Here is a 71,667-nt window from a genome sequence, read left to right as displayed (position 1 = left end):
TGAGGTGAGGGGGTTGAGCTGGGAGTGGCCTGTGGCCTGTCCTGTACCCCTACGTTAGCTGACTGCTCTCAAGTGCAGGGAAAGCTCCTGTCCTTTCCAAAGTACTTGGAAGAAGATTCAACAGTCAATCCAATTGGCTTCGGTACAGGAAAGATTTTGGGGTGTTTTACTGTTTTGGATGTTTCAATTTGCTGGGAGTGCCCAGAATGGCTGGGGCAACCCAGTCCGATGGACAGCATAGAAATCTCAACATTGAATTTGTCTGATTTCCTTTCAGAGCCATTCAAGTTGGTACTTTTCAGCACCTATGGGTGTAGTGGCATCTGGACCATGGACCTCTCAGCTGGTGACTTGTGGGAGTCAGTCTGCAGCTCAACACACCTCAGCCAGTGGGATGTATCACCAGAGATTACAGAACCCCAGCCGAGTCTTCAGAGATGTCCTGCTCTCAGCAGAGCAGCTTCTTCCAGAGCAGTGGCGGAGCAGGGTGGGGGCGGTCCGCACTGGGTGTCATCCTGCGGGCGGGGGGGGGGACATTCACTGGTGGCTTGGGAAGCTGGGGGTCGTGGGTGGGCGCTCCCGGCTGGAGGAGGCAGGCAGGGGAGAGGACGGGAAGGAGGCAGGTGAGCAAAGAACGGAGGGGGGCAGGAAGGGGAGAGGAAGGAAGCGGGATCGGTGGGTGCGCCTTTCATTCTGCCTGGAAGAGCAGCGCCTACAGCTGGACTACCAAGTGGATTGAAAGGGTCACTTTGGGGGCAGCGCTGCAAATGCAGAAGGGACCTTGGCCGGTTTCTAAACAGGGAAAGTGAGTTTCCCTCTGACAAACGCTTTCTGCCTCCCCTCTGGAAAGCTCCACATGTTTCCGCCCCACCCTGGCCTCAGCCAACCCCCCACTTAGAAGCCACTCTTGGGTTATTGACTTCTGTGTGCTTGTGTATCTGTGTCTCCCGTGTGGGGTTCCTCTCTGCGTAAAGTCTTCAAGCTGTGCCTGTGTGCGCCTGACAAATCGGCCCCATTGCCTTTCCCTCGTCAAAATTTATCTTTCCCCCCACCTCCAGTCTCCGTTGTTGTGGGTCCTGGCTGAGAGGAAAAACAGAAGACGGGGGGCCATCGGTCAGGGATAGTCTACTTGAGATTCCTGCATTGCCCCAGGGGGTTGGCTTGATGACCCTCAGGGGTCCCTTCCAGCTCCACTCTTCTCTGGCGCAGGCTTGTGCAGAGTTTTAGGTACAAGTTGGGTGCAAGGGGTGCAGCCCATCTTATGCACCGCCGGCTCGGGAAGAAGTCCCACTGATCATGATGAGACTCGCAGGCGAGTAGATTGCTGCTGTGCAGGCCTGCTGTTGAAATCAATGTTTTCCTTTTCAGAGCATGGTGAAATCCCCATGACTAAAACCTCCCCTTCCGTAGTTTCTGTCAGGAGTTCAGCCTACACTCGAGTAGCACCCTGGCAGAGACACGTGCCCGACTGGCATGTTCCCTTCCTCCTGGTCGATCGTTTGGGAGCTTCATAAGCTTTCTTCAGCCCGAACATCACAGCGACCGATGCCAAGCGACACCGGCAGACTTAGGGATCCGCAGAGTTTGTGCATCATGCGTGACAGACCTCAGCAACTCAGCATTTTGGCTAATCGACTTGATTTACATATCAACACACACACGGAGCACTGCAACATGGCTCCCTCTCTCTCTAGCATCAGACAGCAAAGAGAAAAAGAACAAAGGACAATAGTCCCACTTCACGGAACACAGGAACACAAACATCCTGTCGCCGTCACTTCCCACTCTGTGGAGTCAAAACATAGACAACAATCCCATGACTGCAATCATGGAGCTGGAATTCTAACAGTTTGAAGCGCTACCACAGGTTCCGCAGAATATCTGTACTGCGTGGTTTAGTGTGGCAGCACCTGCCCTTTGGAACTCCCCGCCTCTTGCAACAAAGCACTTGCCTTTGCTAGACGCTTTTCAGGCACCTGCTAAAAGCATTCTTGTTTAGGCAAGCATACCTAGAAGCTTAGGAAGTTGAAGAAATTTTCATCTCTTTTAATATTTTAGCTTTTGTATGTTTTAAAGTAGGATTGTTGATTTTTCTTGATTTTACTGCTGTGGTGGTTTTTTTGTTTTGGTAAACCACTTTGCAGGCTTTTTAAAATAAATTTTATTAAATAAAGAAGCAATACATAGAACTAAGAATAGAAATATATAGGAAAATATATATTGTGGGAGAGATAGCCATGGTAAAGGCTTGTAATATTGCAGGGTGCTTCCTGACCTCGGCTGACCAGCACTCTGAGCTTTACAATGGAATGCATGACCTCATATGGAGTTATGTTCCCCCCCCCCTCTGGGCAGTGTAACCCTATATCGTTTGTGGGTGGGTTAAAGCCTTGACCGGATGTAGGTAACGTGAGACATTGGAATGCAGCCATGCGGCTGGAGAGGAACAAAGAGTAATAAACGGACTGGAGGAAGGGGAAGAAGCATGAATTGAGCTGCCCTCCGTCCATGGAAATATTGCTGGCCTCAGTGTCTTTATTTTATGCTAAAAAGCACCATTTGTAACGGCGGGCTCCGACAAGTGGTGCCCCGTGTGAGGCCAACTTAAAAGAAGAGGCAACTTAAAGAAAAGAGGCAAAAATTAAAGCAAACAGTCTGAGGCAGACTAAGAGGATTTTTAAAGAAACCGTGAGAGGTTTTTCTATCCAAGCAGTGGATATCATCGGATCACCACGCCCGGCAAGGGTTGCACAGAGCTGACGCATCTTAGGATCCCTGGTGAGTCCGATCCCTTCTCTTCTATTATATTGATTTTTGAAAAATGGGCAGCTCTTTGACTACTCCCCAACAGAACTTTTTAAAAGACTTAAAATTTCTCCTCTCCTCCAACAAATTGGAAGTTCCGGAGGGTGATTTGATACAGCTTATTCTGGCCATTGATGAACATTCTCCCTGGGACTTGGGTGTAATTGCAAATGGAACATGTGAATTAAAACATTGGGACAAGATTGGTGAACATTTTCATGAGCTCCCCAGCATCAGTACTCGGATTTTAAATGCATGGTGCAAGGTTCGATATGCTATGGCTTCTTTATCACCAAAAAATATCTCCCTGGCTGTATTGCCAACACAACCTCCAGCTTCTTTAATCCAGCCTGCTGTGTTAGAGTCTGCTGTGTTAGAGTTTGTTCCAATACTTGCCCTGCCAGCACCTCCAGACCCCAAGCCTCCGGACTACAGTTCCTCACCAGAGGACCCAATCCTGCAAAAATACCGTGGTCTGGCTGGCTATAATCCTAAACTTTCAGAGGCAGACCCAGCTACCTCTTTTCAACGTGCAGTTCTTGCCTGTTCCTTAATTCAGGATACTGTGGCATTCCCTGTTATTGTGCCCCCTGCTGGTGCTCCAGCAGGAACTCAAGCCTCATTTACACAGGCTCTTTTGGAAGCCACATTAGCCCAGCCTTTGGTTCCAGATGACATCAAGCTTTTGGCACGTACAGTTTTACCCCCATCAGCTGGTGTTTTGTTTGACCACGAATGGGAAACTGCCTGCCGTGCTCCAGCTTTGTTACAACAAATCAGGGGAAATAATCCAAATATTACCCTTGCAGACGTCATGGATGCCATGATGGGGTGTGAGCCTTTCGCTCAGGCTTCAGCACAAGCCACACTGCTGCAGATCTTATTGAGGGATACTGCTCTTGCTGCTAAACAAGCAATGAGAAAAATCCCAGAACCCACCAGTATTCAGTCAAGGTGGAGTTCAATCAGGCAAGAGGCAAGAGAATCATATTCTTCCTTTATGGACAGGCTGATTACAGCAGTGAGTAGCCAAATTGAAAATCCTGAAGCCAAACAAATAATTATCAAACAATTGGCCTTTGGAAATGCCAATGAGGATTGTAAGGTTGCGTTACAACCGATAATACACAATCCTGCCACAGACACAGCAGCCATGCTTCGCATTTGTCAGTCTGTAGGTACAGCAGCTCATCTGCTGGTGGCAGCGCAAAATAAAAACCAGCCTGTAGCCACCGATACAACGTTTCCAGCGTGGCAAACCAGGATCACCGATACCTCAGTGTGGGTAGAACGGTGGCCTTCACCAAAAGGAAAATCCGCAGCAATGGCACCATCTTGTTTCTGAACAGCTTATTTCTGAACAATTGACTTTCGGCCACATTGAACCATCTTCATCCCACTGGCTCCAGCAGACAAGGAACAGTTTGCCTTTATATTGCCAGTATATCACAATTCGCAGCCCACCCAGCGATGTCAGTGGATGCTCAAGGCATGCGGAACTCCCCTACACTTTGTCAACATTTTGTGAGTGAAGCATTGAAACCTTTCCGCATGCGCCACCTAGAGGTGCTGCACACAAGCTGCATCTGGCAGTATTTGCTACACCATTGTTGCCAACAGGAATTTTATATGCTCAGACGGAACAAGAAGAAGACTATCTGCATTATAGAATGGTTACATCTACCGCACACCCCACCAAAAAACATTTATTCCGTAATTGAATCCACATCAGACATTGTTATCAAAGGACGTTCACGAGCAAAGCTTTAAGCGGTTATGATGTTACCTCAATTTATTTACTTTTCTCACAGACTGAACAGCAGCATTTATTGATAACAAATGCTGCCGTGCAAATTGCTTTAGATGATTTTATAGGTGTCATCATTTTTAACCCTCCAAAGGATGACCGTTTGACATTTCTGACACAGGTCACCTATGTTTGGCTACCCCCTTATCTCTCACACCTCTCCCCTCTGCATTGACCCCTTTTCACGGATGGAACAAGAAGTAGGGGAGTAGTGACGTGGGAAGAGGGAGGAAAATGGAAATGGTTATTTACCCCTTCACAGTCTTTTGCCCAGCGAGCAGAGCTAGCGGCTGTGATTCTTGCCTTTCAATCCTTTTCTACTCAACCTTTCAATCTTATTGTGGATACTCAGTATGTATATCGCCTTTTTGCTATTTTACCAATATCTTATATAACTCCTTCCTTGGATTCTGACTTGTTTTCCTTGTTTCTTTCCCTGCAAGCTTACTTCAGCACAGAGAGTTCCTTTATTATGTTGCACATCTTCGCTCCCACACATCGCACCCAGGGTATTTAGCAGAGGCAATGCAAGAGCAGATGCAGCACTGAAGAACATTTCTACCTTTTCTCTCTTTTCTGATCCTATACTAGGTCATAACACCTTTCACCTTCCTGCGAAAGCATTGGCAAAGCATTTTTCTATTCCCTTGGCCCAAGCAAGGGATATAGTTTCCCAATGTGCTTCTCAGCTGGCCATTCCTTTTGATGCTGTCAATCCTAGGGGCACGTCTGCATTGGCGTGTTGGCAGATGGATGTCACACACACACCTGTGTTGGCTCCACTCTCCAAGGTTCACCTCATGGTGGACACCCACTCTGGATTCATATGGGCTACGCCCATGAGGAGGGAAACAGCTCGGCATGTCATTCAGCACACTATCCGCTGTTTCTCAGTCATGGGTAAACCTGCGCGTATCAAAACTGATAATGCTCCAGCTTATATTTCTAAAACATTTTCGGAATTTTGTATGTTGTGGAATGTGAAATTAACTCATGGCATACCCTTTAACTCCGCAGGTGGAAAGAGCACACCTGACGTTCAAAACACTATTGCTTAAACAGCTTGGCGGCCGAAGCATACCAACAGCGGATATCCCTTCAGCTGTTCACCAAGTTCTTTTTGTACTTAACCATCCCTTTATATCCATATCTTAGGACCCATAACCCCGCTGACTTGCATTTTAGGAAGGAGGAGGCACTCCCCCGCCTCTTGGTGGTGTGCCGACGCTTGCCTGATCCTGCGTGGCATGGACCTGTCCCGCTGATCATGTGGGGACGTGGCAGTGGACGTCGAGGACAAGCCTTTGTGGGTTCCAGCTCTATGCGTGCGGCCATGGCGAGTCTTTAACCGCGGATGCGCCTTCCTAACCATTTGCCTTGCCATCCTTTGCTGCACCATTATACAAGGAAGAGAAGCAGACGACCCAGTCCAGTTGCAGCCACCATATTTCACCTCATCGGCTGGCAAGCAGTTGTCAGCTTCCTACTCTGGCTGGCAGCATCTACGGCTCAGCCACTCTCGAACTATAAGAACAGCATTGTTGAATAAGACTTTTAGGGTAGAAAATTATCATAAGATATGGAGGAATAATATTTTTGTACAAGATATGATTATGTTTACCAGTTTATTGCATGCTTCTAAATGTTGGTTATGTATGCACATGCCGCCCTTTGCCAGTCATTCAGGCATAATGCTTCATGATGTGCCTGTCAATGGATCTTTTCAATTTACAAATATTATATCCCCTAAGCAATCTTTTTGGCCCCCAGTACACTTGACCCTCCATGAGCCTGCACCCATTTACTTTCAAATTAAGGAGGGGAAAGAATCATGGGGCATATATCCAAACTGTCAATATACATTGAATTTCACTTTTAATAGCTCTTGTTCTCTTACAGGAACATACAGTGACCAATTTCAGTGCTATAGAAGTGACACCAGTGCATGGCTAATAAACTAGAAAGGAAGCTACCATGCAGCTTGGAATCAGAATTCTTATATTCTTGGCTTCCGGATGGAAGTTGGCTTCGACATTTATTGATTTTAGTGATCATTATAGTAGTTATTTGCGTTATTTTGTGTTGCTGTATACAATGTATTCTTTCTATAATCTCTATATGTACTGCATGGTTCTCCAGTCCGCGGCCCGCTTCCGGTCTCACATGAGCCGCTTATCGCTCTCGATATAACCGTATTGGTACTAATTAATTAAATAAAGAAAGAGGGCATGTGGGAGAGATAGCCATGGTAAAGGCTTGTAATATTGCAGGGTGCTCCCTGACCTCGGCTGACCAGCACTCTGAGCTTTACAATGGAATGCATGACCTCATATGGAGTTATGTTCCCCCCCCCCTCTGGGCAGTGTAACCCTATATCATTTGTGGGTGGGTTAAAGCCTTGACCGGATGTAGGTAACGTGAGACATTGGAATGCAGCCATGCGGCTGGAGAGGAACAAAGAGAAATAAACGGACTGGAGGAAGGGGAAGAAGCATGAATTGAGCTGCCCTCCGTCCATGGAAATATTGCTGGCCTCAGTGTCTTTATTTTATGCTAAAAAGCACCATTTGTAACGGCGGGCTCCGACAATATATCCCCCCCCCCCATTTTCTTTATTTTCCCTTCTCCTCCTCCTGCTGCTGCTCCTCCTCCTCCTCGTGTTCCTCACCTGAAGGAAAAGCCAAAGAACCACCATTAACATTGGTGCCTGGTATGTGCAACCATATGCTGTATTTTTATTCTTTTTGGCAAGAAAATGGGCACACAAGGAGGCAGCAAACCTTTGTGCCCTTCAGAGGCACATGCGCAGTCTGCTACTGGTCTCTGGTCTCCTGCGCATGGGGTGGGCGTGGGGGGGAGGCCACCCCTTCCACGCAGCGAAGGCGACCCTGGCATGGCTACCAGCTGCCCACAAAGGCGCAGTGAACTGGGCTCCAGACTGTGGTGGGACTCCCCTAAGCCCCAGCCAACATGGCCAGCGCTCATCATGGATGATGGGACTTGAAACCCATTGGGAGGGAGGGCCATGTGAAGGCAGGATTCGCAAAAATACCTCTGGCTTGCGGCTCCTGGAGTGTTGCTGGCAACGCCTGGAGTTTCTCTTCAAGCTCCTGGAGCTTCACACGGAATACTTGAGCTTCCTTAAATACTGTTTCAGCTGCATGCCACACCTTAGCCAAAATCGCTGCTATCACTGAGAAAAAGAAGGGAGCATCTGTGCATGTCATTCCGGTCAAGTTGCACCAAAGTGGGACTTGTTCATCTGAGCTCCACAGGCTGGTTCTTCTAATTGATTGACTGGGGTTGTTTGTTGGTTTTTCATTAATTTGGGGCAAGGCCTTTTTATGTGCCCTTTCAATCCCCAAGAGCCAGCACTGTAAATCAGTTTTAAGGGAGTCTTACAACCACAGCTGCCGCCACCCCCCACCCCCCAACATCATCAGCAGTTACACATACAGGCTTTTAAAACTTATTTAATATCTTTTTTAAAAAGTTAACCTTGTAATTCCTAAATCATTTTAAACACTTTGAAATACTTTCTAAAATTCTGCTTTTTAACATTTATGTAAATGATGTAATAAAGGAACCCAAATGGCCAGATATTTCCCTGTTTCAGTTTTATCCCATAATGTATCCATTTTGCTACATGCCAACGATACGGTGTTGTTAGCACAAACGCAAGTGGGTATGAGGCGATTTCTAAAGAACTTTGGGAGACTGTGTCGTAACAAAGATTTGAATACAAATTATTCCAAGACAAAAGCCGTAGTATTGGGGGTACAGCCCAGGAAGCAGAAATGGCTCCTAAATGGACAAGCCATTGAACAAGCCAGGCATTTCAACTTCAGTGGTACCTCTGGTTGCGAACGGGATCCGTTCCGGAGCCCCGTTCGCATCATGAGCAGAACGCAACCCGCGTCTGCACGTGTGTGGGTCGCGATTTGCCGCTTCTGCGCATGCGCGTGACGTCATTCTGAGCGTCTGCACATGCGCGAGCAGCGAAACCTGGAAGTAACCCGTTCCGTTACTTCCGGGTCGCCGCAGGACGCAACCTGAAAAGGCGTAACCTGAACCGAGCGGAACAAGAGGTATGACTGTATTTGAGGATTTGCTTCTCTGATAGGAGTACTGGGTCTCATCAGATGACAGCCTCGGCCTTGAAGGCATCAAGATCTGCACAAGCAATCCTTAGCTTTACCAGAACTGAAGGCGGCAATGGGATTGCCCCTGCTCCGAGAAGATATACAGTGGAACCTCGGAAGTCAAACGGAATCCATTCCAGAAGTCCGTTTGACTTCCTAAACATTCGGAAACCAAGGCGTGGCTTCCGATTGGCTGCGGGAGCTTCCTGCACTCAATCCGAAGCCGCGGAAGCCCCGTCGGACATTTGGGCTCCAAAGAACATTCACAAACCGGAACACTCACTTCCGGGTTTGTGCCGTTTGGGAGCCAAAACATTTGCGCCGCAAGGCGTTTGGGATCCAAGGTACGACTGTATTGGTAAGGCGCCCCCACAGGTAACATGGGGGGGGGGAGGAGAATGATAGGAAGGGATCGGGAGAGACAGGGAAGCCCGGAGGGAACGCCCCACCTAGCCCATCTCTGACCCCAAGCCAATATCACCAGCGGCTGGAGCAAAAGAGCAGAGGAAGCGCGCACCGGGGACCGGCTGGGGGAAAGAAGAACGCGGCGTGGACCCCCCCCTGCCAGTGCAGGGGGGCACAGCAAAAACCATGCTTTATGTTATTTAGTTTATTTTCAGTCCATTTCTTATCCGTATTTTAAAGCCCTATGAACCCAGGTAGGTGGCCTGAACCATTGGAGCCCATTTCCTGGAACCGCCACCTCAGCCCTGATCTAGGGACCCGACACCAAGCCCAGGGGGTCCCACAGGAGAATTCAAACTGCCCCTTTTTCTTGTTCCCTTCTCTCTCTCTCTCTCTCTCTCTCTCTCTCTCTCTCTCTATCTATCTCTCTCCTCCTTCTTCTTTAGTTATATAAACAACCCTCCCATTTTTATTAATACATTATTATTCATTATTCATCCATTTTTATTCACTTCTTACTCATTTACTCATTTTCATTATTATTACTCATTTTTCTCTTTTTTTAAAAAAGGTTTTTTAAATTTCTCATTAAAGAATTCTATATATATATCTACTTTTCCATCCCCACTCCCCCCCCCTTTCTCAAATTACCTCTTGCTTGCGGCTCCTGGAGTATTGCAGGGAATGGCTGGAGGTTTTCTTCAAGCTCCTGGACCTTCATACGCAATGCTTGATCATCCTTAAGTACTGTATCCGCCCCCGTCTTAGGGCTATCGGGTGCCTTCTTCAGTATTTCAGCATCCTGGAGAGGACAGACACTTCCTGCTAGACATTTACTCCAGACATTTACAGAAGGCACAGAGGCACTGGTTGAAGAAGTTGGGAATGAGCAGACAGTGCTATTGCTGAGAAGGAGCTCCACCCCAGGGTGCCAAAGAGCTCTTTCCCTAGCCTGCAGGTGCCAGAAGGCCAAGCGCTGGTGTTGCAGTGGTGGTACTTCAGAGGAGTAGGAGAAGAGGCTGCTCTGGATTCTGGGTATATAAATGGCCTTGCCTGAAGCTGTGGATTGTGCTGTGCATTAGCAGAGAGGCTCTACTTAGTTGCAAATGAAGCACATTTCAGTTATTATAATAACCGGTGTTTCCATGCATGCTTGTTCAGGAACTCTGTGAACTAGACAGCCGCTGTTTTAAACTGGCCCTTTTTCTGGCAGGTTAAACGATTAAAGTTGACTTGATTAACTTCATCCGCCAACTACCCTTCTAAGCAACCAGAGCAATTACAAATAAAAGGCTCTCCAACCGTGCACTATCCCTATCTGCAAGCAAGCTCTCCCACAAAGTGGGGGGGGGCAGGGGATCCCCTCTGCTGTGCTTTGCCTCAACGCCCCAAAGACAAGCCGTCCAGCTGGAGAAAAGGGGGAGGGGTGTACGCCACAGGAACGGCCAAGAACGCTGTTTTTTGCTCAGCAATGAGGCGTTAAAGCAGACAGACCTTCCTCTGGGTCTCTTCTCTCTCGGGTCGGGCTCTCCCTCTCCTCAGCGGCGGCGGCTGCAGCAAGGTCGGGGCACCCCCCCAGCCAGCGGATTGGCTGGCTGGAATGTCCCCGGATTTAATTAATGTCCCCGGATGTAGTCGGGACCTCCGATGCTGCTTGCTGCCATGGCGTCAGCCATGTTGCAGTGCTGGAAGTCCCCAGGCGTAAATCCGGGGACATTCCGGGGACAAATTTCTGCCGGGGACAGATTGCTGAATCCGGGGACTCTCCCTGGCAACCGGGGACGCCTGGTAAGCCTCCTTCTGGCCTTACCTGAGCAGCAAGTGCAGCTTGTCCTGGATCACCGTGGATCCCTTCAGCTGCCATCAAGCTCCCAGGTGTGGATCTGTTGTCCTGACCTGATTTTTAAATAGAATTCCATTAGCCTTTACATTTTTAACTTTTGACTCTTATCTGCAAACCCACAGCCCCACCTCCCCACCTTAACACTGGGAGGGCCATGTCCCCGGAATTTGTGAAGACAGGATTCTCAAAAATACCTCTGGCTTGTGGCTCCTGGAGTGTTGCTGGCAACGCCTGGAGTTTCTCTTCAAGCTCCTGGAGATTCACACGGAATGCTTGAGTTTCCTTAAATACTGTTTCAGCTGCATGCCACACCTCAGCCAAAAGAGCTGCTATCACTCAAAAAAAGTTTAAAAAGTTTTTTTTAAAATTTCTCATTAAAGAATTCTATATATATATAACTACTTTTCCATCCCCACTCCCCCCCTTTTCTATTTACTTATTACAATGGTTTTTTTCTTTTCCTTCTCTTTTCTGAACAAACAAACAAACAAACCATTTTCAGTAGGATTTTTTGTGTTTTCTTTTTCTTTCTTTCTTCTTTTTCTCTCTATCTCTTTTCTCTCTTCCTTATCTTTTCTTTTCCATCTTGTCTTTTGTCTGACACTGTAACTTGAACCACCACAGCGACTTTTGATTTTTAAATAGAATTCCATTAGCCTTTACATTTTTAACTTTTGACTCTTATCTGCAAACTCCCAACCCCACCTCCCCACCTTAACACTGGGAGGGCCATGTCCCTGGAATTTGTGAAGACAGGATTCTCAAAAATACCTCTTCCTTGCGGCTCCTGGAGTATTGCTGGCAACAGCTGGAGTTTTTCTTCAAGCTCCTGTACCTTCATATGCAATGCTTGATCATCCTTAAGTACTGTTTCCGCCCCCGTCTTAGGGCTATTGGGTGCCTTCTTCAGTATTTCAACATCCTGGAGAGGACAGACACTTCCTGCTAGACATTTACTCCAGACGTTTACAGAAGACACAGAGGCACTGGTTGAAGAAGTTGGGAATGAGCAGACAGTGCTATTGCTGAGAAGGAGCTCCACCCCAGGGTGCCAAAGAGCTCTTTCCCTAGCCTGCAGGTGCCAGAAGGCCAAGCGCTGGTGTTGCAGTGGTGGTACTTCAGAGGAGTAGGAGAAGAGGCTGCTCTGGATTCTGGGTATATAAATGGCCTTGCCTGAAGCTGTGGATTGTGCTCTGCATTAGCAGAGAGGCTCTACTTAGTTGCAAATGAAGCACATTTCAGTTATTATAATAACCGGTGTTTCCATGCATGCTTGTTCAGGAACTCTGTGAACTAGACAGCCGCTGTTTTAAACTGGCCCTTTTTCTGGCAGGTTAAACGATTAAAGTTGACTTGATTAACTTCATCCGCCAACTACCCTTCTAAGCAACCAGAGCAATTACAAATAAAAGGCTCTCCAACCGTGCACTATCCCTATCTGCAAGCAAGCTCTCCCACAAAGTGGGGGGGGGGGGACAGGGGATCCCCGCTGCTGTGCTTTGCCTCAACGCCCCAAAGACAAGCCGTCCAGCTGGAGAAAAGGGGGAGGGGTGTACGCCACAGGAACGGCCAAGAACGCTGTTTTTTGCTCAGCAATGAGGCGTTAAAGCAGACAGACCTTCCTCTGGGTCTGCTCTCTCGGGTCGGGCTCTCCCTCTCCTCAGTGGCGGCGGCTGTAGCAAGGTCGGGGCACCCCCCCAGCCAGCGGATTGGCTGGCTGGAATGTCCCCAGATTTAATTAATGTCCCCGGATGTAGTCGGGACCTCCGATGCTGCTTGCTGCCATGGCGTCAGCCATGTTGCAGCGCTGGAAGTCCCCAGGCGTAAATCCGGGGACATTCCGGGGACAAATTGCTGAATCCGGGGACTCTCCCTGGCAACCGGGGACGCCTGGTAAGCCTCCTTCTGGCCTTACCTGAGCAGCAAGTGCAGCTTGTCCTGGATCACCATGGATCCCTTCAGCTGCCATCAAGCTCCCAGGTGTGGATCTGTTGTCCTGACCTGATTTTTAAATAGAATTCCATTAGCCTTTACATTTTTAACTTTTGACTCTTATCTGCAAACCCACAGCCCCACCTCCCCACCTTAACACTGGGAGGGCCATGTCCCCGGAATTTGTGAAGACAGGATTCTCAAAAATACCTCTGGCTTGTGGCTCCTGGAGTGTTGCTGGCAACGCCTGGAGTTTCTCTTCAAGCTCCTGGACCTTCATAGGCAATGCTTGAGTTTCCTTAAATACTGTTTCAGCTGCATGCCACACCTCAGCCAAAAGAGCTGCTATTACTCAAAAAAAGTTTAAAAAGTTTTTTTTTAAATTTCTCATTAAAGAATTCTCTCTCTATATAACTACTTTTCCATCCCCACTCCCCCATTTTCTATTTACTTATTACAATGGATTTTTTCTTTTCCTTCTCTTTTCTGAACAAACAATCAAACCATTTTCAGTAGGATTTTTTGTGTTTTCGTTTTCTTTCTTTCTTCTTTTTCTCTCTATCTCTTTTCTCTCTTCCATATTTTTTCTTTTCCATCATGTCTTTTGTCTGACACTGTAACTTGAACCACCACAGCGACTTTTGATTTTTAAATAGAATTCCAGTAGCCTTTACATTTTTAACTTTTGACTCTTATCTGCAAACTCCCAACCCCACCTCCCCACCTTAACACTGGGAGGGCCATGTCCCTGGAATTTGTGAAGACAGGATTCTCAAAAATACCTCTTCCTTGCGGATCCTGGAGTATTGCTGGCAACAGCTGGAGTTTTTCTTCAAGCTCCTGGACCTTCATACGCAATGTTTGATCATCCTTAAGTACTGTTTCCGCCCCCGTCTTAGGGCTATTGGGTGCCTTCTTCAGTATTTCAACATCCTGGAGAGGACAGACACTTCCTGCTAGACATTTACTCCAGACATTTACAGAAGACACAGAGGCACTGGTTGAAGAAGTTGGGAATGAGCAGACAGTGCTATTGCTGAGAAGGAGCTCCACCCCAGGGTGCCAAAGAGCTCTTTCCCTAGCCTGCAGGTGCCAGAAGGCCAAGCGCTGGTGTTGCAGTGGTGGTACTTCAGAGGAGTAGGAGAAGAGGCTGCTCTGGATTCTGGGTATATCAATGGCCTTGCCTGAAGCTGTGGATTGTGCTCTGCATTAGCAGAGAGGCTCTACTTAGTTGCAAATGAAGCACATTTCAGTTATTATAGAAACCGGAGTTTCCATGCATGCTTGTTTAGGAACTCTGTGAACTAGACAGCCGCTGTTTTAAACTGGCCCTTTTTCTGGCAGGTTAAACGATTAAAGTTGACTTGATTAACTTCATCCGCCAACTACCCTTCTAAGCAACCAGAGCAATTACAAATAAAAGGCTCTCCAACCGTGCACTATCCCTATCTGCAAGCAAGCTCTCCCACAAAGTGGGGGGGGGGACAGGGGATCCCCGCTGCTGTGCTTTGCCTCAACGCCCCAAAGACAAGCCGTCCAGCTGGAGAAAAGGGGGAGGGGTGTACGCCACAGGAACGGCCAAGAACGCTGTTTTTTGCTCAGCAATGAGGCGTTAAAGCAGACAGACCTTCCTCTGGGTCTGCTCTCTCGGGTCGGGCTCTCCCTCTCCTCAGCGGCGGTGGCTGCAGCAAGGTAGGGGCACCCCCCCAGCCAGCGGATTGGCTGGCTGGAATGTCCCCAGATTTAATTAATGTCCCCGGATGTAGTCGGGACCTCCGATGCTGCTTGCTGCAATGGCGTCAGCCATGTTGCAGCGCTGGAAGTCCCCAGGCGTAAATCCGGGGACATTCCGGGGACAAATTTCTGCCGGGGACAGATTGCTGAATCCGGGGACTGTCCCTGGCAACCGGGGACGCCTGGTAAGCCTCCTTCTGGCCTTACCTGAGCAGCAAGCGCAGCTTGCCCTGGATCACCATGGATCCCTTCAGTTGCCGTCAAGCTCCCAGGTGTGGATCTCTTGTCCTGACCTGAATACAAAAGAAGTGATTCTACATCTCCATTCCAACACGAAACGAAAGCCCAGAGCCTGGCTTCATGCTCCCCTTCATCTGGAATATGGTCACTTCCAGCCCCCTCCCAGCCCAAGGATCTCCTTGTAGAGGACTGCTTGTATGACAGAGAGGTTTTCTGTGGAGTGCTGCCTCCCTCTGCTGGTGCAAGCTGTTTCTCCAGCAGAAAAATGCTTCCTGGTAGATTGGAAGTGGCCACCCCTCCTTCCCCAACCCATTCCATATGCATCCCGACCCCAACTATCAGGATTTGCCATCTGGCCTGACTCTACAGTGCTGCTGATACACAAGATAGGCAATAGCCTGCCGCTCACTAACCTAACTGCAGCCTTGCAGGAAAAGAATATAAGAGCAGCCAGAGATTTTGTAGTCCAGCCTATTCACATAAGCAGACCAGTCCCCTGCAGCGCACACCCTCCTACTCAAAACCAAGTCAGCTCACCGCCATAAACTGGGCCTCTTTCTCCTGCTTCACTTCTGAGATATTTCAGGGCAGGCTGGATTAAAGTCGGCTCACATTCCTGGCAAGGCTGTTTTCGTCCACGGAGTTTGTTCTATGAGACACATGAGCCAAATAGCCGAGGAGACAGTTTTTTAGCTGCCTGTCATTCCTACACTTTATACTGAAAGGATTTCAGGGGCTGATGCTCTTTTTCTGCATGGAGGGTGGGGGTTTCCAAAGGGGCACTATTCAGACCTGCATTCATGGTTTATGAGTCGTAGCCGTGTGACAACTGCACATCATGCTGATGTGTTCAAGGGCTGATGTTGCACTTCCAGGTAGAAGAGCTCGTTGGCATTATTCTAGGCTCTGTGTCAATTGACTTTGTGACATGATGGGGGGGGGGAGGTCTTATTTTTAGTGTATTTACCTGCAACCTATTATGTGGGAATCTCAAGGTACTTTACAACTAGGTCCGAAAATAGGCAAACATTGAAATGCAGCAGAATAAACAGGCCTACAGTAAACAAATATCCTTCAAAGCCCATATTGGTTGGCAGCAGCATCCCCCCAAGTCCATGATGGATAAACACTTTCCCCACATGGAGCAGAATTGCACCCATGTTGGCAAAGGCCTCCTTTCTAGAAGGGGGGGGGCAGAGGCTGCCCCCACCCACTGCTCTCTTCTCCCAGGCATCTGAAGAGACAAACGGCTCCCCTTCTCTACCTGTGTGCCACAAGCCTGAATTGCAAGACAGTTCCCACTTTGGGGCAACAGGGAACAAACATGCAGAGGACGAGTTCTGAGGCTCCCCCAACAAAGCCATTTCCCTGGGCCCACCTGCCAGCCTGCTGCTGGCTGGCTGCCCACCCACCCACAGGAAAACGGCACGATTCTCCCCACCAACAGGACATAACAAGAAGATGGGGACTATAACATAGGACTTCCTAACTTGTGAGTTCTGATGAGCCGCTGCTGCTTCCCCAGTTTAAAGGATGGTGGCTCAGGTGAGCCATTAAGCTAGAAGGAGGAAAAGGACCGACCCCGGGATGGGCTGTCTGCCTTCTTTTGCCTTCCACCTCACGACATCCCCAGCCTGGTGCACTCCCGGTGTTCTGGGGCTCCATCTCTCACCAGGCCCAGGCGGTATGGCCAGGGGTCAGGGATGGGGGCAGTTGTCCAAACCAGCTGGAGAGACTCAAGGAGGGCATTACAGCCTCAAAGCCCTTTCCCTACCTCTCAATCTGGACTTACCTGGCCTTGCCCCTGGCTGCCTTTAGCCAGATCAGCTGTGCTCGGAGCTGGGACAGACCCCTCTGGAGACTTAGAGGTAGAGGAAACAGCCTGGGTCCCCTGGAGAGCACTCTCAAAGGAGATGCCCGCAAAGCAGATCACACTTTTCCTACTCCCAGACTGCAGGCTAGAGAACATCACTGCACGCTGGTGACCCATTCCCTGGGTGGTGCACTGGGAAGAAGAAACCTCATCCAGAGATGGGAGGGAAGCACTTTGGCCAGTGCCAGGGGGCCTTTCTTCGGAAAGCTGCTCGGGGACCTGCAATGGAGCACTGCCCAAGGAGGAGGAAATGTGGGAGGCCTGCTGGGAAGGCTGCTGGGACCCCGACGCTTCCTGGCTAAGGGAAGCAGCTCTGGGAACAGAGGGCATCGAAGTGAGCTGGCAATGAGAAGGCTCAGCCAGGTGGCAGCTGGAGGTCTCTGTGGTCGCACCCAGGGATTCGTTGGGCGAACTTTTCTTCTCCATTCTGTGGACACGAAGGCAAGTCTTCTGACCACTGTACCAGCTGGTTTCAAAGGCTATTTTTTATGAAAGCTTGAAAAACAAAGAAAACACAATATACAGAAATCAGTGTCAGATATCAAGCATTTTGAAAACATAAAAACGAGAAGAAACAGAAGACGAAAAGCTTTCTTCTTTGTTGCAAAGTAATTCCCAAGAATAAGCCCAGAGTAGGGAGGCCTTTTTACTCCTGGGGAAATCACCGGCAATTTCATGCCAAATGCAGCAGAGGGAAGGGGCACAGGAGCTGCTATGAAACAGACGATCCTCAAATCACAGCTGTTTGATACAGGGATGGAATCAATCCTTTTGCTTCAGTAAAAACCTCAAGGGTCGTAGGTTGTGCTTAAATGAAGTGGATGGTGTTACAAAGGGTCTCAAAATGAAACACCGTTTTTCGATTTGAAAACTGTTGAATGATCTTTACCTATCCTGGGAACAGTACACCGCAGTGGTGGGCAGTTCCACAGACCCTCCTCCTCTGCTCAAAATGCATACACAGCCATCTTTGCGCGGGGAAGATCCAGACAAAAGGAGTCTGTTTTCAAAGTACCTGCCGAGGGGTTTAGGCGGCTCCATCCTCTTGCCTCCCCCGCCCCCCGATCACTGTTTCACTCCGGAAGGTGTCTCAGACCTGGGTGGAGCAGCCACAAATGACAGGCAAAGAGACAAGGTCCTGCCCAGATTCAGGCTTCCTCATGATTGTGTGGAATCTGTACACGTTTCTGTTGGCGCTTCCACTAGTGATTTATCTGTACAGGATCGGACTTCATTTCAGCCAACCACATCCTCCCTCTTCCCCCCACAGCATACTAGAGTTCATATGGATTTCAAAGCATGCTTTGAGAACTTGTATGCTTAGCTTTAAACTCCACAAAATTAGCCTATGGCTAGGATGCTATTTATCAAAGTCTGTGCCCATTAAGATATGGTCAGATACAAGTATGCTTTCCCCCTTGTTATACAATTATTATTTTTAAAATTGCATTCAACTATTTACTATTTAAACAGCTTATACACCACTTGACTAGAATCATCTCTGAAGTGACACACGAGAAATACATTGCAGGAAAAGTTAACATGGATGACATCAGACTTCTGTTAAAAAGACCTGCTGGAATAAAAAAAGGATTCGGTAGGTGCTGGGTGCTCTGCCTGATGCTCTCAACTGACAAGATGTAGGTGTGGTTGAATCAAATGGGAACAGTGACCACAGTGCTATCAAATTCAACATACACAGCATGGAAGTGGACAATTGCTAAGGAAATCCAGAACAGTCACATTTGACTTCAAAAGAGGAGACTTCCTCAAAATGAGGGATTGGGTAAAAAGGCAGTTGAAGGGGGAAAGTCAAGGATGGTGAGCCCTTCTGTGCTCCAGAGGGCCTGGGTGGCCTCATTCCCCTCTTGTTGTGAGCACTGCAGAGGGAGGCAAACATGTCCTTCCTGGGGGCTGGTCCCTCCCCGCCCTGTTCCTGGAGGGCAGCAGGAGGAGGGGGCTGCTGCAGCTGCCTCCTTTGGGGGCATGGCTCACCTTGCCTGCTCCTGCCCTCCTCCAACACAGACAACCTTACCTGCCTCAGCCATCCATGGGGGCTTGAGAGTGTGTGACCAGACTTTGCCATGGGAGGAGGCAGGCCTTGCAGAGGAGGAATGCTGGGGGCAGGCATTCAAACTCAGCCCTGAAGCTCACTGGGTGACCCTGGGCCAGGCACTCACGCTCAGCCTAACCTACCTCAAAGGGTTGTTGTGAGGATAAAATGGGGGGGGGGAGAACTCTGCACACCAACTGGACCTCCTTGCAGGAAATGGGGGCTATAAATGTAATTGTGTCATTTGTACCCCACCCACCTCACTGGGTTTCCCCAGCCTCTCTGGGCGGCTTCCAACACATATTAAAACAACAAACATTCCAAGCCTCCCTATAAAGGGCTGCCTTCCAGAGGTTTGATAGTTGCTCATCTCCTTGCCACCTGTAGGGAGGGCGTTCCACAGAGAGGCTGCCACCACCGAGAAGGCCCTCCCTCTGCCTGGTTCCCTGCAACCTCGCTTCTCGCAGGGAGGGAACCACCAGAAGACCCTCGGAGGAGGACCTCCGGGCTGAAGGATGGGGGTGGAGATGCTCCTTCAGGTATACTGCGCTCAGCTTCCTGACCTAACATTTGCCTCGCTTAACATAATTAATTAGGAAGTGAAGTTTTCCTCTTCCATTCAAGCAGTACAGGAAGTAAGAACGTGCAAAAAGGAGTACTACTTCTAGATTTCCCAACTCCTGACATAAAACAGCACAAAGGTTGCCTTTTCTTGACCATCAATCACCTGTGCAAAGTCCCTACGCCACCCCCTATTGTGCTTCAATACAGCCCCATCGGTCAGGCCGGACACTGAGGTCCAGCGCTGAGGGCCTTCTGGTGGTTCCCTCATTGCGAGAAGCGAAGTTACAGGGAACCAGGCAGAGGGCTTCTCGGTAGTGGCGCCCGCCCTGTGGAACGCCCTCCCACCAGATGCCAAAGAAATAAACAAGTATATGACATTTAGAAGACACCTGAAGGCTGCCCTGTTTAGGGAAGCTTTTAATGACTGATGTTTTAATGTATTTTTAATCTTTTGCTGGAAGCCGCCAGAGTGGCTAGGGAAACCCAGCCAGATGGGCCGGGTAGAAATAATTAAAAAATATAATTATTAAATTATTATACGCGTTAGAAACAGAATTTGAAGGGGCAGTCTTTTCTGGCATTGCCAAATGAAGCTGCTGACCCATTTCTAAGTCCTAAAATCCACAATTTCTCTGAATACTTGAAAAACCCAGTGGTGCAGGACCTCCTAGCATGCCATCTGCTGGGGAACATTTCCTAGCACTTGGCTGGGAGCTGCTGCAGCGCTATAGTCAGGAAAGGCTTTCTGTATATCGGTAAGTCCCAACAGTTGAATAGGAACCTTCAAAAACAATGTATGTATTTGTCTCTCATATGTTTTAAGCTATTTCACATGTCCACCAAGCACGAGAAAATGTCCCTTCATCTTCTTGACATTTCCAACAAACATTTGGTATGTTTTCATGTATTCTAAATAACTTCTCGGGAGTTAGATACCAACAATACTTAAATATATATATATATTTAAAAGTCTATTTTAAGTCATAACTCAATTATTATTTTAACTCTTTAGTCCACATATGTTACCACTATTCCAACTGTACAATATAACCAAAAAAAGAGAAAATATTGCCCCTTTAATCCTGCACTTTTTAATCTGTTCCTCTTCCATTTAGGATTTCAACAAAAGTTTGTACATTTTTGATATCACATGATGTGCATAATTGTATCTCAAAACCCGTCTTCCACTCTTCCATACCCCAAGTCTTCATTTCCAACTAGAATCTCTCAATCAATCAATCAATCATTTATTTGTATGTTGCCTTTCCAAATTTCAAACCATGTGCAAGGCAGCTTACAAAAAAAAAAAAAAATTACATAAGTGCAAACATAACAAAACTAGTCGTAAACAATGAACAAAATATCAAAAAGTACACAACGAAATTGAAAAAAAATCCACATAAATAATAAGATTCCACGTAAATCATATAATCCAAGCTAAAGAGAAAAATAAATTAACATCAGCAACAGCAAACCCCCCCCCGAAAAAAAGAACCCATAAACAACACCCCAACCCTCTTTTATTAAGTGTAAAAGAGAAACCCCTTGTTTAAATTTTACAATCTCCCCGTTTCCACTTTAAGAACTCTCAGTAGATTAACCATTTCTCTTTATCCGTCACCCTTTTGTCTATAAAAAGTGTCTTCTGGTGAAACCCAAAATAGAGTCTTTGTGTATAAACTAACTTTATATCTATTTTCAGATTCTTAATACGCCACACACGTCTAATACAGTGGTTCTCAAGGTGCGCATTTACTCTGACTTGATCTACTACAAATATCCAAGCCATCTAACCCTGAAATCCTAACCTTCTAATTCCAAGTCTCTTCTTTCTCAATATCCCCATTCCGTTAACCGCACCAAGCAACAAGCTGTAAAATGCAAGTTTAAAACACAAGCTTTCCTTTGCATCTCGCAGAACTTTCAATGTAATTCGTGGTTTTGTTCACCTGTCCTCCAAACTTTGGTCGTTTTGCCTTCCTTTAAATGGGAAATCAGTAGTCAAGCCATACTTTTTGGTAAAACGTTCGTCTGGATCCCGCAAGTCCTACCTGAGAAGAACAATGGGAGTGTCCGCTAGCGCCAGCCACTTCTCCTTCTGCAAGCAGCGCCACCCGAATTCCCACCTGGGATGAGCCGCTAAACTGAGCAAAGACTGGGGCGGGCGGCAAGTGGGAGGGGGAAGTCGTGCGCTTCTGTCCCGTCAGAAAAGTGCTGGTCCTCCCCGGAGGCAGCCTGCTTGCAGAGAAGGGGGCTGGGCTGCCTCAAAGCCCATCAAGGCCACGGGCTGCTAGCATGACTCATCCCGGCTTTATCATCTGAGGGGAAAGGGTGCGTGGTCTTAAATGCTGGCCTTGGCAACTTGGCTGAGCTAGCTTGGGCCAGCTTAGCCTCCCTCACAGAGGGTTGTTCTGAAGATACACTCAGGAAAACACCCGAGGCATGAAGAAGAAGAACGAGGAGAGTCTGGAAAGGGGGGTGGGGAGCGCTCCCACCCCAGCCGCTCCAGGATGGGAAGTGCGTCCCGGGGGAAGCGGGATTCAGGCGGAGGAGGACGTCGGGTTGGGTGGGGGTTGCCAGGAGCAGCACGATGTCCCTTGAACCCCCGGCTTCCACTCTCCAGGCAGGTGCCCAACGTGGCCAGCTGGCACTCCAGCCTTGGCGTGCAGATCCCGGGTTCAGCCCCAGATCTCTGGAGCGGAAAGGCTCTTGGGCGTGACTATGAAAGGCAGCATCTGTCAGAATAGGGCATACTGAGCCAGTACAGATGAACGTGACTATTGGTTCGCTTCCTCTGCTATCTGCCTTTTCGGGCACCTCAGAGGTGGCAGAGAGAGGCAGGGGAGAGACTCCGGCCTCTACAGAAGGCTGCACCCCTTTCCTCCATGTCCCCACCCCAACTCTTAGGACCAGAAGCAAGAGACAGCTTTGCTGAGCACGTGCCCCTTCCCAGGGAGATGCAACTCTGCACTACTGTTCCCTGAATTGCTCGCGAAGCAGCCATACTCCAGGCTCTTATTGTCACAGCCCTGCAGGATCAGACCAAGGCCCATCTAGTCCAGCTCTCAGCAGCCCAGCAGATGTCCAAGGGAAGCCCCAAGCAGACTCCAAATGCAGCCCCACTCTCCCCACTGGGGACACCCGCAACGGGTAGGCAGAGGTAGACTGCCTCTGCGGCTGGAGGTGCAACATGGTCTAACCCTCCATGAATTTGACGAATCCTTTCTGAAAGCCATCCCCATCAGTGCCTCTGGAAGGAGGAAATTTCAGTGTCACTAGGCACTGTGTCTGGCCTGAATCTGCCATCATTCTGCTTTCTTAAAGAGATCCAGGTTCTGATATTAGGAGGAGGAAACATCGCTCTGCACCTTTCCCACATCATGCATACTTCTATGATGTCCCCACTTTCCCCCCTCTTGCAAAGCCCCAAAGCCTCCTACATTGTAAGCCTTCCTTACAGGGGAATCATCAGAACCACCTGTGCTGCAGAGCTTCTGGCTGAAAGGCGACTCATGGAGATTTGCAATGACTGCTGCAATGCACCCCTAATGATTCAGATTGTATCATTATAGCGCCATTGTGTTGATTTGTTATTGATATATTAAAGGGGCCTGGGACTTGCCTGTCCATTCCCAACAGCAAGGGCCCCTCGCCAGTTGGCTTGCTTCCTCTCAGCTCCTGGCAGCCCACACCCCCTGGCCAGCCCCAGAGGCACCATTCTCTGGGGGAGAACAGCTGGGCAAGCCTTGGGGAGGCAGAGATGGCATCCGAGGAGGGAGGGAAGGAAAGAGGGACAGAGGCCAGTGTCTCCCGCGGCACCCCTGACCATCATTCAAGGCACCCCAGCTGCCACAGCACACTGCTTGAAAACCACTGCAGAACTGGGATGGGAAAGGTTTCTAGTCCAACTAACTGGTCTGGAGAAGAGGAAAGGCAGCCATGCTTGCTCCTTTGTCTTCTCCGAGGAGACTTCCAGCCTGACTTCTCATCTTGAGGCCCCAGGGAGAAGTGGGAAGAGGAGGAGGAGGAGGAAGCATCCCCAGAAGAAGTGTGGTCCCCACCAGTAGGTGCTTCCACCCCCCACTCCTAAATCTGCTTCCAACAGATACTTGGGGGTGGGGCATCCTGCACCATCTGGTCAATTTCTGGTGTTAGGAGAATTAGAAGGTCTAAGATATAAACACATACATAAATACCGAAAGTAGTTCTCATCACAAAAGAATATGCAGGTAAACCCATGAACAGCCAGGTAAACCCATCAAGAGGTTTCCTGCCAGACAGGAGTCTGTTGTAGGCCGCCCCTTCTGTGATGTATGTATCGTTTTTCGCTGTATCGAATCGTATCCTTTTTGCTGTATCTTTCTCACTGACTTTAAGAATGGATCTGAATGTATTTTTCCTCAAAATGCTGTACTTTTCTAAATGTATCCAAATGTATCTGAATGGGTTTTTGTATTTCCCCCCAATCTCATCGCCTAGAGAATGTTCCTTAAATGTAACAATCACTTGTTCCAAATGTATTTGATTCAAATGTATTTAAGGCCCCACTTTTCACATGGTGTCCTGTTGTGTGGTCGGAAAGTACTCTTTATTGTTTGATTTGGGTTAATGTCAGAATAAAAGCGAGTTCCTTCAAAATAACACATTCCTTTTTAGCTTACCAATTTCTCATATTGTAAGAAGCGGAAGAACGTTACAATTATCCATTTTAGAATGAGCACCTATAGGGAGAAGACAGATCTCAGTAAGCCAAAGCAAGGCCAAGACAACAAACCCCTTCTGGAATATGGTCAGCGTGTACAACATCTAGCTGAATCATCACCAGGATAACTAAGTCAGACTGGGGGAAATATCATTCTTCAGAACCAAGACATCATTACCATGCTTTCCAAGTTACCTGAAAGTCACTAGAACACTTGCGAGCACAGAGCCAAGACACAGCTGAAAGAAGAGAATCCTCTGTTATTACGGAAATGGGAACCAGAGTCTTCAGTAGCCTAGTGCTTATCACTGTGCCTGCAAGACATTGAAAGACACTGCTTAACATTCTGAACATCTTCACTCTTGATAATTTCTCACAAGCTCGAAGCAGCCCCGGTTCTTGTTAAGGGAGAAGGCAGGGCAATGCAGCTCCGTTGACATACTTTGCTGCCAAGGGGAAAGAGAAGCCAAAACATGTTTTCTTTACCAAGCTTGGCACTGAGTGCGATGTTCAGCAAGTTCTGAATTTCTTCTGGTGCCAAGCCTCTCTCTTGCGCAATCTTTTCCACAGTCTCCAAAGGACTCTGCAAAGCTCCCTGCTTCCGTGAGGCACTATCTTGAATTAGAAAAAAGGCAAAGTGTGATTCAAATCCATTCGAAAAACCGTCCTCATGCATGATGGCCTGTCCAATGGCTTGCTTTACCATCAATTGGCAAGGGAGCCCCATTGAGATGCCATGGCATTTGGAAAACTCTGGAATGCTGAACTTGCCTTTTGCTTTCTTGCTCCTTCGTTCAGTGGGTAGGTAGGTGTAGGTCGGGGCAAGTCGAAAGCTTCCTTGAAATTCCTCAGCCCCAGCCAGCATTGCCAATGGGCAGGATGATGAGAATTGTAGTTCAGCAACGTCTGGAGGGCCAGAGGTTACCCTCACCTGTTTTATCGGTTAGTGTGCTAAGATCTGGGCACAAGCCCAATTCAGCTGACGGTACTTAACAAGGGCTTGCTTTACACAAAACATGAGAGCTAATACACTATTCTGCTCCAATATACAAAACAGCCCCTTCTCTAGAGAAAGCTCAAGAAAATACAAACTTCGGGGTTTGTAGATGGTTGTAAAGGTTTCCATTTCACTAGTTGGAAACAGCTTCCAGGCTAGGCAGGACCAAGGTTGATTTGTAACTGTTCCTGCCTGCCTGCTTGCCATCGTGCATATTTGTAAACCATTTCTGCCAAAATATATACATCTGCAATAGTAGTTTCTGGAAGCAGACCCTGCAAGAGTGCACACTCCATGAAGTCCATATGAAGAGTGTTACGGAATGGAGGGGGGCATATGAACGAAGTCTTACTCCCGAGTAAGAGACGTAGAGCCCGAGGCGATGACCTCAAGGGAACCCTGCCACACTAGGACTCCCCTCGCCCCGTCACAACGTTGCACCAAGCACCGCACAAAAGTCCAAAACCCCGAGAAGAAAGCGCCATTTCTGACCCCGTATCCCGATGCTATACACGATCGATGTATTTGATGAATGAACAATGTATTTGCATGAGGATGCGCTCTAGCCAATCAGATGGCGTTGAATGTAGCCCTTCAGCCAATCGCAGCAATGCCATGGCTCTGCAGAGGCAGCTCAGCTCCAGCTGTTTTGCACGCTCATCCACTGAGCGTTGACAAGGTGATGACAGCTCCCGCTGCGAGAACAACGGACTGAGTCAATCGAAACCTCGTTACCCTGTTAATCCAATCAAAACTAGATGTTGTTTAGTGGTTTAGTCGTGTCCGACTCTTCGTGACCCCCTGGACCAGAGCACACCAGGCCCTCCTGTCTTCCACTGCCTCCCGCACTTTGCTCAAACTCATGCTGGTAGCTTCGAGAACACTGTCCCACCATCTCGTCCTCTGCCGTCCCTTTCTCCTAGTGCCCCCCATCTTTCCCAACATCAGGGTCTTTTCCAGGGAGTCTTCTCTTCTCCTGAGGTGGCCAAAGTCTTGGAGCCTCAGCTTCAGGATCTGTCCTTCCAGTGAGCGCTCAGGGCTGATTTCCTTCCGAATGGATAGGTTTGAGCAGGGGGTTGGACTCGATGGCCCTTGTGGTCTCTTCCAACTCTATGATTCTATGATTCTATGATCTTCTTGCAGTCCATGGGACTCTCAAGAGTCTCCTCCAGCAGCAGAATTCAAAAGCGTCAATTCTTCGGCGAATGTGAGCGGTATTGGCTTAGGCATTGATTGGACCTGACTATATCTGACTCCTGCCCATTGTGCAGGAAGTCCCAGTAAGGGTAAGCCACCGGTAGGGGAAGCCCTGTCGATGCGAACCAACTCAAGCTCCCCCTGGTGCTCCCGTCGGGGTCGTGTCAAGGCTTTAGCCCCCCAGCCGGGCTTCAGACTAGATCAACACCCCCGGATTCCTTTAACGGAATACCCTTAAGCATGGAGGGGCAGGTGATGGCCACACCTCCCCTCCCCCACACAAGGTCAAACAATGCCTAACCGCAACCCTAACAAAGTTGTGATGATTGCTACGAGGTAGGCGAAAACCAAGTGGCCAGTGCCAATTTGCCAAGTGGAAAAATTCCTACCAGGCCCCTCGGACAACCAAGGCGACCAACCGTAGTCCATAGCAAGGCCATTGCCTAACCTGCAAAATAGGGAGGGAGGGCGGGTGATTGAGGAAGCGAGCCAAAGAGGAAGTTCTCTGGGGGTTGGCTGGCCGGGCTCTGACGTGGCCGGGATCCCATAGGCAACGGGGGACAGAGTCCCCCGCCCCTGGTGGGGAGTGGGTGGCCACGTGGTCCACCGCAACTCCTCCCCACTGGGAAGTGGAGCGGATTTCCCAAGACATATCCTGTATTTGCATGTTACCCCAACACATTCCTCCTATGTTAATCATGTATAACCCTCCCCTTTTCTGATGGAGTGGTGATGTTTAGCGAACTGTCTGCTGGGATAAGATAGGAACTTTTAAAAGTCCTTGTCACCCCGTTCTCGGGGTTCAATTCCTCTCTGAACCTGCTGCGCGATAAACTTTGGTCTCCGCTCTTTGCTCCGGTTGGTGGCTGGACTCCTTCTTTGTTCCGCAGGGACCCACGGGCTCTGAGCAGCCTCCCACCTGGATTTTTCCATAGCAACAGAAACTCGACTAACCCTCTTGAGAGAAGAAAGGTGGCTTTTGCTCCCACTGCAATGTTGTAATCTAAATAAGCACATCTTCCTACAAGTGAATAGTAGCCACCTATCTGGGGGGAAATAAAGTGGTATGCTGAGAGACATGGTTACGGAGGAGAGCAAATCTGTGTTCAACAATCCGAACATCCAGAGAGAAACCAGATGGCAGCTTTGTTTTACTGTGTCCACAGAAATCAATGAAAGCCTGTGGGATGTAAACACAGGAGCAGTCAATGACAACATTCCTAGAGTGTACATGTTAGAACACGGGGAGGGATGTCTGTCCAGCAAGCAGGTAAACTTCCTGGGGACGGACTTCCTCCGCATGTCACCAGAGGTGTGTGTGGCCTCACCTGTGCAGGTAAATGATAAAAGCACAGGGCAGGCAGCCATCTCTCTCTCTTGCCTCTTGCCTCTTGCCTCTCTCATCTTCATCTTTTGAAGAAGCAGGATGCCCTCTTGGCTCTCAGCCAAGAGAGGAGGATAGGACTATCTTCCTATAAGATAGATTCTAAATGTATTTTACCTTTTTAAGCCTGTCTGCCTTCTGGGATCATATTGTGAACAGAACGTGAGTAAACTCTTTTATACTTTTATAAAGACTGTGTCGTGTTTTGTATTTTAAGAGGGATCAAAAGGGGGAAATTACCAGAGTAATTATTATAGAGGTTCAAGCGAACCTGTGCAGACGTTACCGTTGCGAACTTAAAAGGGGGAATGTTATAAACTCTGCTGATATTTTGGGAACTTGTTAGCACAAGTTGGACTAGGATATAATCTCACAATATATCCTCTCCTGCATCCCTGAACATTCCCACAAAGCCAACCAATGGTTTTGCAGTTGCTTTCCATGGACATTTTGCCACCAAGCACAGAATTCCTTGAACCTCGGAAACGCTTCTGATTTCTGCTTGAGCATGAACACATGAATGTACCTGGAAAAAGCATCAATCAATACCATGAAGTACTTTGCTCCACCTAGAGAGGTTGCAAGTGGACCAACAAGGTGTGCGTGGACAGTCTGGTAGGCTTTAGATGCCCACCTGCCAGAAACCTTGCCCTATTGAACTGTGTGTCATCATGATGGCCTTGGCCGGTTGTGAGTTGTGAAGGCCGCTTCCTGCAAGGCCCTTTTCACCTGGCCTGGGGGGCAGGGCCCAGACACCAGCTCTACTAAAGAGGCTCCTGGTGAGACCAGAGGGACATCGCTCGGCCTGACAAGAAACCCAAACTATTGGATTCTTTTGCCCCATCTTTTTGTGCCTGCTAAACAGCCGTGTCATGCTTATGATAATATTTTATTCTCTTGGGAATTCTGCTGTTTAAAATGTGCATTTTATATTTGACTTTACTTAGCAATGTTGGTTTTTTTTGGGGGGGGGGAATGCTTAAGTTTTTTGTTTTGTTTTTGTTAATTTTGTGTTAAATATGTATTCTGTAGTTGACTTCCTTTGTAATGTTTTATTTTGAAATCTTTAATATTTCAGTTTTTGGTTAACTATGTTGCTTTAACTGTATACTCTATATTTGACATTCTTCAGATTGTTTTATTTATGTTTTAATATGCTGTAAACTGCTTTGAATTTTTTCTTGAAAATATAAAGTGGTATAGAAATGAAATTAATAATAATAATAATAATAATAATAACAATAACAATAATGTTCATTGAAATGTTGTGTCCAAAGACTGCAGCCGATGGAGAGATCACCCCTCCCTCAATTTTCTATCAGATTATTTAGATTTGGTAAATAATTCTTATTGCTATTCTTATTGTATTAATTATTATAATTGATTTATGTAGTTCTGACGGTTTAGCTGCCTTGAGCATGAAAATAGAAAGGCTGGATACAAACCTAATCTAATAAAGAGCCCTCTTCCTCCTCCTCCTCCTGAGCCTGGGGCAGGACCGTAGCCTGAGAGAGAGAGGGTTGCACAGTTCCCCGATTATTTTGGAGGAATTCCACACCACACATTTAAAGCTCTTACACCACTTGAAAGAGTCCAGGCTTTCCCTCAAGAATCCTGGGAACTGTAGTTTGCCAAGGGTGCTGAGAGATGTTAGATCTGTAGCAAACAGAGGTTCCCAGGATGTGTTGGGTGAATCTGTGACTCTTAGTGCAATGCTTCTTGAAATGTGTGGTTGTGACCATTGTCCTCATAACAGCACTGGGGTTCGGATTGCAGTGTGTGTGTGTGTTGCAGAATGGTTTAATTAGCTCATTCTCCTCCTAGCACATCGTCTTCATTCAACTCTGGCTGTTGAATGAATGCTTTCTTATAATCATTCCTATGTTTAAGTGGGCTTTGGCCTCCTTCCAGACAGCAGCTTGAAAGGGAAGCAGAGGAAAGCTCAAATGATGACAGAAGGCAGGGGCATCCAACAACCAAGAGTTTTGGTTTGGATGTGACACTTTGAGACTTCCCCAAGCCATCCCGAAGCCCCAATTTCACTCGGCCCCATTTCACTCTGGTCCATCTGAGTATCTCCTTTCCACCTATGCCTCCCCTCCCCCCCAAATATTCACAATTAAGAAATCAGAAAACAACCCCCACCTCTCTTTTGACAGAACTAGATGGAATGATCAGGCATAGCAACTCCTGCAGAGAGGATAAAACCAAAATGTTTCAAAGGGACACATTTATCAAACAAGATATCTGCCCATAGCTCAGTCAGTAGAGTGTGAGACTCTTCATCTCAGGGTCGTGGGTTCGAGCCCCACGTTGGGCAAAATATTCCTGCATTGCAGGGGGGTGGACTAGATGACTCTTGTGGTCCCTTCCAACTCTACAATTCCATGATATCCTGTGAGGAGTAGTCTGAAGTGAAGGCACAAGACAGGAGTTGATCATCATGTGAGCTGCGCACAGGTGGGCTGAAGCGAGCTGCTGACCAGTCCTGTGGAGCCTCCTTTTATTGAGACAAATATGCAAGCTAGGCAGATACATTTTGGGCTGTGACCTTTACACACCTTTGGTCCCGAGATCGTGGGGTGGTACAAAGTTATTTTGGCACCTGTTTCCACCGCGTCATTTTCCCCTTGCACAGTGTATGACAAAGGAGACAAAAGGTCTCGGGGACAAAGGTTACAGACAGGACACCGTAGACTGCTGAGACCGCAAAAGGTCAGACAGAGGAAACGATGTTCCAGACAGCCATGACTTTGTCTGTGAGGGGGAGTATGCTACGCACCCCAGGGTCACGCGTGCAGGCAGACTGTGGCTGCCTGCTGGTGGGGAGTGTGCTCCCTCCGGACCCCACTGCCCACTCCGCGATTATCCCTACAGTAGTCAACTGAGTTTTACTCAGAAGAGATGCGTCAAAATCAACACAGCCACGTAATTTGTGCCCATCAATTTAAATAGGTCTGCTGTGGAAAGGACTGATGTTGACTACAACCCTGATGTTTTCTGATTATTTTATAGAGCGTTTCCCTCAGTACCAAAAAATGGAGGCAGAGACAGTTTACTGAATTTCAAAACCACCGAAGCTTTATTGAATGAACGAATCAATTTATTACAGCCACAAGCCAGAATATGGACTTATACAGAGATAGAGAACATGTAGAAGAAGAAGAAGAGTTTGGATTTGATATCCCGCTTTATCACTACCCTAAGGAGTCTCAAAGCAGCTAACATTCTCCTTTCCCTCCCCCCCCCAACAAACACTCTGTGAGGTGAGTGGGGCTGAGAGACTTCAGAGAAGTGTGACTGGCCCAAGGTCACCCAGCAGCTGCATGTGGAGGAGCGGAGACGCGAACCCAGTTCCCCAGATTACGTAACTACCGCTCTTAACCACTACACCACACTAGCTCTCATATATATGTAGGTTAAAATCAAAATCTATAAGCTAGAACACAGTAAAGAATACAGATGTGAAACTATTAAAATGTGTAGTTTAAGACCTTAACCGCTAATTTAAAATATGCATGTCAATGCTTTATTATAATTAAGGCAGGTAAAATAATTATTACTCTTAATAGTATTCATTGCTATGAGGCTTCTTGAAGCAATTCAGAATACAATCAACATTAGCAGAACACTTTCCTTTACAAGGACAATTTAAAAAGCAACAATTTAAAAGCAATAAAAAAGGAATATTGCATAGGAAAGAATTCTAAAACAACAGCAATGATCACAATTAGCAACAAGACACAATGAAACAGCAAGCAAAACTTGCCACTCCATCATCGCTGAGCCTTGAAACTTGTGTCTTAGCCCCATAATCGAAACTGACATCAAGTCTTATGTCATCTGGAAGAGAATGAAGGAGAAGAGAGATGAATTTCTGCCACATTTACTGATTCACCAAATTGACCTGGCCCCCATTCCACCCTATTTACAAGGAGGCTTTATGGATCCTGTCTTTGGTGGCAACGACTCCTTCCAAGCCTGCAGTTTGGCCATCTTTGTGCTGTGGCAGGATTTCACAGCCACATGACCCAGGAGGTCTGCACCAAGCAAGGCTGCTGCAGCTACTGAGTGGGCTCTCCTTAGTCTGGAAAGTGCGACTGAGGGAATCGGCTGGCTCAGGGGGCGTGAGCAGCCCTATTTATCGCTGGCGCGGCCGGGATTTCCCTCTTTTGCCGGACCTGATTTTTCGCCTGGGGGGGGGGGGTTGCGAGTTGATGTGCATCAGCAGGACTCCCCCTACTGGTGGTTAACCCTTTCCGGACTTCAAGCGGACGGGCTGAAGCCGGATAGTCAGTTAGGACCAATGCCTAAGCCAATACCACTGATCACCTGTAACCAACAAAGTTGTGGCCATATTTAGCCCATTAACCTGAAATCATTGTGTCATGTGTCTTTATTTCCACTTTGGGGGGGGGGCGGGAACTCGCCACGCAATAGGGCTCTTTTTGTTTTTTTATGCACCCACAGACCCCAAACGGCTCTCCACAGGAACACAGTGGTGCATCTCATGTATGTGGGGGGGGGGGGGATTCCAACACTCCCCCCACCCCCACCCCCAGCAAAGCAAAGATAAGGGAAGCATTTCCAGCATTTAAAAGAGCCCTCAGCATAATGCTTTTAGGACAGCAGCCCTGCCTGGAGAGGGAAGGGGGCTGCTAGGAAGGTCGTCAAAGCATCAAGGCATAGATGAGCCAAAGAATGCAATGAAAACTCTCTTAGAGCCAGAGTGACTGACAGGAAGACTGACAGAATGCCTGTCTGTTGCAGTTGATGGCTGAAGAGTTGAGAAACGGAGAAGGGGTAGAATCATAGAATCATAGAGTTGGAAAAGACCACAAGGGCCATCGAGTCCAACCCCCTGCTAAGCAGGAAACACCATCAGAGCACTCCTGACATATGGTTGTCAAGCCTCTGCTTAAAGACCTCCAAAGAAGGAGACTCCACCACACTCCTTGGCAGCAAATTCCACTGTCGAACTCTCTACCCACTGGGTAGAGAGAGAGGGGGTGTATAGTGGCTAGAATTCTGGACTAGGAGGACCTGGGAGATCCGAGTGCAAATCCCCACTCAATCATGAAGTGCACTGTTTGATGTTGGGTCCAGTCACTCTCATCCTAGCCTGCCTAACAGGTTTGTTGTGAGGGGAAAAACAGGGGGAAAGGCAAGCCATAAATGCCACCTTGAACTGCTTGGATGAAAAGTGGGCTATGAATGTAATGAAAAGCATCCCAAAAGAATGATCATGGAAGGTACCCTGGGGATCATCTAGTCCAACCCCCCTGCAATGCAGGAATATGCAGCTGTACCTTATGGGAATCGGACCTGCAACCTTGGTGCTATCTGCAGCTCCCTCTAACCAGCTGAGCTGCAATGAGATTTGAGGGAGAATGGGAAGGCGGGTGGGAAGAGAAGTTAAGCTGTTCAGGAAGGGGTTAAATTCCATGGGGATGCTGGCCGTGTGGGGGACCCCAAGCCCTCGCCCCAGAAGATTACAAAAAAGAAGCAGACGAAATCCTACTTACACATTCACGATGCTGGCCATCTCTTCAGGTGAAATCCCCTCCTGTTTAAAGTCAACTGCTTTAAAATGCTCACACAACACTAACTCTGAACCTTGCCTCTAACCGTATTGCTACTCCTCTCTGTCTAAAATATACAGGAAAATATGTGCACAAAATATACAGATGAAAATGAAATGATAAAGTGAAAGCATTTGTTGAAATACAGTAGAGAACTCACGCCTCCCGAGTTGAGGGAGGCCTTGCTTTGCATGCAGGAGATCCCAGGTTCAGTCCAGGATCTCCACCAGTCAGGGCTGGGACTGTCCCCTGTTTGAAAACCCTGCAGCGCTGCTGCCAGTCAGTGTAGGCAGTGCTAGGCTAGATTGACTCTGTCAAGTGCAACTTCCTATGAATGCTCCTCGTATACGATTTCTCGAAACACAAGCAAGCTACCTTATCAACGAGTTGTGAGAGTTCATTCATGACTTTTAACAAACAGCAGAAACCATTTTATTATTTCTATGTGAGTACAGAAATCCTGAATATGAAAGGAAGGAAACTTCCTGCCTCTGCAATAAAGGCAGCTGCACTGCTAGGTGAGCTGTCCCGATGCCAACTGAAACAGACCCTCCAAAGATTCAAAGGTGAAAAGGGAATTTTGAGCATCTGAGCACAACTGGGCCGTCTTCTGCGTTAACGTGAAGTGCAGGAAGTGATTGCCTTGAGCAGGGGTAGGCAACCGAAGGCCCGGGGGCCGGATGCGGCCCAATCGTCTTCTCAATCCGGCCCACGGACAGTCCGGGAATCAATGTGTTTTTCCATGAGTAGAATGTGTCCTTTCATTTAAAATGCATCTCTGGGTTCTTGGTGGGGCATAGGAATTCGTTCATTTTCTCTCTCCAAAATATAGTCCGGCCCCCCACATGCTGTGAGGGACGCTGGACCAGCCCACGGCTGAAAAAGGTTGCTGACCCCTGGCCTTGAGCCTCCTCAGGACTGGCGCGGGGGCCGTGCATTTCAGGGTGCCAGCCAAGGCCCGTGCCCCAGTATTGATTGCTGATTCTACTGAGTCCATCAGTATATTGTTGTGAAGTGACCTGGCATTTTTAATGAAGTGCAATATAGGCTTGTCTTACATCTTTAACATAAACAAGAACAACACCACAGTAAATTGCACAGAAGAATTCCATGTTGCCTGTGGGAGCGGCTGGGTAGACAGATGGCATGCAGAAATTTAAACTGTAGCAAAGGGAGGTAGCATGCAGCAGATGGCATGCAGAAATTTAAACTGTAGCAAAGGGAGGTAAACTGTCTAGCTAGCTAGCTAGCTATGTCTTGCTGGAAGTGCATGCACTCCTCTTAGCCAAAGCCCCAATAACTGCAAGCGTGGAGCCACACAAACACGCCTGATCTCGACACTGTCTTGGGGGAAACTCCCGATGCTGGAAAATTCACGTGCTCAATTTCTGCACATTGAGACAGGAGCCAAAGAAAGCACACGCAGAGTAGGGGGGCTCATAAAAAAGGTTTCTTTGGGAGGGGGTGGGTTGAGGTTTGCTCCGATGTGAAAGCTAAAGAGCAGGCTTTCACAGAGAAAGGAGCAGAGTAAGGCGGAAACTACTGGGACCCGTGCTTTCCAGGCACGCTAACGGGAGGGATGAGTCCGGCATTGCATTGTTTTGGTCGTATTTCCAGTGACAACTATTTATGACAGAGGTTTACAGAAAATTGATCTAAAACCTCTGCTTGTAAGAGGCTATGGGCATTTGAAGAAGCCCATCATAATCTTTACATGAAATGTATCTTTAGAACACCGGTGGCGTCATGTCCCCATTTGTTGCCTTAGTTTCTCCATCAATGCACCACCCACAATTTGCCATCATATTGGCATCAGGTGTTTTCCAGGCCAGCGAATGTCAGCAACCCCTTCGTCTAAAGCTGCTTCCCCAGTTTCATCCAAAATAGAAAGAAATGCCATTTGGTAGCCCATTGAGAAGCTTTGGGAAGTAATGGAATACATTTCTGAAAGTTATTTATGGATGCACAAGGTCACCACATCTTTGCTTAAGGTGAATGGAAAGGAACATTTCCCCAGGCGGCACACCACTGTCCCCGAATCTCGTCCGCTGCTTGGTCATTTCAACAGATTGTGTGTCTTTGTAAGATTCTGTACATTGCAGAAAGCTTTCCCTTGCCTACAAATGAAGTGCATGATTTTTCAAAAACTTATGAATGCCCCGTGCTTTTACTTCTGGTGTGGTAAAAAATTGCAGAATCTGGCTATCATTTAAAGCAGTGTAAGATGCTGGTTTACGTTTCCCCTCACATTTGGTGACTAGGTAGGGATATGCAGTTTTGTGTTTTGTTTTTTGAAGAGTTCCTAGGGCGTCCTGCTGCTTCCGAGTTTTATTTTGGGGGTTGTTGTTGTTTTTGTTTACAAAAAGGTAATCCAGTTGTAACCTTTTTCTAGGTACAATTCTGTACATTCTGGTACTACCTGTTCACGCATGGTCCCTCCAAATCCCTTTGTTTCTTTTAGCAATGTGTCCTTGTGTGCCTGCTACCTTTGCTTACAGAATTTCTCCTGAGGGGCGCTTTGAACATGTCCCGTAATACATGTGGATAAAAGGAATCGCCTTTGTTAATTTCAAAAGCCATTTTATTTCTTCCATGATTTTCCTCTGTTGTTAATTTATTTTGTAAACGCAAGTGGGGTTTAGTCACCAGAGAGGTGGATTCTGTGGTTTTGCTCAATAGGTCATGGTCATTTCAAGAGCCATAGGGCCTGAGATGGTTCCAGCTCTAACTTACGTGTAAGATTAGGAGTCCAAGAATGTGGAATCAGTACTGCAGAAGGTCAGTTCTGACGTACTTCCCCCCTAAATAGTGGGTGAAGTCCTTTTGGAAAGGACTCAAAGGTTTCAAAGTGTCAAGTTTTGCTGTACTGAAGGACTGTCCATATCTAATCTATTAGAACACTGAACCCTCCTCCCCACTCCAGGAATTTTGCTATCCAAAGTGGGTTTGAATTTGGATAATAAAAGTTTCCAGTCGAGTAGATTTATATATTTTAGGGAAGGTAAGCAACTTAAAATGACCACGGACCCAGTAAAACTCATTACAAAGAGAAGAGAAGCAACATTTAAAAGCAGATACAAATAATGAGGCATTATTCTTTTCTCAAGAAGCCAGCAAAATTTCATCTTTCCTGTTTTATTTTAAGCATGCTTTTTATTCAAGTTTTTAACAAACAACAAGGTGGTAAGCTGCTGAATATAGGCAGACTATCCTTTCTCAAGGGCCATTCCAAATGTGTACAATTGATGGCTCCAAAGTAAGCTGCACCCTGTGAGTCCAGAGGGCAACTGGGGCCATTGTCCCTGTTAGCATTTTGTAAGAAAGGGCACCAAGATTTCATCAAGCTGTCTGCCTTGATGAGACTTGCAGTGAGGATCCCTTTGATAAGCCATCGGCAATGCATAAAGGAGGGCAGGTGGCTTGGTGAGCAGGGAAAGTCTTTCAAAGATTTGGACCAGCGATGTGCCTTTGCTTCGGGCAAAGGGTGATGGTGGATGGATCATAGCTACCTAACTCAGCACTGTCTGTACTGATTGGCAGTGGCTCTACAAGGTTCCAGGCAGGTGATGTTTTCAGTTTCACCTGGAGATGCTGGAGACTGTTCTGGGACCTGCATCACCAGCGAGCTCTGGTCCTCCCTTAAGGAGTTTGGCGGCTCAGTGGTCTGACTCTGTGGAAGGCACCATGCTATTCCCCTTTAAATTAGCCATTTCGACAGAAAACATGAGAACTGGAATTTTGCTCTTGAATTGATTTTTGGATCGCCTGCATGCCAAGCACATACTTCTCCCACTGGGCCAGCACCCTTCCTCAGTGGCTGAGGTCTCATTGCACACAGCCATCCAGCAAGCAAAAAAATGGTATTGTTAGAAGGGCAGAGTGGGGAGCAAGAGATTCAGAGGCCGGTTTTAGACCCACAGTGCTCGGGTTTATTCTGTTGCCTGCTTGACATTGTGCCTCCTTTCCCCCTACCTTTTATTCCTATGAAAGTTTCACAGTGTCGGTGCTTGGGATTCTGGATAATCTATGGTGTTTTTCTTTTCAGTTTTTTTAATTAATTTTCCAAAAAATATTTAAGACAAACAAACAAACAAACAAACAAACAAACAAACAAACATACATACATCCTAATTGTAATTAAACCAATCTTGATAACATTGTTAAGTGACTTCCTCAAATCCCCCTGGTTGAATTTCATTGTATTTCATTTTAACAGTTTTCCAAAATCAATCTTCTCAAAAAAACACACAAAAAAAACCTTGATCACTTCACATCTTTCATTCTTTCTAATCTAGCTTGAAACATCTTAATTCCTATCCTTACATATTTAAATCCTAAGCCTCTCTCATATTTGCAAGCTTTTCCAATTAGGTTATCTTGAAATATTTAGCTAAATAATCTTTGAATTTTGTCCATTCTTCCTGGTACTCCTCCTCCTTCTGGTCGCGGACTCTTCCCGTCAGGTGGGCTAGCCCCGGGATTCTGGAGAATCTATGTGACTAGATGCTTGTAATGTATGCCAGGCAATCTGGCACAAGTGGGTAGGGTTGCCATCCGCCGCCGGGATTTGGCCGTTGGAAACAAGTGTCCATGCGGGAAACGCTTGAATGTCCAAATCCAAAGGTATAGCAATTCTACACGTGGGGAGTAGGGACGCAAGCGCAAATCAGAATAAAGCAAAGGCTGGGAAAGTTCAAACAGAAACACACACACACACACACACACACACACTATTCCTCAAGATTTGTGTTTAAGACACAGGATCCTAGAATTGTGGAGTTGGAAGGGACACCGAGGACCATCTAGTTCCGTTATTCCCAATCAGGGGTCCGTGGCCCCATCCCTTGCCACCCTCCAACTAATTTTCTCTCATATTGGCATGGCAATAGCATACATTTTATGGGCGGTCTTGTTGTTTTTAGTATACCTAAAATCCTTTGCTTATTACCCCACATTTTGAACCCGCAGCCCTGAGATTAAGGGTGTCACGCTCTACCAACTGAGCCACCCCACTGTAATTATCCCACACCTCCCCTCTTGACGAAGCTGCCTGCAAAGCTGATCTGCCGAGGAAATGTCCTTCTGCAGGCATGGTTTCAATCCAAACAGCAAATACTAGTGGTCAACTCCAAAAGTGCGGTCAAGAAACCCTGCTTGCCAAAGAACAATTGAACGCACCCTTGAAGCTCCTTTGCAGCCATGTCTTTACCTTGACACCACGTATGATGCTAGATGTGGGGCCTGCGGGCCTGTCAAGATTCCCCACCTCTGCTCTATCTAGCCAGGCTGATGTTTTCAAATGGGGGTTAAAGCTGTGAAGCTGTTTGGATGCATGACTGGACTTGACTGTGGGCATTTCATTGTGCTGTGTCCCAGAGCCTTAAGGATGGGGTGGCCTAGGAACCTAAGCCACCAGGTATATAAAAGTGAGGTCCACTCCAGCCAAGAGCGAAAGAAAACCACCAAGCAGCCCTGCTCCCCAACAATGCCCCCCAAAGAGGATACGGATCGTCTCGGGAATGCTGGTGTCCAGGCACTCAATTCTCTCCTGCAGCTCGTCCTGCGTGCCCGGGGTCTGGAAGAGGTCCTCCTGAAGCAGAGTATCACCCATGCGTTCGGAAGGGATGAGGTACATCCTGGATAGCATACAGAACAATCCAGCCCTGGGGTGCATAATGTGAGGTCGAGGAATGCCACAATGGAGAGAAGCCCATCACCAAGAGAGCTGGCACAAGGGCTGAGAATTGTATCCCGCCTGCTTTCCACAGTAGCATTCCTACTACCCTTCTCCTGATTTGGGGCAATGGGAGAGTGAAATCATTCCCCGCTTCTTCTAGTGGCGAGTCTCAGAGAGCCGCTTTGCTAGGGAGAGACAGACAATGGTTGGGAACACTTGGGTTCTTCTGAGCCGCTCTAAGGAAGACCGTATGCTGGATGCCCCACCCGCTGCCGCTCCACCAAGGTGCCACTATACTCACAGCAGGAGTTTGAGAGCTAGTGTGGTGCAGTGGTTAAGAGCGGTAGTCACGTAATCTGGGGAACCGGGTTCGCGTCTCCGCTCCTCCACATGCAGCTGCTGGGTGACCTTGGGCCAGTCACACTTCCTTGAAGTCTCTCAGCCCCACTCACCTCACAGAGTGTTTGTTGTGGGGAAGGAAGGGAAAGGAGAATGTTAGCCGCTTTGAGACTCCTGAAGGGGAGTGAAAGGCGGGATATCAAATCCAAACTCTTCTTCTTCTTCTTCTTCTTGTAAGAGCGAGTCGGTAGCTAAGATATAAATCAATTGGGATGTTTGGAACCTGCACACCCCAAAACTGGTACTGGATTCCAGCCAACACCCATCCTTTCAATGGTACCGTCCCCCTCAGCTCACCTGGTGGCAGGCATTCTTGAAGAGGTGGTCCACCGAAAGCCAGATCTCCTTGGCCGCTCAGTGGAGTCATCACCATCCTGGGGTACGATATCCAGAAACTGCTTCTCCTGGAGGTCCAATGACAAGCGGGACTGGCATGAGAGCCTGACAGAGTGTGTGCCTGTATGCATTCTTTCCTTGCTCCAGCTGGGTGGACAAGTCTTGCCCTCTGAGGCCACAACTAGGTAGGGCTGGGCGATAGCTGGCTTTCAACACGGTGATATATCACTAGCTAAACATTGCAATACACCAATATATCACGATGTCTGAAATAAGATGGAGCTATGTAGAGGCATTGGCTGGCTTCACGGTTCCCCCCGCATTGTGATTTTTGCTGCCCCCTGCAGGAGGGCAGGGGAAAGCTGAACCGGCAGAGTCCACAGGGGCTGCAGGAATCTCGAGAAGCATTGTCTGGCTTCACGGTTCCCCCCACATGGTGTTTTTTTGCATAGTACACACACACATCATGTTTCGCAATATATTGCCAGGTCAGAAATTATGAAACCAGTCTCACTATCTAGACTTCAAGCTGATTTGAAAATATAGCTATATTGACATATCGCCCGGCCCTAGCCACAGCAAGCATCTCAAGGGGGAAAACAAAAAACAAATTGCTCGCACCCCAAATCCAAGCTCCCCCTCCCCCTATTAATATGCAGCTCGTAATCCTCCCACTCCGGATGTGCAGCTCACCCAAAAGCTTACTGAATATGCAGCTGTGGACATGAGGTTTGGCTAACATTTTATTTAAATTGCTGGAACCTGCCCTGGGACCTTAGGGTGAAGGGCAGGAAATAAGGAACAAAAACAGCAACAGAACATGGATGGGCCTTCATAGGTTGATGGGCTGCAGCCCCAGCCAGCATGATGAGATGATGGGGTCACATGTTCACCACCCCTTGTCTAGAGCACGTTGCAGAGGCAGTGGTAGAAACTGAGCAACAGCTGGAGCCCCAGCCCACGACTTTGTCTGGGCAATGCAGCACACAGCAGCTGGTGAACCATGCCTCCTGCCTCCTTCCCATCTTCCTCTCCAGAAATGTTCAGGGTGGTTAGTTCTATCTCAAGCTACCACATTCAAGAGAAAGAGAAAGAGAAAGAGAGGAGGGGGGAGCAAGAGAGCTTTAGGAGCACAGCAGTGGCAAGCAGCCCATCACTAAAAGGAGTTGGCAAGGATGGAGAATTTGATCCCCTCATCCCCAGGGCAGCTGTTGATTAGGACCCAGTTCAGAGGGTGTTTGCAGGCTTTTCCAATGCTGTCCCCAATATACGCAATTTCATTTAAACGCACGGTACCTCGGAACGCAACCCCCGTGTAAACGGGGCGTTGCCTGTACCTGATTTGAGCCCGCTACAAGAACATCTAGAGGATAGCAAACCAACTGTTACCTTTTCTAGGAAGCTGTCTTCTCCCTGAGATCAGAGGAGGAAGGCAAGAGCAAAAGACAACCAAGGGTGTTAATGGCACAGGCCCTGAGAAGAGAAAGAAACAGCCCGTTGGCTGAACAGTATCTGGGCAGATGGCAGGGAAATGCACACGGTTCAGTGGCCCTGCGAAAGGGCAGGTGGGAGGACCAGAACCTGGGATGACTCAGTCAAGGCAAACAAAGGGCATGAACAGCACACAGGAAGCGGATGCACAGCTACAGAAGCTGAAGCTGAATGCAGCGGAGGACCCCCAGCCCCCACATTGCTGAGTGGAAGAGCAGCTGTTTTTCAAGCAGGCAAGCAGAGTGGGAAGGGTAGACATCCAGCAGATGAACCTGCCAGGTAAATCAACCCCTTTCCCTACCAGGTCAATAAGTCTGGTGACGGGAACTTCGCCAAGCGGCTGCCTCACCCAGCACAAGGCTTCCAAGGAGGTCCCGAAGCAGCTTGGTAGGTAGCTCCCCCTGATGGTGAGGAAATAGTCCTTGCCACGGTCAAGGTGAAGGACAAAGATAGCCTCAATCTTCTCTTCCTTGCTGACGTACACATCCAGGGAAATGTCCACCGTCTCACCTAAAACGGGAGGAGGTCAGGTAGATACACTCTTTGGCACAGCCACGTTGGCTTGTCTGTAAATTAAAAGTGAAGACGGTGAAGAATTGAACAGAAGGACACAATGTGAGCCTGCTGGATCAGGCCAATGGCCCATCTAGTACAGCCTCCTGTTCTCACAGGTGTATGGGGGAAACCTTAACTTCAAGAATTAGGAGAAGAAGCGACTCAGTTCCCACCCCCACCTCACTTTCCTCTCTAGTCCTCCAAAGCAGCAGCTGCACAGAAGATGGTGACAGGATACTGGGGGGGTGAGAGAAAGTGATCCTAACAAAAGAATATAAAAAGGGAAAGGATTTTTGCGCCCCCGATGTAACTTTCTTTTTTAGTTTACATTTCATTGAGTTTTTAAAAGTTTGGCTAGTTCTATATGTTCCCCAAGATATTTTTGTGCCTCCACAACATAAAAATACGCTTTTTTTTTTTTTTTAAGTAATTTTTGGACGGACTGCTCTCACTGGTTCCCTGCGATGCCAAAAGGTGTTTGGGGACCCTCCAGCATTGTTTGGCTTCAATTCATTTGTGTGTGTGTGTTTGTTTAAAGCTGGTCACACACACTTTTACACTTTGGGCTCAGCTGCTTTGACGTGTGGCCCTTGGAGCATGGGGCAATGCAGCCCACAAATGTTAAGCCTCCCCTGCTCTACCAAACTCCCAAGGTTTGAGGGAGGAGGGTTGGGAAGAGGAGGGGAAAAGGGGGGATGAAAAGGAAACCAAGGCCTTCCCTAGATGAGCCTTGGGGTCCCTTTCCAACTCTACAGTTCCCTGATTCCAGAGAGAGACGCGCTGGGCTCCAAGTATCCCTCGCAGGGCTCAGCGCGAAGCCATGGCTTCCAGTACTGGCTGTCACTGAGCTTGGGGATAAAGGAGAAGTGGAGGGTGACCTGCCCGTTGTTTGTGATCTGGAACTTCTCCTTCTGCAGCTACCGGAACTTCACATTCTCAAATGGAAACTGCAGAGCAAAAGGGGGGGGGGGAGGAAAGAGAGTGCTTGCCTTCAGCAGAGGCAAGGAAACGTGCTCCGGGGGAAGTTTGTCCTTGGCCCCGGGCTCTCATTTAGGGGACTGCACATGCAACAGGTCCACGTGGGGCTCTCCAGATCTTGCTGCACTTGCCACTGGCCATGTTGGCTGGGGATGATGGGAGTTGTAGTCCAGCATCTGGAGGGCACCACGCTGGCTACCCCTCGAGTCTTTGCCTGCGAGGAAGAGGCTGCCGCTCAGTGGAAGGGCATCTGCCTTGCATGCAAAGGTCCCAGGTTCTATCCCCAGCATCTCCAGGTAGGGCTGGGAGAGATCCCCCGGAAATCCTGGGGAACCGCTTAAGACTGAGCTAGATGGGCCAAGGGCTTCTTCCCCCCCTGATCTTTGTGCAGCAAACCCTCTTTAAGGGGTTGGAGAGGATCCTATTCGTCTTTACCTCCCTCCAGGGAGGGAAGGAATTCGTTCTCCATCCTGTCCATCAACTGAACAATATCCTCAAACACTTTCCGGTACCGTCGGTCATCCACAACCTTCACCTATGGGGGGGGGGGGACAGAGCACATTTGTTGGGGCTATGGACTAAAAGGGGGGGGGGTATGAGCTAAGAGCAGAAAGGCCTGATGCACCCCCCTGTTCCCAGCCCTGAAAGAGGCAAGTACTGTAACTCTGAGAGCTTCCCTAGGGATGGCAGCGGCTGTGACTTCCAGAGCCAATGGGCTGAAGCCAAATGCTCCAAGCCAAGTACCACAGAAGCTCCATTGCATGAATGGAGCCAACGGTTAAGGTATACAGTTCAGCCCATGTGGTCTGCCATGCCGGCAGGAGCAGCGTGTACTCAGAACAGTGGAGAATGGAAGCCTAGGGATTTAACAGAGCCAAAACCTGCCCACTCCTTGCACCGGAAGTCATTGGCCAAGGAGGAGCTCTGTGGAAAGGGGCCTGGTTGGATAAGATATAAGGATCTATTAGAAAATAAAACTCCAAGGTGGCTGTCACCAATGGAAGTGAAAGCCTTGAAAAAGCTCAATATGGAGGTCAAATGGCCGAAATATTGGGAAATTTTGGAACAAGATGGAGATAGACTGAAATTGCAGAGTTTTGAAAAACTAAAAAACAAAGTACGAGACTGGCTTCATTATTTTCAGATAATGGAGGCATTTAAATTGGACAAGAAAATTGGCTTCCAGGTGGAAAAATCCAAATTAGAAACTGAACTGTTAGAACCCAAAACTAAGAATTTGTCAAGAATGTATAACTTGCTGCTGAAATGGAACACTCAGGATGAAACGGTAAAATCTGTTATGATTAAATGGGCACAAGACGTTGGACACAACATTATGTTCGCTGACTGGGAACAGTTATGGACCACAGGTATGAAATTTACGGCATGTAATGCCCTAAGAGAGAATATTATGAAAATGATGTACAGGTGGTACATAACTCCAGTCAAGCTTGCAAAAATCTATCATTTGCCCGATAATAAATGTTGGAAATGTAAAGAAACTGAAGGTACATTTTTTCACCTTTGGTGGACGTGCCCAAAGATTAAGGCTTTCTGGGAAATGATATATAATGAATTAAAAAAGGTATCTAAATATACCTTCCTCAAGAAACCAGAGGCCTTTCTCCTGGGCATAGTCGGCCAAACGGTGTTAAAAAAGGAGAGAACTTTCTTTATGTACGCAACAACAGCAGCAAGAATACTCATCGCAAAGTATTGGAAGACACAAGAGCTTCCCACACTGGAGGAATGGCAGATGAAACTGATGGACTATATGGAACTGGCGGAAATGACTGGCAGAATCCGGGACCAGGGAGAAGAGTCGGTGGAGGAAGATTGGAAGAAATTCAAAGACTATCTGCAGAAACATTGCAAAATTAAAGAATGTTAGAGTGATGTTGGATTGAAAATAAGTGGCTTCCAGCTGTACAGGATTTAAAGTTATATATAGATTAAGATTAAGGATTAGGATTAAAAAAGTTAAAGGAAATGGAAATTTGGTTTTTAAGAGGTAAAATTTAATGTTATATTATATTAAGATTAAAGATTGGGATTAAAAAAGAGGGAAAGAAATTGCTGGACAAACAATTTGAAATGGAATACAAAAGAGGGAGGTACGAGGAGGTCCAGAAAATAAGTAAATTTAAAAATGGAGATGAAAAGGTGGTATTGTTTTTAATTGTTTTCTTTTTTGTCTTTCAAATTATTTTGTCCTTCAAAGCCCTATACGGCCTAGGACCCTCGTATCTACGGGACCGCCTCTCCTGGTATGCCCCACAGAGGAACTTACGGTCTTCAAATAAAAACATCTTGAAGGTCCCAGGCCTCAGAGAGGTTAGGCTGGCCTCAACTAGAGCCAGGGCTTTTTCGGCTGCGGCTCCATCCTGGTGGAACGCTCTGTCACAAGAGACAAGGGCCCTGCAGGACTTGACATCTTTCCGCAGGGCCTGCAAGACAGAGCTGTTCCACCAGGCCTTTGGTCAGGGCGCAGCCTGACTCCCTCCTTTGGCAATCTTTACAATACTTTAGTTTATGGTTGCCATCAATTTTGATTTTAATTAATTCTTTGATGTTTTTATAATGTTGCACTATTTTAGTGTTGTTAGCCGCCCTGAGCCCGGCTTCGGCTGGGGAGGGCGGGATATAAATAAAATTTATTATTATTATTATTATTATTTTGTTTTTTGTATTTTTTGGATTATGTATTGTGTATTTTTGAATTGTGTATTTCTTTTTTCTTTTTAATTTTTTATTGATGTGTTCTTTTTATTGGAAACCTTAATAAATATCATTAAAAAAAAAGGAAAAGGAAAGGGGCCTGGTTGTTGGTCAGGGCCTGCCCAGATTCGAGGAGGTGCCACATAGCAGGCAACTAAAACCCCCGAATAGACGATAGCCCTGGCCAGGGCAGGTGTTACCCCTGTGAGGAAGAGGGAGCTGACGGGCTTGTGGTCGCTCCTTTTCAATTCCATGTGGCTTCGGTAGCTGAGCTGATTCACGCTGCCTCCTCTCCAGAGGATTGGCTCACACCATGCTGGCACACGGCACTTCCCACTGCAAGGAGACAGGAGAGACACCAGGACTGTTGGACTGGCTGAGGCAACACACAAGGCTCACGCAGTCAAACTTTGGCTCCACACACGGCCTGTGATCTTGACCACGGTCAAGAGCTGGAGATGATGGGGCTTGGGAGTCCAGCTTCTGAAGGGGCGGACCTTGCAGGTGTGCAGGCATTTTGCCTCATGGAGAGAGTTGTTAGGAAATCAAAAGCTGCCTTCTACCAGGTCAGAATGAATTTCTGACCTCCCCCAGTTTGGATTCCTACATTGCAGGGGGTTGGACTAGATGACCCTCGTGATCCCTTCCAACCCCACAATTCATTAATTAAGTCTACTCTGGCTGGCAGCAGCTCTCTGTGGCCCAATCCTTTTTCAGGTGGAGGTGCCATAGAGTTTCAACTTGAGACTCTGCATACAAAGCATATGGCACACCACCAAATGATGATCCTTCCCCAAAGCAAGGGGCCCCGTTATTCTTGTTCAGACACTATTTTTTCAGTGATCCAAAAGACCCTTTCTGGCACCTGATATGCTGCCCAAAGGAGCCTGCCGTTTTCCGGCTTCGTCACTACATGTTCCGCCTGTCCTTTTGATTTCCCCATTACCACAGCAAGAGCAATGAAAGTAGCAGGCCTAGGTGGCTTCTGACAGTTGTCAAGAACCACAAGAACATGCCAAATCCTGGATGGTGAGGCTCAATGGCTACTAGCCATAATGGCCACCGCACATACTCCACCAAGAGAAGCAGTATGGCTTGGAGGAGGGGAGTGTGCTGTTGCACTCAGGTCCTGTTTGTGGGCTCCCCGAGAGGCATCTCATTGGCCAATGTGAGAACAGGATGCTGGGCCAGATGGACCAATGGCCTGATCCAGCAGGGCTGCTCTCATGCTCTTATGCCCTGGCAGACTCATCTTGAGAGAGCACCAAGTCTAATTCCCAGACTTCCTTGACACAAAGAGGAGTCTCATTCAGCCTGCTGCACCTTTCAAGGAACTGCAACACCGCTTATACACACCACGAAACAGAGGATGCTGGTTATCAGGACAAATGTGGGGGAAAGGAGCCAAAACATTTGCAGAGCAGGGATGGCTTGAGGAAGACAACATATCACAGCCTTGCATTTCACAACTCGCCTAGCAGCCTTTGGCAACCCGGAATTCCATGCAAGCAAAGTGAGCAGGTGAAGGAGAGCTGGATCTCTCTCTTCCTCCGTGGCTTGGTGTCCATTCTGACTGCGGAGGAAAGGAAGTCCGTCCAGCCCTCAACTCTAGCCCTCCTCCAACAGCTTGCTTAGCAGAAAGCCATGTTTAAAATATATTTTTACTAGCCTGCTCAGGAGGATGGAAAGGCAGGACACTACTAGCATCTCGGCAGACTAGGAAAAACAAACAAGCCTTGCAGAAGAATGATTGAGAGGACTTACTTACAAAGGCTCAACTATCAAGCAGGATCTGTTTTAGAGTTGAATTTGTACGTCGGGATGAACTTGATCTCTCCCTCTGTGAAATCAGCAAAAGCTGTCTTTTGGGTACGCTGAATGTTTAGCTAAAGCCAAAAAGAAATCGCTAATCAGCAGAGAAGCAAAAGACCCCCTGTTGCCTGACCATGGAGTCTATTAACAGCCACTGTTGTGCTGGAAGACCAAGGTGAAGTACTAGTAGGTTAAAGGTAAAGGTAAAGGGACCCCTGGTTGGACAGTGTTCTCGAAGCTACAAACATGAGTCTGACCAAACTGCGGGAGGCAGTGGAAGACAGGAGTGCCTGGCGTGCTCTGGTCCATGGGGTCACGAAGAGGCGGACACGACTAAACGACTAAACAACAACAACAACAAAGGGACCCCTGACCATTAGGTCCAGTCGTGACCGACTCTGGGGTTGCCGCACTCATCTCGCTTTATTGGCCAAGGGAGCCGGCGTACAGCTTCCGGGTCATGTGGCCAGCATGACTAAGCCGCTTCTGGCAAACCAGAGCAGCACACAGAAACGGCGTTTACCTTCCCGCCGGAGCGGTACCTATTGATCTACTTGCACTTAGACGTGCTTTCGAACTGCTAGGTTGGCAGGAGCAGGGACCGAGCAACGGGAGCTCAGCCCGTTGCGGGGATTCGAACCGCCGACCTTCTGATCGTCAAGCCCTAGGCTCTGTGGTTTAACCCACAGCGCCACCCGCGTCCCTACTAGTAGGTTAGCCAAGTGCAAAAAAAGGGGTATACCTGCTGAAATCCTATCTTATACACACTTATTAAAGGTACAGGATGCTTGTGCATTTTTGCCCCATGTCATCTTAAATTACTTTGCTGCATCACACGACAGGAAAATCCTCTAACTCAGGAGCAGCAGACACGTGGCCCTCACAATGCTGCAGAACTACAATTCCCATCATCCCTGATTACTGGCCATGATGGCTGGAGCCAACAGGAACTGCAGCTCAGTAACATCTGGCAGACCACAGGTTAGCCATACCTACAATATGCAACGTTATATGTACCAATAATCCATACAAACTGTTAACCACCACCAGAATACACCCCCGACAATATGAGCAACTGCAAAACCATCCTTTTGCATCCTACGTTGGCTCCCAGCACGTTTCTGAGCACAATTCTGAGTGTTGGCGCCAACCTTTAAAGCCCTAAATGGCCTCAGCCCTGAAAGAGTGTCTCCATCCCCATTGTTCAGCCCAGGCATCAGGGTCCAGCACCGAGGGCCTTCTGGCGGTTTCCTCACTGTGAGAAGCGAAGTTACAGGGAACCAGGCAGAGGGCCTTCTGAGTAGTGGCACCTGCCCTGTGGGACACCCTCCCGTCAGATGTCAAGGAGATAAGTAACTATACAGCCTTTAGGGAAGTTTTTAATGTTTTATGATGGTTTTGCATATGTTGGAAGTCTGAGGCTGCCCCCCTTGCCTTCCTTGCAGCATCCTTCTCAAAGGGCTAAGGCATGACTACGCTCACAGAGTTTAAATCCACCATAAGGTGCAGCAATCAGGCCTCTGTTTCAACACAAAATACCAATGATCCTTATGCCAAGTGGGAGAAAGGTCGTCAACATGATGAACACACAAACCTTGGAGAGAAAAATGTAAAAGAAAAAGCACCAGCAATTTAAATGGACTTAATGGAAGTATCTGCTGATAAGAACATGTGAGCAACGCAGATTTTCCAGACAGATGCAAAACCTAGAGCAGGAAACCTTAGACCTTTAGATATTGCTGGACAGCAGCTATGCTGGGGCTGATGGGAGTCCAACAACATCTGGAGCGTGTGCTGAGCTAGGAAAGCCCTCTAACTGGGAAATTGCAGAGCAGTCCTACTTATTCCAAGGCAACCCTCCAACTTAATTGGGACTTGCTTCTAATTCAGGTTGCACAAACCTGCAACCTTAAAAAGCATTTGTAGAAGTCGCAGTCATCCTATGTTCTTTGCTCCTAACTGCCTGAAAGTGGTTTCTCTAGCCTAGGCTGGGGTATCCCAGACAAAGGAAATAAACAGGGCAATATCCTAAACCACCACATATAACACAAAGATGTCTCTCACCTGGTCGTAGGTCAGAAGTCTCTGAAGCTCATTTTTAGTGATCAGATGACAATGCTGGAAAAAAGCAAAGCAACCACAGCTACAGGCTAGCTCACGGGGTCGGGGGGCGGGGGGCAGCCTGCTGCCACTTCCTGCAATATGTAGTAAGACTGATAACTAGGATTGGGCAGTATGATCATATGAGGCTCGTGCTCTGTGAACTAGACTGGCTCTTGAACTGCTTCCAGGCCCAATTCAGAGCATCCCATTTGGCCTTTCAAGTGTTTCAAGGTTTGGGAAAAGGGTACCAGAAGAAGGCCCACTTATGTTTGCACTGCCTCTCCACTGACTAGAATCCCTTTCCCAGGGAACTCCTGCTCTTTCAAGCATGGCAGGGCCTTTTCAGTCATGGCACCCGACCTTTCAGAATAATCTCCCAAAGAGGTTCACCTGGCCCCTGCTTTGATGTCCTTTCAGCAAAGACTTTTAGAATTTCCCCTGGTTCGTTAATTCATGGGCAGGGCGCTTGTGGCCCTCCAAACCCTGCTGTAGTACACAGACACAGGAACATAGGAAGCTACCTTATATTGAGGCAGACCATTGACCCATCAAGCTCAGGACGGACTACATGGACTGGCAGCAGCTTTCAGGCAGAGATCATGCCCAGCCCGATCTGCACACACTGGTGACTGAGCCGGGAACCTTCTCCATGCAAAATGGCCGCTCTGCTTTCGTGTTACTGCCCATAACAAACTGCAACTCCCACCCCGATCACTGGAGAAGTTGCCCACATTTGCTATAATCTAATCTAATACATCTCTGCCACTCGGCTTATGTTGCTCTCTTTAGATCCGCTGCTATTAAGGTATTGTTTAAATGCTTTAAATTATCTTGAGGTGCATTTCTGATTATTATTTTAAATTAGCCACTCTGGGGAAGAAATCCCCACAATAAACAGAAATTAATGAATGAAGCCCAGCACTCGCTTCCACAGATGTTTAGTATCTGCCTGCCCTGAATGAAGCAGGAGCCTACAGTGCTGGGCACTTCTGGCTGCTCTAGTAGAAACCTTAGTGGTGCAGCTGCAGCAGCAGGGATCGCCAACACTGCACCCTCCTGGTGTTGCTGAAGTGGAACTCTCATGAGCCCGTCAGCAAGGCCAATTCTTAGCAATTATGGGAATTTTGGTCAATCAACATTTGGAGAGCACAATGCTGCCTGCCATAAAGAAGGCTGATCACCGAAGAATGGATGCTTTTGAATTCTGGTGCTGGAGGAGACTCTTGAGAGTCCCATGGACTGCAAGAAGATCAAACCTCTCCATTCGGAAGGAAATCAGCCCTGAGTGCTCACTGGAAGGACAGATCCTGAAGCTGAGGCTCCAAGACTTTGGCCACCTCAGGAGAAGAGAAGACTCCCTGGAAAAGACTCTGTTGTTGGGAAAGATGGAGGGCACAAGGAGAAGGGGACGACAGAGGACGAGGTGGTGGGACAGTGTTCTCGAAGCTACCAGCATGAGTTTGAGCAAAGTGCGGGAGGCAGTGGAAGACAGGAGGGCCTGGCGTGCTCTGGTCCAGGGGGTCACGCAGAGGCGGACACGACTAAACGACTAAACAACAACAAATGCTGCCTACCCTGAGCTACACACAGGCAGGAAAGTTACAGAAACATGACTCAATTTGCTTCTCCAGATAGCGGAGACCAACAAGTTACATCAGCCAAGGCTCTCTCCCTCCAAGCCCTCGAAACGCACTCATGTTTCATGATTGTCAGCTGCGGCAGACCCTGGTCAGGGGGCAGGAAGCTCATCTGGGCACAGATATCCTTGTAATCCTGGTTTCGGCGCCCGAAGTCTTCCACGTGGGCAGCAAGGTGGGAATTGACAACGCAGAAGCTGGTATTGTTGCAGACAAGCCTCACGGCCACACACCCCTTGTTACCCTGCAGGGGCGGAGCAAAGATGCCTGTTAGTGAGCAAGCAGGAAAGAGGGGGGAACTGGTTGGCAGAGATTAGAAAAACAGATAGACAGACAGAAAGATAGACGTAGGGAATTCCGCTGTCAGGGTCTACTCCCCGTCTTCCCCATGATGCCTGTGCCCACTGTCTCCCTCATCACTTCCTTGATGCGGCTGAGCTGGTCCTTCCTGACAAAGATGAGCACCAGCTGCACCTAGAAGATGCAAGGTACTGGGATGTCTACCAGCTCTGTTCATTGCTTGCTGTCCTGGAGTGGCAGGTGGCACCAACTGGGGATCCCCCAAGGGAAGAAGGCTCAGAGCCAGGGAACTGGTGGGGGGACTGTGGGATGTAAACACAGGAGCAGTCAATGACAACATTCCTAGAGTGTACATGTTAGAACATGGGGAGGGATGTCAGTCCAGCAAGCAGGTAAACTTCCTGGGACGGACGCCCTCCGCATGTGACCAGAGGTGGGTGTGGCCTCACCTGTGCAGGTAATGGTAAAAGCACAGGGCAGGCAGCCACTCTCTCTCTCTCTCTCTCTCTCTCTCTCTCTCTCTCTCTCTGCCATCTTCCTTCGATGAGGAAACATCCAAGGATGCCCTCTTGGCTCTCAGCCAAGAGAGGATGGGACTATCTTACTACAAGATAGATTCTGAGTGTATTTTACCTTTTTAAGCTGTCTGCCTTCTGGGATCATATTCTGAACAGAACGTGAGTAAACTCTTTTATACTTTTATAAAGACTGTGTTGTGTCTTGTATTTTAAGAGGGAACAAAAGGGGAAATTACCAGAGTAATTATTATAGAGGTTCTAGCGAACCTGTGCAAGCGTTACCGTTGCGAACTTAATGGGGAATGTCTATAAACTCTGCTGATATTTTGGGAACTTTTTAGCACAAGTTGGATTAGGATATAATCCCACAATATATCCTCTCCTGCACCCCAGAACATTCCCACAAAGGGTTATGGGCCCAGTATTGCATATTGCTGCGTATTTTTGAAGGATTGCGTTGGATTGTGATTTTGAGTTGAGTAGTATTTTTCTGAGTTAACTTCCTGGTAAGCACATGGTCCTTTGTTCCATTGTGCAGTGGGGATTAAACACCCCCCCCCTTCCCTCAGAGTTCACAGTGACCCAAGGCAGTGAAGAACTGTTTTGTATTTTGAGATTTTGATTTTCAAATTTTGAGAAATTTTGAAATTTTGAAGAATTTTCAAATTTTGGATTTTAAGATGGCTAGAGCAGCTTTTGATAGTGATACAAAGCTAGGAATGCCTGTGCTGAATGAACACAATTTCATACACTGGAAGCAGCGCTTGATAGCATGTTTAGATTATAAGCACATTTTGGAAGCTTTAAAGCCTCAGCCTACAGGGACAACTGAGAGAGATTTAGCCAAGATAAGTGCTTGGAAACGCATGAACAGCGAAGCTAGACACATAATTTTGAGTGGACTTCGTGATGAGCAGCTATCATTAATAAATAGTACAGATGATGCATCTCAAATCTTAAGAGATATTGAGCGCGTGTATGGAGAATCTAGCATAAACTGCTTCAGAAACTTGGTGTGTAAATTAACCAGAGTGAGGATGAATTCAAAAGAGGGATTCACAGAGCACATCAACAAGTTTACTGAGATTATTCAAAGAATTGATCTGACTCCCAAAGCTTTTGATGAAGATACAAAGATAGCATTTTTGTTATCATCACTTGGACCACGCTTTAGCGCATTTGAAAGTTTGATGGACCATAGACAAGGTCTGACTTTTAAAGACTTGATTGGTTATTTAAAAGAAGAATGTAGAGGTAGAGCTGAATCTCCAGTGAGAAATGCTAGAAGCATGGACAGCAGTTATGCATCTAGGCAATTTACAAAGTCGAAAGAGATGCCTAAGAAAGTGATTTGTTTCAATTGTAACAAAGAAGGACACATTGCAAAGAATTGCAAAGCTCCTAAAACAAAGAAACCCTACCGCTTTCAGCCAAAAGGGGAAAAGAAGGGGAAATGTGAATGCACATGGTTACTGCAAGAAAGGAACTTAGCTGTCCAGAATCGTGAAAATAAACGTAATAAATGGATTTTAGATTCAGGTGCCAGTTCGCATTTTTCATATAAAAAGGACTATTTTAATGAGATAAATGAGAGAAATGATGAAGAAGGATTTGAAATTGAGATTGCAGATGGCAACATTGTTAAAGCAAAAGGTGCAGGTTCCATGAGTCTGAAATGCAATATAAACAATGAATGCATTGAGAACACAATCTCTAGAGTTTTGTACGTACCAGAGCTGAGCTGCAATTTAATCAGCGTGTCCACTTTGGACAAGAAAGGTTTCCAGATCACATTTGGAAATGGCGAATGCAAGGTGACTAAAAATGGCAAAGTGGTTGCTCAAGCAAAGCTAATAAATGGTGTATATGAGCTTGATCTTTCAGAGAACCAGTCTGCAAAAGTGGCACATTCCAGCCAGAAGAATGAAGCAGATCTGGACCTATGGCACAGAAGGCTTGGACATAGAGACACCAACGTCATTCTGGATCTACAGAAAAGAGAACTTGTAAGAGGTTTGCAGGTAAAGCAGAGCAACAAAGCTCCAGCAAAGTGCGTAAGCTGTATTACTGAGAAGGCTGTAAAACCTTCATTTCCACGTTGTGCAGAACAAAGAAGCAACAAAGTGCTTGACATAGTGCACACTGACATATGTGGACCTATGAATGTTCCCTCACTGGGAAAGAATAGATATATTTTAATATTTCTGGATGACTTTTCAAGATTTTGTGTTGTATATTTCCTCAAAGAGAAGAGTGAGATAGTGGACAAGCTCCAGGAGTACATTGCCATGGTCAAGAATAAATTCCAGAGAGCTCCAGCTGTGTTAATGAGCGACAATGGAGGTGAGTACTGCTCAAACGAAATGCAGGCTCTCCTGGCCAAGGAAGGAATTGCACACGTAACCACAATTCCTTACACACCACAGCAGAATGCCATAGCTGAGAGAAAGTTTAGATCCATTATGGATATGACAAGGTGCATGCTAAAGGATGCATGTTTGCCACAGAAGCTGTGGGTCGAAGGAGTGTACACCTCGGTCTATTTGCAGAATAGACTGCCAACAAAAGGAGCAGAGCGCACACCATTTGAACTTTGGCATGGGAAAGCTCCCAATCTGTCGCACATACGTGTGTTTGGAAGTCCGTGTTACTTCCACGTGCCCAAGGAACACAGACACAAGCTTGACTCCAGGGCAAAAGCAGGTATCCTTGTGGGATATGCCTCTGGAGGCAAAGGATACAGAATTATGGACTTACAAACTGGTAAGACAAATGCATACCATGCGGTTTATTTTGATGAATATGGAAAAGTAGACACTAAGAACACTGTTGTGGACTCTTCCGATGAGTCAGAAAGGACTCAAGAGTTTGTATATTTCCCTTTTGAGACCCCACAAAGTAATAATCTGCCTTCGAGTGTTACAGCGCCCCCCTACAGGCGACGCACCAGAAGACGCAGAGGACCAGAACCCTGGCGGCACCAGAGATGAAGAGGAGGACTCAGATGGGGACATGCCTGCGTTGGAGGAGGATGAGGAAGCTGATGCGGTCGCAGAACCAGAGGTCAGGCGCTCATCCAGAACCAACAGAGGTGTCCCACCATTACGGCTGTCCTACTTTGCAGGGTCGGCGTTTCCGCAGGAACCTTCCACTTGGGAAGAGATACAGGAGATGCCAGCTGCAGAAGCCAGTCTCTGGAGGAAGGCCGCGCAGGAGGAGATGGATGCACTGCATCAGAACAAGACCTGGACACTCACTGAGCTGCCTCCCGGTAAGAAGGCCATTGGCAGTAAATGGGTTTTCAAGGTTAAGAAGGGGTCAGAAGGAGAAGTGCAGCGCTACAAAGCTAGACTTGTAGCACAGGGATTTTCACAGCGTTTTGGTGAAGACTATGATGAAGTTTTTGCACCAACCGTGAGGTACAGCAGCATAAGAATGCTTTTAAGCATTGCAGCCTCCAAGAAAATGAGGGTGAAACACATAGACATTGCTACCGCTTTTCTACATGGGCAGATTTCTGAGGAAATTTATGTGAAACAGCCCAAAGGTTTTGTGAAACCACATGAGGCACATTTAGTGTGCAAACTCCAGAAGGACTTTATGGACTTAAACAGGCTGCTAGAGCCTGGAACCAGAAGTTGCATAAAATGCTGACGCAACTGACGTTACAGGAGCCAGAATCTAGTACTAAAAGGGTTTTAGAACTGATTCAAGAATTTGGTCAAGTGGCAGGATTTAAATTGAACAAGTCAAAAACTAAGGTTTTAGAGAAAAAATTAACACCAATTGAAAGAGAGAGGTTTCAGAATGAGACAGGTTTAACAGTGGTTAAGATAGTTAAATACCTGGGGATTAACATGACAGCAAAAAATGGGAACTTATTTCAAGAGAACTATGAAAAATGTTGGTCTGAGGTGAAAAAAGATTTAGAAATTTGGTCAAATTTGAAGCTTTCACTGCTAGGCCATATTGCTGCGATAAAAATGAATGTATTGCCTAGAATGTTGTTTTTGTTTCAAACTTTGCAAATCGTGGACAAAATGGATTGTTTCAAGAGGTGGCAGAAAGATATTTCTAAATTTGTCTGGCAGGGCAAGAAGCCCAGAATAAAATTTAAAATACTAACGGATGCAAAGGAAAGAGGTGGATTTGCCCTGCCAGACCTCAAACTTTACTATGAATCAGCAGCTTTTTGCTGGTTGAAAGAATGGCTACTTCTTGAAAACACTGACATTTTGGATTTAGAAGGTTTTAACAATGTATTTGGATGGCATGCATATCTATGGTATGATAAGGTCAAAGCACATAAAGCATTCAAAAACCACATTGTCAGGAAAGCGCTGTTTAACGTTTGGATAAGATATAAGGACTTATTAGAAAACAAAACCCCAAGGTGGCTGTCACCAATGGAAGCGAAAGCCTTGAAAAAGGTCAATATGGAGGTCAAATGGCCGAAATATTGGGAAATTTTGGAACAAGATGGAGATAGACTGAAATTGCAGAGTTTTGAAAAACTAAAAAACAAAGTGCGAGACTGGCTTCATTATTTTCAGATAATGGAGGCATTTAAATTGGACAAGAAAATTGGCTTCCAGGTGGAAAGATCCAAATTAGAAACTGAACTGTTAGAACCCAAAACTAAGAATTTGTCAAGAATGTATAACTTGCTGCTGAAATGGAACACTCAGGATGAAACGGTAAAATCGGCTATGATTAAATGGGCACAAGACGTTGGACATAACATTATGTTTGCTGACTGGGAACAGTTGTGGACCACAGGTATGAAATTTACGGCATGTAATGCCCTAAGAGAGAATATTATGAAAATGATATACAGGTGGTACATAACCCCAGTCAAGCTTGCAAAAATCTATCATTTGCCCGATAACAAATGTTGGAAATGTAAAGAAACTGAAGGTACATTTTTTCACCTTTGGTGGACGTGCCCAAAGATTAAGGCTTTCTGGGAAATGATATATAATGAATTAAAAAAGGTATTTAAATATACCTTCCCTAAGAAACCAGAGGCCTTTCTCCTGGGCATAGTCGGCCAAATGGTGTTAAAAAAAGGATAGAACTTTCTTTATGTATGCAACAACAGCAGCAAGAATACTTATCGTAAAGTATTGGAAGACACAAGAGCTTCCCACACTGGAGGAATGGCAGATGAAACTGATGGACTATATGGAATTGGCGGAAATGACTGGCAGAATCTGGGACCAGGGAGAAGAGTCGGTGGAGGAAGATTGGAAGAAATACAAAGATTATCTACAGAAACACTGCAAAATTAAAGAATGTTAGAGTGATGTTGGATTGAAAATAAGTGGTTTCTAGCTGTACAGGATAAAGTTATAGATAGATTAAGATTAAAGATCAGGATTAAAGAAGTTTAAGGAAATGGTAATTTGGTACTTAAGAGGTAAAATTTCAATGCTATATTACAGTAAAATTAAAGATTAGGATTAAAGAAGTCTAAGGAAATGGAAATTTGGTACTTAAGAGGTAAAATTTTGATGTTATATTATATTAAGATTAAAGATTTGGATTAAAAAAGTGGAAAAGAAAATGCTGGACAAACAATTTGGACTGGAATACAAAAAAAGGGAGGTATGAGGAAGTCCAGAAAATAAGTAAATTTAAAAACGGAAATGAAAAGTGATATTGTTTTTAATTGCTCTGTTTCTTTTTTTGCTTTTTGTTTTTTTGTGTTTTTCTTCTTTTTTTTGGATTATGTATTGTGTATTTGTGTATTTCTTTTCTATGTTTTTCTGTCTAACTTTTTATTGAAACCTTAATAAAAATCATTTAAAAAAAAACAACAAACAAAAAATGCTGACGCAACTTGGGTACAAGCAAGGCGACGCTGACAAGTGCTTGTACAGTAAGTCAAATAATGGACAATTCTCATATATCTTAGCTTTTGTTGATGACCTGATTATTGCCACAGCAAGTGAGAAAGACTATACACAGATAGTAAAACACCTTAGCAAAGAGGTGGAGGTCAAGGAGCTAGGAGATGTCCAGTACTACCTCGGGATCCAGGTGGAAAGAGAAGAGGACGGCTCATTTCTTCTCAGCCAAAGACAGAAGATCCACGAGCTAATTGAGCACATGCAGATGCAAGACGCACATTCAGTTGCTACACCGATGGCTACTGACTTCCTGAAGAATCAGCAGGATTCGAAGCAGTTGCCAGACAACAATGACTACAGAAGCAGAATACGTTGCAGCAACAGAAGCCTGCAGAGAGATCGCCTGGCTTGATCAACTCATAAAGGACTTTGGGTTGGTGAGAAAAGGGCCTGTCAGCTTGCTGGAGGACAATCAAAGTTGCCTGAAGCTGACGCAGAGTGAGAAGTTCCTGGCCAGAACAAAACACATTGGGGTTAAATACCACTACATACGCCAGATGATCCAGGATGGACTTGTGGAACTATCCTACTGCAGCACCCAAGAGATGACTGCTGACATCCTGACAAAACCCCTACCAAGAGAGAGTTTCCAGAATCTATGTGTCAAGCTGGGACTCTGGGTGGTTGAATAAAGTTGTTTATGTTTTGTATATGTTGTATTGCCTGAGAAGGGGTATGTGGGATGTAAACACAGGAGCAGTCAATGACAACATTCCTAGAGTGTACATGTTAGAACATGGGGAGGGATGTCAGTCCAGCAAGCAGGTAAACTTCCTGGGACGGACGCCCTCCGCATGTGACCAGAGGTGGGTGTGGCCTCACCTGTGCAGGTAATGGTAAAAGCACAGGGCAGGCAGCCACTCTCTCTCTCTCTCTCTCTCTCTCTCTCTCTCTGCCATCTTCCTTCGATGAGGAAACATCCAAGGATGCCCTCTTGGCTCTCAGCCAAGAGAGGACGGGACTATTTTACTACAAGATAGATTCTGAGTGTATTTTACCTTTTTAAGCGGTCTGCCTTCTGGGATCATATTCTGAACAGAACGTGAGTAAACTCTTTTATACTTTTATAAAGACTGTGTTGTGTCTTGTATTTTAAGAGGGAACAAAAGGGGAAATCACCAGAGTAATTATTATAGAGGTTCTAGCGAACCTGTGCAAGCGTTACCGTTGCGAACTTAAAGGGGAATGTCTATAAACTCTGCTGATATTTTGGGAACTTGTTAGCACAAGTTGGATTAAGATATAATCCCACAATATATCCTCTCCTGCACCCCAGAACATTCCCACAGGGACGACGACGCTGAGCCGTCAGAGGGAGAAGAGGGAGCAGACTGTGAGCAAGAGGAGGCGTTGGAAACTGAAGAGGCAGGAGGGCAGGAAGATTCTGTGGCAAACAGCAGTCCAGAATCCGAGGCAGAAGTGGAGGCTGGAGGCGGGGGTCAAGAGGCAGAGATCAGGCAGGCTGCTGAAGAAGCCAGGGGGTCTCCCCATCCTGCTGCGATCAGCTCCCCTCCCTGCTGGTCTCCCAGAACACAGAGAAATTAAGAGCATGGAGCAAAGACAGGCAAGGTGTCAGTCTCAGGTTGCTTGGGAAGGACCAGGGGGAGGAGGAGACTTCAGAGAGTGGTGGGAGGGTAGCAACCTTCAGCCTTCACAACTACCTCACTGGGGCAAGACCTGTTGGGAAAGGTTTCTGTGATCACGAGGCCTGCACGGTTTGGGTTTCTTTGAATAAAGAATGTTGGCTTCTTTTGAATAAAACACCACTGACACCAGGTGTTTTTTCTTGCTGACCTCCTCCTCCTCCTCCTCCTCCTCCTCCTCCTCCTCCTCCTCCTCCTCCCTCCAGCTCCTGACAGCTGTCTGGCTGCTGAAGAAATGGGTGGGGTTGGACTTACTTTCTTGTACTTGGATTTGGAACGCAAAGCCTTTTCCACAGCTGTCAGCCACTCTTGCTCCTTTGTCGAGTCCAAGTAGAAGAAAGCCTCTGTGCTCAGGTCCAGCTCCTGGAACCGAATGCCCAAGTGCCAAAGAGAAGGATGTGGAACTGCAGGAATAGGACTCCAATCGGAACAGACGGGCTGGTTAAATATGCAAAGACAACAGGAGTGTGCAAGGGCAGGCAAGATCAGGACCAAGAACAAACAAGTAATACCAGCCACTTCTTCCTCAGCTTAGCTATTCTGGGCTCCAAAGGAGCTTTGCTAATGAAAGAAAAAAAGCTTTTTCCTTGTATTTTTTAAGATGTGTCAGCCAGCCTGATATCTAAGCACTATCCCAGTAGCCACAGGCAACCAGAAATTCTTCGAAGGCAAGTGAGTTGGTTGATCTCTCCATTCTTCCTTCACCTGGCAACCTGGTTTCCAGGCTGGCTTTCCGGGAGCAGAAAACCACTTCTCAGATCTGCTGTGCCAAGCTGGTTTGCTAGAAGATTACCCTTGTCCTCTTTGCAAATCTCCTAAATGGCTAGCCTTCTGTGTTTCCATGCTGGCCATGAAGGAATGGGCATTCCCGACTCTGAAAACAGCACAGAAATACAGCCTGTCTAGTAAAGGGGTAAAAAGAGCAAGCTAAACAGCCTCTGTAAAACAGTAGCATCTGAAGCTGCTAACCACATACTGATAAACATATCATAAAAGCAGACATGAAAAACAAATGGCCACTGGGTACTACTAACAGTGGGACACGGGTGGCGCTGTGGGTTAAACCACAGAGCCTAGGACTTGCAGATCAGAAGGTCGGTGGTTCGAATCCCCACGACGGGGTGAGCTCCCGTTGCTCGGTCCCTGCTCCTGCCACCCTAGCAGTTCGAAAGCACGTCCAAGTGCAAGTAGATCAATAGGTGCCGCTCCGGCGGGAAGGTAAACGGCGTTTCCGTGCGCAGCTCTGGTTCGCCAGAAGCGGCTTAGTCCAGCTGGCCACATGACCCGGAACCTGCACGCCGGCTCCCTCGGCCAATAAAGTGAGATGAGCGCCGCAACCCCAGAGTCGGCCACGACTGGACCTAATGGTCAGGGGTCCCTTTACCTTTACCTTACTACTAACAGTACGAGGAAATAACCAAAGCAAAAACTTTGTTTGAAGTAGTAAGCTTAGCATTATAAGGATGACCCACACCAAGTGTTGGGGGGGGGGGTCACACCTCCCTGTCCTCCAGCACAGCTTTTAGGAGGAGTTCCAAAGGTTTTGCTTCAGTTTTGGATTAACTGCATCTTGTCACAATGTCTGAAGCTGCACAAACTGCTTCATTTGAACCATGGCTCATTGAAACAAGCCAACTTCCAATCGTGGGTTTACAAAGCTGGTAAAATTAACCACCATAGGATCTGGACACACCAAACTGTGGTTAATTTAAAATCCAAGTGGAAGCTTCCCAATAGGCTTGGGGTGGGGGAGAGGTGTGCAAACCTGGAGGAGAGGCTGCCGTCCTGCTCATAAAATGAAGCCACGGTTCAGTATGTGGCACCAAGGAAAATTGCCCACCACAACTAATACTTTCCATTACCCACCCATGTGGCCTGAGTGAACAGGACAGACTTTGCCTGGCACCCAACAATAAAGCTGTCATGTAGATGTCGCTTTCTCCAGCCCCAACTCTGATACAGGTTCCACTGGTCTTTGCACTTTTGCATGATCTGACCTGAAATTCTGGGTGTTGACATATTCCTTCTCTCTCTTGGCGAGGACGTGCTTGATGAGTCCCTCTCTCTGTCCGGACTGCGGATGTGTGGAAGGCACAAAGAGCTGGCGCATAGTGTGGGTCATTGGGGTTGCTTCTTGCTCATGCTCTCCTTGTCACGGATACGCCTCAGGGAGATGAGAACAGAACTCAAGTAGTACATAAAAGCAAGGAGGCGGGAGGGCACAGTACACCTCTAAGGCAACTTACAGCCTGCTTGGTGGCAGCGGTGGGGGTGGAGGCTCCCGGCGGGCACTCATTTGCTGATTCTGCAGGTTTCTTTCCTTCTCCATGAAGTTATCCTCGAATCCCAGAATTCCGGAGAGAGGAAAAGACTTCTGAGGTTAGAGAGGCTTCAGAACCGTTTGGGGAGGTTTCGGGAAAGGAACTTAGAAAATACTTAACTGCAGGAAAATGTTCCTGCCTCCCCACAGCACCACATTTGCCGGACAATTGCCTCTCAGCTTATGCACGTTTAGGAAGGATTGTGGAGGCAACAGGTCCTCCCCTCAAGGCCTTTTCCTCTAAAGGAGGTAGACTGGTCTTCTCCAATCCTCTGGCCACTGCTGAGTTTTCCAAACTTGCTGGCATATTGCGTGTAGCACCTTAACAGCATCATCTTTAACAAAATTTAATAGTTCAGCTGGAATATCATCACTTCCACTGGCCTTGTTATTAGCAGTGCTTTCTAAGGCCCATTTGACTTTGCTCTCCAGGATGTCAGGCTCAAGGTCAGCAACCACACTACCTGGGGTGTATGAGACATCCATATCTTTCTGGTATAATTCCTCTGTGTATACTTGCCACCTCTTCTTGATGTCTTCTGCTTCTGTTAGGTTCTTTCCACCTTTGTCCTTTATTATGGTAATCGTTGTATGAAATGTTCCTTTCATAGCTCCAGTTTTCTTGAACAGATCTCTGGTTCTTCCCATTCTGTTGTTTTCTTCTATTTCTTTGCATTGCTCGTTTAAGAAGGCCCTCTTGTCTCTCCTTGCTATTTTTTGGAAATCTGCATTCAATTTCCTGTATCTTTCACTATCTCCCTCGCATTTTGCTTGCCTTCTCCAAGTCCACCTTTCCTTTTGAAGCAAAATGTCCTTGAAATGGGGGAGAAATGCCCTGCATGAAGTCTTGGGTTTGCAATTTGGGAGAGGGAAGACTGTCTGCGGCGCTGGGGAGCGGGCAGGCTGGCGAGGCCCCCTAGATCTAGAGGCCCTAGGCTTCTGCCTACTTAGCCTATACATAAATCCGGCCCTGCCTATGTCACAGTGAGCACAGGCCCATCGATCACGTGCAAGGCATTCTGCGTGTTGGGAAGGAGCCTCCTGTTCTGGGCCAGGTGGAAGAGTGACACCAGCAGAAGACTGGGTGGTGGGGTCGAAGCTGATCCCGGGGAGCACGTGAGGAGTCAAGGCTTCCCGCATGAAGGCCTCGCTTCCCCTAGAAGTCCCTGCCTCCTGGTCTGTGTTCGCTTTCTTCTTCAGGTACAGCGCCAGCATGTTCTGGATGGTGCACCTGCTTTCGGGGGAGAGCTTGTCGAACTGGTCCACACTAGAAGAATAGCCATGAGACGGGTGAGACTCCTGCAAGGCGTCCCCAAAGTCAGGGGAACATAAGCGCATTTGAAGAGCCTTGCTGGGTCAGGCCAAGGCCCATTCAGTCCGACATCCTGTTGGCATGTAGTTGGTCCACCACAATTGCAAGATTATTGCATCCTTCAGGAATGGTGTGTCCAGCTCCATCTGAGTCATCATCCAGGCACGCTGTGGAGCTGCCTGGATGAGAGATGGGCATCTTCGGCCAGTCAGGGGTGAAGAGCTGGCAAGATCCCCTGTACTGAGCAGAAAAGCAAACTCTTTGGCCTCCGAGATCTCTCCCAACTCTCAGCAGCCCTCACTGTGAGCCGTACTAGAGGAATTTTGTCCTGCTTTTGCTGAGCTACAACACAGGAGCGCACCCCCAGCTGGCCATGATGTGGTAACCCTGGCGAAGCATTGCAGAGCAACTGAGAAAGCAGAATGATGTTTGCGTGGACAGTCCATTAGAAAGCTGCACTATTATTGCATCGAGAGCACTTTGCAGAATACGGCCCCCCTCCAGGCAAAAACATCCGTCTGGAGGCACAGTAGCTTTCATTTCGGAGGTTGTGGTTTTACATCTTCCTATTTATTTATTTATTTATTTGTTCGAAATTATTTATTTATTTCATAAAACTTATACACTACCAGATGGTAAGAAACATCAAAGCCGTTTACAGAAAGATAAAACCATAAAATCAGGAAAAACCTACAGTACATTAAACGCTGAAGAAGTGAATACCAGAATAGATCAGAACTCACTCCCAAGGTAAGGGGAAGAGACATGGCTAAGATGGCAGGACAGCTTACTCTATGGTGTTAACCCCTTCATGCACTAATTAGACTGAAGCATGTTGGTTATATGAGACTGGTTATCCCGCACAACATGCTCTCACGCAACCCATGCCCTCCAACTGAAAACCCATTTCCTGGACAATATCAACATTGTGTTTTGTGCCTGTGAACTGCACAGTGAATATTTTTATTAGAAAAGAAAACAGCCTGGTGTTCCAGCTTCTCAAAGTTGTTTTATTCAGTGCGCTGCTACAGCTTGTCACACCCAAATCCTCCAAAGGAATCTGCCAAAGTGCTTTTCCAGGCAAAAGGGGGCAGAGGGAGAGAAACCAAGAACCTCAAATTCACTAGACCAGGGATGGGGAATTGTGTGGCCCTCTAGATGTTGTTGGATTCCATCACCCCTGACCCTCGGCCATGCTGGCTGAGGCAGAAGGCCATTGGATCTGGCAATATCTGGGAGCCCACAAGATTCCCAGCCTCCGCCCTAGACAAACAACCAAGCACTCAGCTGTGAGGCACGCCTCTTACCAGAGGGAGGGTCACTCCAGAGGCAGCTGTGGCATGAGGGTGCTGGATCATGCCTTTGTGGGCACATCTGAGGATTAAAGAGGACCCCCTAGGAAGCATGCTTGGAGATCTTCCTTACCACGTGGCTCTCTGGCAAAAACACAACAGTACTAACAGCCATATGGAACCACACCTCAAAGGTGGATCAAACTTCCCAGATCCTGTAGCCTACATCAGGAGGAAGACTGGGGCAGAGGGGCCTAGAGTGGGAGTCAGAGCTGCTCTTAGGGCTGCATGTCTGAAGCATGGGCAGAAATCTTTGGGTGTGAGGTTGCATGGGGCTGTCTCCTTGTGTTTTGGTGATGCCAAGCCGCCAGCCAGCCAGAGGCAGGCAACCAACTGGCTCCAGGGGCAAGCTCCTTTGCAAAGCCAGTCTAACTTCACCAAATCCAATGACAGAGTGACCATTCGGCCCGTGTTCTGCTTCGCTGTGAAATTGCATGTGTTCCTCAACCCAGAGAACCTCTTTTTCAACGTCAAGCTGGTCTAAGGAAGAAAAGCATAAGAGTTAGTCTTGAATCCCCACACACATGTGCTGGGAGATGCCTGCACACCGCACATGTAAAGCACATCTCCCACCCACACCCAAAAAGTCCTGGGAACAATGGTTTGTTAAGGGTGCTGGGAATCGTAGCACTGTGAAAGGAAAACTAAGGTTCTTAGGATTCTTTGGAGGGGGTGGAATGTTGAATACACAGCAGCCACATGGACGGACGGACACACACACACACACACACACACACACACCAGCATAGCTTCAACTTTTAGCACAAAAAGTCTTCAGCCAGATGTCATGCAACCCTTTGGCAGGGGCAACTTATCATTTTATTGATTTTCCATAACAAACAATTAAAAAGGCGGACAATCTTGCAAAGGAGTGTTGCTATTTAAACTGCTGGTGTGACGTAGGAACCCGAACAAAGAAAAGGAACAAACTACTCAGAGTCTGCTTCCAATTGCCCTTGTTCTCCACCTCCCTCTATCCTAATCAGCCGCAAACAAGAGTTCAGATTTGAAAGCCTTGTTATCACCTCATTCCCTTCAATTAGCCAGCTGCTCTGGCAGATGACATCAGTTCCTTCCCGCTCCCAATATTCCTGCTCCTAACCTGGTTAGCCATAGCCCGGAAGCTGAATCTCAGGGGAACGCCTTTGGGCTGGGAAGGGCTCATCTTTTCTGGGCCTCTTCTCCCCATCAGGAAGTGGTGCTTGGCTCCTGGCCTGTGAAATGCGCTCAAAATTTAAAGGTGCCTTCTTTCCAGGGAGCCAAGGAAGAAGGGTGGAATTTGTTATACCCCAAAACCTTCCCACGTCAGAGATGCAGGAGTTGCGTCACCTCCAACTTCCTCAGGAATGAAGCAGCTACGAAAAATGAAACATCCCACCTGGGAACGGTTTCTGAGAGAGCAACAGCAGAAGACCCAGACTCTGGCAAGATGAGCATTTGCCCAGTGGATTCTGGCCGGTCCGTGAGGGCAGACAGGGGATGGCTGCGGTGGCCGCCAGCCCCTTCCCACTCCATCTCAGATACAGAACGCATTGGCTCTGCCACTCCTTGGCTCTGGCGCCACCTACTGTTGGCCTCCTTGCATTCCACCCTACCAGTCCCAATGAGCACCATCCACCCCTGAATTGGTCCAGAGGCACAGAGCAGGAGTTAGGTGATCTTGCGCCCCGGCAAAACCGTCCAGATTGCGCCCCCAGCCACGGAAGTTAGCTCTTCTTTCCTCCGCTCCTCCAACCCCCCCCCCCACCACCTATTCAATTCACCCTGGAACTACAAGTATCGAAAAGTACAATGTTAGAGGTTTCCCCCCACCCCATAGCAATATAATTGGATTCAGCTAGCTGGTCAGTCTACTTTCGGTTTCACTCCTGGCTCCTGGCAGATAGCAGAGGAAGCGAACCAATAGTCACGTTCATCTGTACTGGCTCAGTATGCCCTATTCTGACAGATGCTGCCTTTCATAGTCACGCCCAAGAGCCTTTCCGCTCCAGAGATCTGGGGCTGAACCCGGGATCTGCACGCCAAGGCTGGAGTGTCAGCTGGCCACGTTGGGCGCCTGCCTGGAGAGTGGAAGCCGGGGGTTCAAGGGACATCGTGCTGCTCCTGGCAACCCCCACCCAACCCGACGTCCTCCTCCGCCTGAATCCCGCTTCCCCTGGGACGCACTTCCCATCCTGGAGCGGCTGGGGTGGGAGCGCTCCCCACCCCCCTTTCCAGACTCTCCTCGTTCTTCTTCTTCATGCCTCGGGTGTTTTCCTGAGTGTATCTTCAGAACAACCCTCTGTGAGGGAGGCTAAGCTGGCCCAAGGACTGGCCCAAGCTAGCTCAGCCAAGTTGCCAAGGCCAGCATTTAAGACCACGCACCCTTTCCCCTCAGATGATAAAGCCGGGATGAGTCATGCTAGCAGCCCGTGGCCTTGATGGGCTTTGAGGCAGCCCAGCCCCCTTCTCTGCAAGCAGGCTGCCTCCGGGGAGGACCAGCACTTTTCTGACGGGACAGAAGCGCACGACTTCCCCCTCCCACTTGCCGCCCGCCCCAGTCTTTGCTCAGTTTAGCGGCTCATCCCAGGTGGGAATTCGGGTGGCGCTGCTTGCAGAAGGAGAAGTGGCTGGCGCTAGCGGACACTCCCATTGTTCTTCTCAGGTAGGACTTGCGGGATCCAGACGAACATTTTACCAAAAAGTATGGCTTGACTACTGATTTCCCATTTAAAGGAAGGCAAAACGACCGAAGTTTGGCGGACAGGTGAAAAAAACCATGAATTACATTTATAGTTCTGTGAGATGCAAAGGAAAGCTTGCTTTTTAAACTTGCATTTTACAGCTTGTTGCTTGGTGCGGTTAACGGAATGGGGATATTGAGAAAGAAGAGACTTGGAATTAGAAGGTTAGGATTTAAGGTAAGGTTACCAGATTTTTTTTCAAAGAATCCGGGGGCACTTTTTTTTCCCCAAAAGAGAAACAAATGTTATTTTTTTAAAAATCATTTTTTTAAAAAATAAGAAGTAATACCTTCTCTTCTGGGTCTCCTCTGTCACGTGGCCTTCCTCTGGGCCCCAGCCTGATCTCTTGGAGTGCTATCTGCCATGAAGTAGGCTCAGGTCGGGCCTGGGCTCGGCCCTGTGTCCTTGCCCTCCTGGTGCTCTCCTACCTCTCTTCCTCAGCGGCCACAAGGTTGGGGCTCCCCTCTTTTTTCTCCTTCCTCTTTCTCTCTCTTCCTTCTCCTTCTCCCTGGGTTGGCTCCGGGGTTTTTACTGGCCCTGGAGTGCCGCTGGGCAGTCGGCCACGTGGCCAGGTGCTCTCGCTCCCGCCTCGATTTGGGTCCGGGGGGGTGTGTGTCAGCGGTTCCCCCAGTTGACGCGCCGGGCATCCCTGGTTCCCCCTCAGCAGTGGCAGCGCAGGCGGCAGTCTCAGCAGCCCGGAGCCAGCCTGGTAGTGCACTTGGCTCTGGCTGGCTTCAGGAGCTGCTCATTGCCGTGGCACCCGCCATTTTGCCTCGCCGGAAGTCCCCATATGGTGTGTCTTGTGCCGTTGAACCAATCACGCAACATTCCTTCCCTACTAATAAATCTACAACACTTAACATATAAATCTGGGGGCCTTATATGAAATCCGGGGACATTCCGGGGACGGATTTTGTTGGGGACAGATTTGTAAATCCGGGGACTGTCCCCGGGAGACGGGGACATCTGGCAATCATTCCGTAATAGGGCTTCTCCTGCCTTTGCCAGTATGTCAGCCTTCTCAGCCTCCTTAAAGAGGGCGTTCAGAAGCACTTGTACGTCTGGCCATATGGGATTGTGAGTGGAGAAGGTGGCGCAGTCTGGATGAGTCCCTCTGTCTTGCTCTTTGGTCACTGTGACCGAGCACCATTTGGGGCCGATCAGGATCTATGGGGAAGGGGATCCACCCAGAAGTTGTGGAGGAAACGGGAAGAGAAGCTTGGTCAAGAGACTGGCTCATGTCAGAAGGAGGCCTGACTGCATCCTTGGCGAAGCCCAGGGCAGGGCAGGAAGGCAGCATTGCCCAGCGGGAAGGCATTTGGAGGCAAATCATCAGCAAGGAGCAGAAAATCCCCTCCCCTTCCCTCAAGAAGACTGAAGAATCTCTAGTCGGCACTCAGGTGAGTTCAGCATCCCAGGTCTCTGGGGTGTTCCTGTCCATTACAAAGCTGACTCGAGGCTCCGTCAACTGAGCCCCTACACTCCTTGCGTACATGAAAGGGGCACAGAAAGGATGGGAGGCAGCCTTTTCCTGGAGCCGTCTTACCTGCAGCAGTTCACTCGCTGGCTGCTGACCCTTTTCCTCCATCACCTGGATGATCCTCTCAAGAGAGGAGAGTTTCCTGCAGAGTCTGGCCAGCTGCTCACCCCTTCTCCCTGCAATCTCCTTCTCCACCTCTTCCACATGATTCAGCAGACACTTTTCTTCTTCTTCTTCCAGGAACTGGCGCAGTTGTCTCAACTACTCCACAGTCTTCAGCCTCTCCGGTTCTGAGGAGGTCGGAGTGAGGAAGATGGTCAGCCTTCAAAACATCAGCAAGAGAATTAGGATTTGAATTGAACTGCTTCCACCCTCTCAGCTCACAAGTCCTCAGGCTTCTCCTTGACTGCTTTTCACATAATAAACAACAATGGGAAATAAACTCCATTTAGCTGCATTCAAAGGTGAACTTACCTAATTCGCAATTCTTGGGAAAATATGGAGACCAAAACAGCAATCTGTTGAAATTCACACCTCTGAATTTCTCAAGGTTGACCCAGCCAGGTAATGTTCACAAAAAATGTATTTACGAGAGTAAAGCATGTATCAAAATCTTCATACGAGAAGGTAGCCACCCTAGCATTTGATTCATTTTCAGAATAATAAATAAATAACAAACCGATATGGAGAAAGGAGAAATGGGGAGAAGTTGAAATGGGCAGATTTCCCCCTCCCTCCTCAGTCCGGACTTGCTTCTTGAAGTGCTTGTTCCCTCACTAGTAAGAATAGGGACACTTCCAAGGAGGTCTTTGCTTTCCTTGTCCAGGTCTGCTTGATAGGCCAGAATTTCCCCTCTCTCTTTCCTCCGAATCGCCAGGTGGCGACAAAGAGAGGAGATGAATATTCTACTGGCTTCTTGGGTCCAGTGGCCTTGCTATAATAGGAAAGTAATTGACTGGAGGAAAGAAAAGTACAGAGGTTTTCAACCTTTTGGGGTCCACGGCTCCCTGGACCAACTCCCTTCTTTCTGTGGCACCCCTGGGGGGCTCAGGAGACCAGTTAGGTCCCCCCTTGCTTGCCTCCCCTCCCCCTTTCTCGAACAGCCTCCCTTGCGGAGTGCTCTCTCAGCCTCGTCTCCTCTCCCCTCTCCTTAGGAGTCCTCCTCTTGGTCTCTGAGCTGCCCCCGCTGCCCCCCAGGGGCCTGGGACTTGCCTGTCCATTCCCAACAGCAAGGGCCCCTCGCCAGTTGGCTTGCTTCCTCTGAGGCCGCCTCAGCTCCTGGCAGCCCACACCCCCTGGCCAGCCCCAGAGGCACCATTCTCTGGGGGAGAACAGCTGGGCAAGCCTTGGGGAGGCAGAGATGGCATCCGAGGAGGGAGGGAAGGAAAGAGGGACAGAGGCCAGTGTCTCCCGCGGCACCCCTGACCATCATTCAAGGCACCCCAGCTGCCACAGCACACTGCTTGAAAACCACTGCAGAACTGGGATGGGAAAGGTTTCTAGTCCAACTAACTGGTCTGGAGAAGAGGAAAGGCAGCCATGCTTGCTCCTTTGTCTTCTCCGAGGAGACTTCCAGCCTGACTTCTCATCTTGAGGCCCCAGGGAGAAGTAGGAAGAGGAGGAGGAGGAGGAGGAAGCATCCCCAGAAGAAGTGTGGTCCCCACCAGTAGGTGCTTCCACCCCCCATTCCTAAATCTGCTTCCAACAGATACTTGGAGGGGGGGGGCATCCTGCACCATCTGGTCAATTCCTGGTGTTAGGAGAATTAGAAGGTCTAAGATATAAACACATACATAAATACCGAAAGTAGTTCTCATCACAAAAGAATATGCAGGTAAACCCATGAACAGCCAGGTAAACCCATCAACAGGTTTCCTGCCAGACAGGAGTCTGTTGTAGGCCACCCCTTCTGTGATGTATGTATGATGTATGGAGGGGTGGCCTTGGGCTCCAGGGTGGGCAATTTCAAATGTCTATAGAAGGACTTGGTTCGGGGTCTCCTCCTCTCCCCTGCGTGCGGGGGGGGGGGTGAGCACCCTGTTGCAACAGGTAATAAAGATTTGACTTACTAGCTGCTTTGCTTCTCAGTATTCTCTGGTTGGCCTCTGTTATTTTCTCCTACCGATAGAGAAGCTACCAAAGGACTCTATATGGGCTCTGAGGTACCCCAGAAGGGAAAAGGAGCCGTTTTTTCCTTATAACACTGGCCCCCAGTCCCCACCCCCTTGCAGCTGACCCCTTGCTGCTCTCTGCTTGGCAGGGTATTGAGGAGACATCCTGCTAGCCAAAGGAGACATGTGCAATTCACATTTGTAGTGTTCTAAATATGTACAAAGCAACCTTGCTGGGGGATGTGGATGAGGTTAACCCTTTCTTTCTCTCCCTGCCATGGTCCCATGAAGCTGCTGTATTTCAAGGGAAGATCCCTTGGCCCCCCTGGCAGAGAGAAAGACTTTGACTCCCTCCTCCCAGCCATCCCAGCAGCCCTCAGGCTTCCCCTTGGCTGCTTCTAAGGTAATAAACAACCACCAATGAATACCATGCCTACTCTGGATCTGAGAATTAAGAAGATCACCTGCCAAGAAGAATACACAGCTATTTCTCCCCCTCAAGGTACCTTGTATTCCTCGACAGCCTCTTCCAGAGGAATCACCTCGTGGTGTTAGTGCTACTTGGATCTGCCCCAAACCACACAGATGGGGGCTTCATCCTCCTTGCAAAAGAGTTTCAGGGGCTCCTGGTGCTTCTCACAGACTCCTCCTTTCCCTCTGGAAGACTGAGAGTCTTGGCTACTTCGACAAAGGTAGCCAATTGACGATTGCGGACGAAGCTCCTTCTCTGGACTCCAACTCGGCCTTGAGGACAGGAAGCCAGCCTCCTTTTTGCCCCGCTGCACTGGATCAGGCCGGACCGGCAGAAGTTGTGCCCACACTCTGGGATGGTCCCTGTGTCATAAGAGAGTCAGGGTCAGAGAGGGGAATGAAGGAGAAGGACCCTACCAATATCAAATAGATCGTATTCTGCCTTCACACCCTACAAGAAGGTCAACGGTGCCTTGGGGAATGGATCCTTTTTTGCTGTATCAAATTGTATCCTTTTTGCTGTATCTTTCTCATTGACTTTAAGAATGGATCTGAATGT

The 71,667-nt window shown here is 47.8% G+C and overlaps 1 long non-coding RNA gene and 1 pseudogene across 2 annotated transcripts; both read right to left on the bottom strand.

The window, feature by feature from the left end:
* Positions 1–2,795: 2,795 nt before the first annotated feature.
* Positions 2,796–4,227, bottom strand: LOC308467729. Its single transcript, XR_013981271.1, has 2 exons — positions 3,460–4,227; positions 2,796–3,423 (listed from the first exon to the last, which is right to left on the bottom strand). It is a non-coding gene; the product is annotated as an uncharacterized lncRNA (long non-coding RNA).
* Positions 4,228–34,541: 30,314 nt separating this feature from the next.
* On the bottom strand, positions 34,542–64,725 carry LOC308467695 (inositol polyphosphate 5-phosphatase OCRL-like; annotated as a pseudogene). The gene is made up of 16 exons: positions 64,702–64,725; positions 61,586–61,713; positions 61,300–61,503; positions 59,595–59,777; positions 51,341–51,440; positions 50,983–51,233; positions 49,291–49,344; positions 47,197–47,300; positions 45,615–45,750; positions 43,121–43,231; positions 42,500–42,665; positions 41,465–41,673; positions 41,062–41,085; positions 39,634–39,740; positions 38,724–38,850; positions 34,542–34,648 (listed from the first exon to the last, which is right to left on the bottom strand). The product of its transcript is annotated as an inositol polyphosphate 5-phosphatase OCRL-like (transcript).
* Between the last annotated feature and the right edge of the window lie 6,942 nt (positions 64,726–71,667).

Source organism: Podarcis pityusensis, assembly GCF_964106645.2.
Source record: "Podarcis pityusensis genome assembly, chromosome: W".
NCBI classification, from domain to species: domain Eukaryota; kingdom Metazoa; phylum Chordata; class Lepidosauria; order Squamata; family Lacertidae; genus Podarcis; species Podarcis pityusensis.
Note: the sequence above shows the minus strand (reverse complement) of the source record. Positions and strands in the feature narration are given on the sequence as shown.